The 72,089-nt window shown below is 46.1% G+C and overlaps 1 long non-coding RNA gene across 6 annotated transcripts; it reads left to right on the forward strand.

Annotated features, from left to right (window-relative positions):
- Nucleotides 1-24,508: 24,508 nt before the first annotated feature.
- LOC140637431 (uncharacterized) lies at nucleotides 24,509-32,232 on the forward strand. 6 transcript variants are annotated; one of them, XR_012034560.1, is made up of 7 exons: nucleotides 24,540-24,581; nucleotides 25,076-26,154; nucleotides 26,944-27,173; nucleotides 27,745-27,905; nucleotides 30,112-30,267; nucleotides 30,864-31,037; nucleotides 31,453-32,232. It is a non-coding gene; the product is annotated as an uncharacterized lncRNA (long non-coding RNA). The 6 variants fall into 6 exon arrangements; XR_012034554.1 differs by lacking the exon at nucleotides 25,076-26,154 and having other exon boundaries at nucleotides 24,509-24,581; XR_012034567.1 differs by lacking the exon at nucleotides 26,944-27,173.
- The last annotated feature ends 39,857 nt before the right edge of the window (nucleotides 32,233-72,089 follow it).

Raw genomic sequence — 72,089 nt, forward strand, 5'->3', positions numbered from 1 at the left:
CAGGGCTGCTGAGCAATGGGAAAGCACTCTCCTCCTCACTGCCCTCGCAGATCTGAGCCTTCAAATCCTGAGAGCTCTGTGACCTGCTCTTGCAAACTCCATGGGCTGCAGGCCGCGGCCTCGGCTGCTTTTATTTCCATCTGGCCAGCCCACAGCCCGGGCCGTGCCCCCTCCCGTGGAGGCCTCCTCCCCGCCGAGCCGCCGCGTGCCTGCAGAGGCCTCCCGTCTCCAGGCTCAGGTGCATGCAGGTCCCCCCGCTCCAGTGGGAAGGCCCCTCGGCCACACCTACCGGCGGCCACAGGGGGCACCTGCTGCAGGAGGGCTGGGCCCCCCTCCCCGGGAACTGCCCGCACCCCCGGGCAAGCACAGCACCCACCCTGGCACCTGCCCCCGCACCAGGAGACAAAACTAACCAAGCAGCAGGTCCCTGTGTGCCCCAGGGGTCGGAGGTCAGACAAGTCAACCTTGTCTCCATCCTTGTCCGTCTCCGGTTCCCCAACCGGCCAGCCCTGCCTCCAGTTGTCCCCGTTACCTCCGGCCCTGCCTCGGTGGAGGCGTAAACCCTTTGTAAGGACACCTGGTTTGACAGGAGCGGCGGGAGGATGCAGCATTTCAGTTTGCTTCCCCACTGGCTGCCATACAACTTTGAGTGAGTTTTATATTTTTATTAAAGGGGGTGAAAACTCTCCAAGACTCAAAAGTTAATAGATGTCTCTGATCTCATTTGTGGGCTTTACATCTCATTTTAGGAGCAAACAGAAAACACTGGAAAGGGAGCAATTGCGCGCATACGCGTGAGATTAGCAATCTGATATCTATCCATCAAATTCTAACCTAGCTAACGCTGTCGTAATCCCTAGATCTGTCCACACGTGAGCAATGTCACAGATGGGGTCACGATCACTCTGTTTTCATAGCAGTGGGTTAGTTTCCTGTCCTGGTGATAAATTCCCATTGGACTCGAACTTGTGGCTTGTATTCCAACGTGCATATCTGACTGCGTTTCCTGTGGACAGTTTTCTGCCACATTTCAACAGTTAATATTTCTCTTAATCTGAAAAATTGAAGGTGGGAACACATGCTTCCCAGGCTGCTCCTCTCCCACACATTTATGGATTATTCTGCTTCCGAAAATAATATATTGCTTTGTTTTTCAACTCCTAAACGATGGTTTCCGTGGTTAACATAAAGGCGTTTTCCTATTTTTTGTTGCCAACAAGCACAGAGCACTGCATACTCTGTTTCATGCTGTTAATATGCATTATTCAGAAAGCAGCGATCAGATCGATGTGGTTCCGTTAGTCTGGGAAGCAGCATCGACGTGTGATCCATGGGCTGCTTTTTAAAAAATGTAACATGGTGAACTTCAAATGAAAGTCAAGTCTAGTCTCTTTTGATTTAAGCTTTAGTTTCTGTCATCAAAAATATTAACTAGTTCATTTTCTTATCACTAAAAGACAGTTATTAAGTATTACAATAGCACACGAACGCCTTCGTACATGCGTTACGTTCCTGTCCTTAAGCCCTCTGTGAAACAAGACGAGATGTATATGGTTCTCTGCCCCTGGTCCCGTTAGTATTCGGTGTTTGGCAACGTTTTTAGAACCTTGGGTTGTTTGGAGTGACAGCGAGCTCCTAAGTCCCTTGGAATTTCCTTGGTGATAGGAGTTCTTTTCTTCTAATGAGGTGATTCATGGTGGCCTCCTAGGGCCACAGAAAGACCAATGCATGATTAGGAGCTTGGAATTTTCAACTCCTCCGTCTCCCCTAATCTCGGGAGGGGGAAGAGACTGGAAACGGAGTTAATAATCAACCAAGCCCCTATGCTAAAGTTTCCATAAAAGTCTCCAAAGTACAGGATTCAGGGAGCTTCTAGAGCACATTTTGGTGAACGCATCTACATGCTCCAAAGGTGATGCATTGCAACTTCACCGGGGTGGAAGTGCCTTCACTCAGGACCCTACAGACCTCAGCCTCTGTACCTCTTCATCTGGCTGCTCCTCTGTGCCCTTTAGCATATCCTTTATTATATAACAAACCCATAAATGTAAGTGAGCATTTCCCCGAGTTCTGTGAGCTGTTCTAACAAATGATTGAACACAAGGATGGAGTTTAGGAAAATTCAAATTGTAGTCAAGTCAGACCAGTGTTGTGGGCAACCTGGGTGCCCAGTAACTGCAGTCGGTGTCTGAAGTAAAAAGCAATTTTGTGGGACTGAGCCCTTATCCTGTGGGGTCTGCTCTAACTCCAGGTACTTAGTGTCAGAATTGCTTGGTGTGGAAAACCCAAACCTTTGAAGTCCAGAGGTGGAGTATTAAGGGTAGGGGTGCCTGGGGGGCTCAGTTGGTTAAGCATCTGACTCTTAGTTTCAGCTCAGATCATGATCTCAGAGTCGTGGGATGGAGCCCAGAGTCGGACTCCACACTCAGCAGGAGTCTACTTGGATATTCTCTCCTTCTGTCCCTTCCCTGACTCAAGCTTGCTCCCTCTCTCTCTCTCTCTCTCTCTCAAATAAATAAATAAATAAATAAAATCTTAAAAAAAAAAAAAAAGGAATACGAAAGCATCCTGTGAGTAGAAGAGAAAATAGAGTTCTTTTTCTAGACACTTATTCTCTCCCTGACCCTTGGTGTCCACTCTCCCAGACCCGCCAGCAAGTCCATGGTCAGCCAGTCACTAGGGTGGGAGTTCTTTCAAGACCAGCTTGGATCCCATGACTCCTATTAATCAAACCTTACAGGTATCCCTGGGTGGCTCAGCGGTTTAGCGCCTGCCTTTGGCCCAGGGCGCGATCCTGGAGGCCCAGGATCGAGTCCCGCGTCGGGCTCCCGGCATGGAGCCTGCTTCTCCCTCCTCCTGTCTCTGCCCCTCTCTCTCTCTCTCTCTATGTCTATCATAAATAAATAAATAAATCTTTAAAAAAAAAAAAAAAAACACCTTACAGAGACTTCGACTTGTGTGTTGGACACCCGAGTCATTCCTTAACTCAATCCCACAACAAGTTACTGGGGACAATTGTTAGATGCTTTCATTGAATCATTCTTATCTTTAGCTAAACCACTTCCAAAAACTAATTCTGCCCAAGCTCCCTCTGAGAACGTTTTCTCCTTCTGCTCCCAACTTTTCCCACTTCTCTTCTTTACAAAATCACATCCAAGCCTCATCTCTTGCTCTCTCTGTAGACACGGAAAGAATTTAGTCTCTCCTGAAACTAGCAAAGTCCTTACCCTCATGCTTCCCAAATCCTTTATGATTATGGTGATATTAATAATTAGATTTCCTTCTACTCTAAGGCTTTTGGGGTTTTTAAAAGAGTTTATTTATTTATTTGTTTGTTTATTTATTTATTTATTTATTTATTCATGAGAGACACAGAGAGAGAGGCAGAGACACGGGCAGAGGGAGAAGCAGGCTCCCTGCAGGGGGCCCAATGCAGAACTCGATCCCAGGACCCCGGGGTCACGACCTGAACTGAAGGCAGACGCTCAACTGCTGAGCCACTCAGGCATCCCTACTCTAAGGCTTTTGAGGTTAGAGATGCCACTGTATCAAAAGAAAGTGCTCTACATGGAGTAATCAACCTGTGTTATTGATTCTCTAATGCAATGCACAGATTTGTTATCATTAAGTTATAACTGAAAGATAAAATAAAGTTTTACAGCTAAGTCATTAACATTTTTGTAAAACTTGCATGCCAAAGTGAAACCTTGTAGGCAGCATGAGTTGAATTATTATTTGACTGTGTTTGCTTTGTTCAGTCGTTTTTGTATATTCTCCCAGTAAAAGCTAGTCAAACAACTTGTATGACATGATAATGAAATAGCTATTGGCCTTAGAACTCATCAACAAAAATAGATTGGATTTTCTAGTTCAATTCCAGGAACAAAATACATACCAATGACATTATGATGAAAATAAGTGATTCTCCTTTAGTGTGGGCTGAATGAGAGCACATAAGAATTGGGCTTATGCTTGTCTTTTATATTTATGTAAGCTTGGAAGAGAATACAGAGGGAATGGAGAAAAGATTGAATACATTAATACAATTTTTTCTCTTTTTTTTAAAGCATTTTTAAAACCTGGTATCAAACTATTTTTGGTAGAAATTCTTAACTGGGAAACACAATCCTTTTCATGTTTTACAAAAGTTTAGCAGCTTTCAGAATATACTTAAATAACTAAAGATGTACTTTAAAAACAGAATTAAGATTTTATCAGCCAAGAAAGTAGCTATGACTTAAACTATTAAAAACCACAAGTCTTTTAAAAATATGTGTATATTTCATTATAGTTCTATGTTTGAAAATATAAACCACCCCTACCTCATGATGAAGCTACTTCATAATGCTTCAGTAGAATTGCATATAGGTAAATGCTTCAAACATTACATTTTATAAAAGAATAGGTGATAAAAGGTGTCTTGTTTTTAATATAGTTTGTCTTATCATGAATATTGTTTATCCTGCAGTAAAAAGACATTTAAGGGATGCCTGCATGGCTCAGCTGCGGGGCGTGTGCCTTCGGCTCAGGTCATGATCCCAGGGTCCTGGCATCAAGTCCCACATCAGGTTCCCTGCATGGAGCCTGCTTCTCCCTCTGCCTGTGTCTCTGCCTCTCTCTGTGTCTCTCATGAATATTTATTTAAAATCTTTTTTTAAAAAAAGACATTTTAAAAACATCAAGGAAAAAAAAAAAAAAAACTCCAACCATTCCTAATGTTCACCTCATGTATATCAGGCTTCATTTGATGTCATTAAGGTAAAAATAATGCAAGAGCCAATAAATAAGAAAACACTAGCTTCTACTCTCTTTTATTAACACACATTGTATACTGTATGACCTTAATGTGTTTTGGTTCTTTTAGCTCCAAAAAGAAACCAAGATGTTTTCTTCCTAATTTTATGGGATTATAGAAAATAGAGATAAAGAAAAATGTTGAAAAAAAATTTGAATAAGATAAACATATTTAACTAAGAATTAATACCAATCTTCCATAAACTCTTCCAAAAAATTAGAAGGAACACTTCCAAACTCATTTTACAATACCAGCATTAGCTTGATATTAAAACCAAAGATATAAAAAAAATTACAAGTCAATATCCCTGAAGAACATAGATGCAAAAATATTCAACACACTATTACAACCCAAAGTCAATAATACACTAAAAGGATCATACATCATGATCAAGTGAGATTCATTCCAAGAATATAAAATAGTTCAATATCTGCAAATCAATCAATATGATACTGAAGGGTAAAAATGGTATGACCATATTGATAGAGACCAAAAAACCATTTAACAAAATTCAATATCTATTTATGATAAAAGCTCTCAACAAAGCAGGTGTAGAGGGTATGTACCTCAACATAATAAAGACCATACATGACAAACTAACATCATACTCAATGGTGAAACACTAAAAGCTTTTTCTCTAAGATCAGGAACATGACAAGGATGCCCACTCTCACCACTTTTATTCAACATATATTGGAAGTCCTAGCCAGAGGAATTAGACAAAAAAAGAAAGAGACAGAGACAGAAAGAAAAGAAAAAGAAAGAAAAGGCATCCAAATTGGAAAGGAAGAAATAAAATTGTCAGTCACTACTTGCAGATGACATATTGTATTAAAAAAAAAATCCTAAACTCCACCAAAAAACTGTTAGAACTAGTAAGTGAATTGAGTAAACTTGTAGGATACAAAATCAATATACATAAATCTGTTACATTTCAATGCAATAATAATGATCTATCAGAAAGAAAAATTAAGAAAATAATCTCATTTATAATTGCATCAAAAAATAGAATACTTAGGAGTAAATAACTGAAAAGGTGAAAGACCTATACGTTGAAAATTTTAAGACCTTGATGAAAAAAGTTTAAAAAATTAAATAAACAGAAGTATAAATAAATAAAAGACACAATCCTAATATTTTTATGGAATCACAAAGACCCTAAATAGCCAAAGCAATTTTGAGAAAGAAATTGACAAAAGCTGGAAGCGTCATGCCCCCAGATTTTAAGCTACATTAACAAAGCTATAGTAAACAAAACAATATGGAATTGGCATAAAAAACAGACATTCGGGTCAACAGAACAGAATAGAGGGCCCAGAAATAAACTCATGCATATATAGTTAATTAATTTACAAAAAAAAGAGGCAAGAATGTACAATGGGAAAGGGACTGTCTCTTCAATAAACGGCATTGTAAAAACTGGGCAGTCACAAGCAAAAGAATGAAACTAGACTTCTATCTTACACCATATTCACAAATGAACTCAAAATGGGTTAAATATTTGAATGTACGACCTGAAACCATAAAATTCCTAGGAGAAAACATAAGCAGTAAGTTCCTTGGTACAGGTCTTGGTGACAATTTTTTGGATTTGACACCAAAAGCAAAAGCAACAAAAGGAAAACAAACAAACGGGACTACATCAAACTGAAGTCGTAAAGGAAACCATCAACAAAATGAAAAGGTCATCTGCTGAATGAGAGAAAACACTTAGAAATCCTATATTTCATAAGGGTTAAGGGCTGTTATCCAAAATATATAAAGAACTCATACAACTCCATAGCAAAACAAACAAAAACTGGGCGGAAGATGTGAATGGACATTTTTCCAGAGAAGACATACACACGGCCAACGAGTACATGAAAAGATGCTCAACATCATTAACCCTCAGAGACGCGCAAATCAAAACCACAATACCCCATTAGAATGGCTGTTACCAAAAAGACAGGAAATAACAAGTGTCGGCAAGGATGCGGAGAAAAGGAAACTCTTTTTACTGTTGGTTGGAAGGTAAACTGGTGCAGTCACTAGGGAAAACAGTACAGAGGTTCCTCAAAAAACCAAAAATAGAATTACCATATGATCCAGTAATTCCACTTCTGGATATTTATGAGAAAACACGGACTCAAGAAGATAAATGCTCTCCAGTTCATTGCAGTGTTATTTACAATCGTCAAGATATGGAAACAACCTAAGCAACCACTGATGGATGAATGAAGAAAAGCTTAAAAAATGTAACATATATACATATGCAATATTAGTTTTATATTATTTAATACAAAAATTAAATCTTGCCATCTGGAATAAAATAGATGGATCTTGAAGGCATTATGCTAAGTGAAATAAATCAAACGGAAGGACAAATACTGTATGATCTCCCTTATATGTAGAACCTAAAAGCAAAACAAAGCAAAACACCAAGCTCATTGGTGGCTGCCAGAGGTGTGATGTAAGAAACGAGTAAAACAGGTGTAGGGAGTCAAAGGGTAAAAACTTCCAGTTATAAAATAAATAAGTCATGAAGATACAATGCGTAGAATGGCGTAGTATTAACGAAGGCACAGTAGTTAATAATACCGTGTTGCATATTTGAAAGCTTCATAGAAAAAAAAAAAGAACACTTCATAGATTTTAAATAGACCTTGAAAGTTATCATAAGGAAAAAACTTCTGTGACCGTGTGTCGGGACAGATGTTAGCCAGACCCATTGCGGGTGATCGTTCTACAATACATATGAACACTGAAGAATCATTATGTGGCATATCTGAAACTGATAAATGTATGTCAATTGTACCTCAATTTTTAGAAATATCACACACAAAAGAACTAAAACCAAAAAAGAGGCATTTCAAGAGAACTTTAAATGAGTATAGATAGACTTTTGACTATGACAAGAAAACAAAACTACTTTTATAATGAAAATTGTGTAATTTCATAATATCGCTTTTAAAATCCATTAAAAAATAAATAAAATCCTTGGGGATCCCTGGGTGGCTCAGCGGTTTGGCGCCTGCCTTTGGCCCAGGGCATGATCCTGGAGTCCTGGGATTGAGTCCCACGTCGGGCTCCCTGCATGGAGCCTGCTTCTCCCTCTGCCTGTGTCTCTGCCTCTCTCTCTCTCTCTCTCTCTCTATGTCTATCATGAATAAATAAATAAAATCTTTAAAAAAATAAATTAAAATAAATTAAAATAAATTAAATAAATAAATAAAATCCATTACAATGGCATTAGGTACAAAATATGATGAACATATTTAAGTGTCCAGAATATTTTACAGCCTAAATTACTGTAGCAAACTCATGTCTCTCCTATGTCCAACAGAGGCCTGAAAATATCTTTTTTGGAGAGATTAAAACAGAGCTTTTTGCTCCTCCACTTCGAGGAGGTGCTTCTATAGGGAAACCGAGGCCTGAGCACATGTCATGTAGGGCAGAGGTGCTGCTGGTATTGTCCGCATCCTCAGGAAATCGGGTCGACATGCTCTCTTGACGCTCCGAGACAAAGGCCAAGCATGGGGCTGACCACTTGGCAGGGTCGGGACAAAGGCCATCAGCTGGGCCGCTCCGGAGCCAGACGCTGTGCTCAGCGGTTACACGTCCTCCCTGGTTCAGTCCTCACAGCCACGCTGCCCAGCAGGTGTTAGTCCCCTGGGTTTAGACGAGGGAGCGGAGACGTTAACTAAAGTCACGCAATTGGGAAAAGGAGGGAAGAAGGAGAAGGCGAGGCGGGCGGGCGCTGAGTGTCCCTGGTCCGTGGGGCATCTGGTGTGTCCCGCCGTCGAGCCCGAGCTCAGGCTCTGCGCCGGGGGTAGCGGCCGGGGCGCTCGAGGCTCTGAGCACCTTCACTGCACCTGGAGTCCCTGATTTCGCTCAGGGAAGCACTTGTAGGCAGTAAGTGGGAGCACGCCGGTTCTTCCCAGAGGCTCGCTTTGTGCCTTGATCATCAGAGACAGATCATGGTAAACAGAGACCAGTCTCTTCCGGAAAATGTACCCACAAACCCCAGAACGCATTTCAAATCCCGCGGAGATCAGGGGTTTGCGTGAGAAGTCAGAGGCTTTGCAACGGGACCACTTGCTGACGGGTCGGTCTCCTGCACTGACACCCTGAGAGCCCGGGGACTGAACGGAGACCCTAAGTAATCTCTCCCGAGGCTGGCAAAGGCTTTTCCTTCCGCTCGGTGTCTGGCTCGTCTGTGGGGCAGAGGCCAGGAGCCAGCCCCTGACGTCCCTGGAATCCACGTTTGTTCCTGTGACGGGCCAGTGGGGATGTGGCCCGGGAAGCTCGTGCCGAGGGACAGGGGGGCCCCAGGGCTTCGGGGCCACGGGTGGGGGGCCTGGGAGTTGGAAGGTTGGCCGGCGGCCAGAGGCTCACACGAGGCCGCGAGCAGAGCCAGAGCCCCAGCCTCGGGCCTGGAGGAGGCCTGCCATCGCGGAGGGACGCACAAGGAAGAGCGAGCACAGGTGCGGCCCTCACGCCCCCCGCCCGGCGCACTGCATCTGAGCCGAGGGGTGCGGAGCCCCTTGCCCGATGTTCCCCTGCCGGGCTCTGGGCGCCTGGGCCCTGGGTCCCTGGCAGCCGCCTGCCCCCGGCCCGGGCATCCAGGCCACTCTCCAGCCACTTTGCACGTTGCTCACGGGCGGAAGACCCTGGCTAGCTGCTCCCGGGGGCCGGGGCCAGGACAAGTCAGTGCATCCCGACCTACCACGCAGGCTGACTGCTGCTAAGATGCAAAATCCACACCTGGCCCCGCGAGCTGGAATGTTCCTGCAGAAGGCGGACCCGCAAAGTGGCCCCATGGGAGCCTGTGGAGTGCTCGACAGGACACTTGCTGGACACACGCTCACACTCCCTGCAGACCTCGGGGTCCCCTGCATGGCTCCCGCAGCCTGGCTTGTGTGACACAGATGGCTGTTGGGTTTCCTAATCCCTCCCCTCCCCAGAGGAAGGCTTTCCAGCTACTTCCATCACTCTTGGTTTCAGATGGTCGGTGTACAACCGTGGCTGGTCGTCCGACGGTGCTTTTCCATTCCCGGGGGGAAACCTTAAGGCGGGGCCCCTAACAGCAGGGCAGAGTAGATGTGGGCTTGCTCCCCGCGATCCCAGCAGCCCCTTTCCGAGTGTCCCGGGAGGCCTGCCCCGGTCCCTGGGGTCCCGCGCGTCTACAGAAGGCAGCCCGGGTCAGTGGCAGGCGCCCCAGCTGGAGAAGCCTGGTCCAACGCCTGGTCCAACGCCTGGTCCAATGCCGACCCTACCCCCGTGGCTTGTGTGCCAGGACCCTGGGTACGGACGGCCTGGTTGGCGCCTTCCGTCAGCACCCCAGCCGCTGCCCCACTTCCTGGAGGCTCAGGAGATAATGGGGTGATGCCACAAGCGGGTGGAAAGAAGGACACGCGACCACGAAGGCGCCGACCCCGAGCCAGCCGCCCAGCCGCGGAGGACAGGGAACGGCTCCAGCAGGAGGGGTCGGGGCGAGGGGCCCCCGGGAGGGTGGGAGCGGGCGATGCAGCACCGTGGCCGCTGGGTGAGGCTGCACAGGCCCACCCTCTGGGGCCCAGCCCGGGGCGCTGCGCCCTGCCCTCTGCAGCCTGCCCAGCGCCTCACCCACGGGCCTCGGGAGCAGAGTCCTGACGAGCACCCGGGCCTCCCTCAGGCCCCACGGGCTTTCTCCCGAGTCCCGTGAGTACAGAGGAGCTGCCCCGCCCTCCGTCTGCGAAGTCACCCCGGGTCCCCAGGTCTGGCGACCTGCAGACCTCTGAGCTGTAGCCTCCTTATGACCATACGGGACTCCAGTCTCAGGCTGCCCGACCACCCTGTCCTGCCCGCCCCGGGCGCTTAGGGCTCCCTCGGGAAGGGGGCACGAGACGGGGCAAGCCAGCTGGCTGCCGGGAGGGGGATAGCAGGGCCGCAAACCAGGACACAGCGCACATCACATGAAGCCCACGGGAGGGAGAGCACCCCCTGGCGGCTCACCCCTCGTTGGTCCTTCCCTCCCAAACCAAGGGCTTTCTGGAGACGCGAGTCGGTCCACACGAGTTGGACCTAGTCGCGTCAGGAAGCGCGAGGGCCCCTTGTATCAACTGCGAGGATGACTTCGGAGGCCCACAGGTCAACAGGGTCTGACCCTTCGGGTTAAAAGTGAGGGAGGGCTGTTAAGCCTTGGAGGGGTCCCTGGGAAGGGCGGCGGCGACAGGGGGCGGGCGGGGAGCCACGCCGGGAGGAGCTGCACCTGCAGGGAGATCCCCAGAGGCCCAGCCGGCGCGGCCAGCGCAGGAGGACGGTCCTTCCCATATCAGCCAGTTCAGCACAGGGTCCAGGACATCCCTTCTGCTACTTCAGCACAACGTGCCCCTGGCAGCAGAGAGGGAAGGCCCCGGAATCTCCCCCCGGGCCAGAGGGACTGGGTAGTGACCACCTGCCACCCGCCTGGGCCTCCCCGCAGCAGCCTAGGCCCGGCCTCCCTGCCAGGGACACCAAGGAGTGGCCAGGGCTTTGGCACAGACGTGGGGTCCGTGTTTCAATACGTCTATACCGCAAACTGGACCCAAATCCCACACCTGGTCCCTGGAACACATGTGGCCTAAACTGCCTTGAGGCCCCACGCTGCACGACCCAAGGGCTCCACGCCCTGCACGGCTCTTCCTGGTTCTTGGGGCTCGTGGTGCCCGCCGAGGTCACACCCCGTCTGCCGTGGTCATACCCTGTCCACCGAGGTCACACCCTGTCCGCTGAGGTCACACCCCATCCGCTGAGGTCAAACCCTGTCCACCGAGATCATACCCCGTCCACCAAGGTCAAACCACGTCCACTGAGGTCACACCCCATCTGCCAAGGTCACACCCTGTCCGCTGAGGTCACACCCCGTAGCTGAGGTCACACCCTGTCCACCTGATGCACGCCCTGGGGACGTGTTTCACGTTGTTTTTGTTTGTTTGTTTGTTTAGTTCTGTCTCTCCGGCACAAAGTCCTTAATTCTTAAATCAAATTTCGGAATAGCATTAGATGTCCGAATACATTCCTTACCCTTCAACACTTTGGTTCATGTAAGTGGGCTGCGCGCTGTTTTGAAAATCCAGAGATGAGCAGTGTGGCCACGGGCAGCATTTCCCGGCGCTCAGGCTGATGAGCTCACTCACCACAGGACAAGTGCACCCGCGCAGCCCTCACTCCCTGGAGACTCCTCTCTCAGCTCTCACTTTCTCTGCTCCAAGGTCTTTTGTTCTAATGAAGAGAAGCTATTTGCTCACTGGCTCAAGAAACCTTTTACACGCGGGGGCTGGTATTGAACCTAAACGGTGGGAATGCGTATCTGCAGGAGTGTGAATTTAAATTAAAAAAAAAAACACCAAATTAGTCAAATGAAATCCTGTTTGAGTCGCCAGGTGTTACAAGATTGCTGCATCTAACTCATCGTGCCTGATTCTTGACTTGAAGACACCGGATAAAGGACCCTGGAGCACATCGAAAACGAGATGCTCCTCACCTTCATGGCTCAGGACGGCACCTGGAAGTCAAGCTTCCCGTGGTGAAGGCACCACCCCAACCCCGAGTCCTTCAGGGAAGGCTGTCCTGCCAGACAGACGCACCAGCTGCCATCGTCGCTACCTTGCCCAGCCTACCAGCCGTAGGCCTCCCCTCCATGGCCTCTAACATCCCAGGCTGAGCAGCCTTAACTCTTCTCACTTCCTATTCCTAAAACCAGCTGCAAACAGGTGGACTAATGATTATTATCCCAACGGCTCTATCTCAGAGAGGGAGAGAAAAGCTTATAATTCTTGGAACCAGAGCCTTCTCATAGCCTGTTCTTTCTGATAAGTATAGATTTGCTAGTAATTCATTTCCTAGAAATGCATTCTGTATCAAAACACATTCGTGATGATTCTCACTTTTAAAATAGTAATAATATCTTTTATCGATAAAGAAGCTGTGGTCTATGTGTACAATGGGATATTCCTCAGCCATTAGAAACGACAAATACCCACAATTTGCTTCGACGTGGATGGAACTGGAGGGTATGATGCTGAGTGAAATAAGTCAATCAGAGAAGGACAAACAATATATGGTCTCATTCATTTGGGGAATATAAAAAATAGTGAAAGGGAATAAAAGGGAAAGGAGAAAAAATAAGTGGGAAATATCAGAAAGGGAGACAGGACATGAGAGACTCCTAACTCTGGGAAAGGAACTAGGGGTGGTGGAAGGGGAGGTGGGTGGGGGTGGGGATGACTGGGTGACGGGCACTGAGGGGGGCACTTGATGGGATGAGCACTGGGTGTTATGCTATATGTTGGCAAATTGAACACCAATTAAAAAATATGTAAAAATAATAATAAGATAGTGACAATAATAGCATTTGAGAAATTTTTATATTGTTCCATATTTGTGCACAGTCATTGGCTAAGTATAAAAGGGTGGAGGGGGACTGTGGGCAGCAGAAACAACACGGACAGAGGGAAGGAGTTCAACAGCTCCCAAGACGTTTGAAGCACATGATGAGGTATCATAAAATATACACCAAGAGTCATGAGAAAGGAGGACAGAAAGACAAAGCAGGGGCCAAATAATCAGAAAAATCTGTTTTCCTGTGTTAAAGAGTTTGACTTTTCTTCTACAATTTCTAAGAGCTGCTGAAAGACGTGTCAGTGGAGGACATGGTCAGACTTTGAATTTTAGAAAGACCAATCCGGCAGCAGTGAGAAGGTTGGACTTGGAGAGCATCAGGTTGGAGGCAGACAAGTGCGACCTGGGGGGAGTGCATTAATCCCGCTGAGCCTCAGTTTCCACATCCGTGAAAGGGGGAAGCATAGCACCTATTTAGTGGGTGGCATAAGTGAGACAGCACACGTAAAGGACATGTCTGGGATTGGGAAGCACTCAGTAAAAGCATATTATTATGAAGCTACCTGGACAGGGTCAGGGCAGAGGGTGGAGGTGGGGTTGGGGGACGGCGGGGAGGAAGGGAGAGGATTTATTTATTCATTTAAGAAACACTCCTTGAGTATCTGCTCTGTGTTGGGCACAGTGCAGGGCAACGGGGAACACCTACGGCAGGTAAGTCTTTCATGTGTCAGGGGTGCTTTGTACTGTAGCCAAAAGCTGCTGAGCTACCAACCGCAAAGAAGCAGGTGTTTTGAAAAGACAATATGATCAATGTTCTGAAGACTTTTTCCCATTATATGGTGCAAGATGAAGAACAACGCTTTTAAAATCATCTCACGTCACACATGTGGTAAGCATCACGTAATACGGGTTTGTCAAGTCACACGGGAGTACACCTGAAACTAAGGTGACAGGCCATGTGGAACGTACTACAGTAAATAAAGTTAAATTAAATTAAATTAAATTAAAAATTTAAAAATCATCCTTTCGTTAATAGATTCCTTAACCCCATAATCTTCGTCGACCTCTTTTATCAGTGCTTTCTTTGCAATGTCTATCTACATTCTCTCTTTTTTGTGGGTGAAAATCGGACATAAGCACATGCATAGTGGGTGAGCTGAGCTGGTAGCTAAGCAATAAAAGTGAAATGTACTCTCTAGATGAAACTTGCTCTGTATTTTATAGAAATAGTTTGATTTTATGTCTTTATTATTTCTAAACAAAGGAAACATTTTTTAATGCAATAGACTTTATAGACCTTTGTTCTATATCTTCTATATATTCTTAGTCCTTTATTCTAAACAACCAGAATCCAGAATTGAATAAGAGGAACTTTATATTGTTGGAATATTAAAACTTACCTCAAGGAAGCTGATTGTGTTTGTATGAGATAAACCTACAAAGTCACCATATATTTATATACGAATTTTCTCTAGGACATTTATAAATTCACAAAAGAACAACACAGGTGTGTTACCTTTATTGACTTCTTAATGCTATTTTTGAACAAGGCAGTTGACTCCTACTTGATACTTGAATATCCTAAGAAAAATTTACCTCTTTTTTTTTGTTTTTGGCCAGTGGGATTGTTCATTTAGTTAGGTTTGAAGAACTAGGGGTGGGGGGGAAGGGGAGGTGGGCGGGGGTTGGGGGCGACTGGGTGACGGGCACTGAGGGGGGCACTTGATGGGATGAGCACTGGGTGTTATTCTATATGTTGGCAAATTGAACACCAATAAAAAATAAATTTACAAAAAAAATGAGTTTACCCACCCCAAATATCATATAATTAATTTCGCTAGTGCTTGAAAGCACAATCTTGCTACAAATTCTATCTATAGGGCCTCCTGGTCTTCGCTTCTGAGATAGCTTCTCTTTTGTTCCTCTTCTTTTTTTTTTTAAGATTTTATTTATTTATTCATGAGAGACACAGAGAGAGAGGCAGAGACACAGGCAGAGGGAGAAGCAGGCTCCATGCAGGGAGTCCGATGTGAGATTCGATCCCGGGTCTCCAGGATCGCGCCCTGGGCCAAAGGCAGGTGCTAAACTGCTGAGCCACCCAGGGATCCCTCCTCTTCTTCTAATAACAGAAATCCTTCTAGAAACTATCAATTCTTCCCCACACTATCATTATCTCATTTGTCAAAAACTCATAATGCTGAATGAAATAATGTCATAAAGAAAAATCATGCGACATCAAAACAGAAGTCCATCACCGTTGTAGCCCAAGTATAGGAGACCCGGTTTTGAGTAATAGAACTCACAACACAGAACAATAGCAATTTCAAATAATTGCATTGAAGTAGTATTGTTATTTATTAGATACTCACAGGAAAAGCAACAACTACTAATACATATAAGGTAATAGTAATGTTTATGCATTTCTGCGGGGCTTTAACTAGAGCTCAGGCAAGTAGAAACTTTAGAAACATATACAGAGGTAAGGAGCATATGAGAATCCTATGAGATAAAATTCCATAATCTTAGTTTATCCCCCCATTAAGTGCCTCTCTTAAAACTTTAAAAAGGGTAAATTTTGGTTTTCTTCAAAAAGGTACTTTAAAACATATTTTTAGGATCCCTGGGTGGCACAGCAGTTTGGCGCCTGCCTTTGGCCCAGGGACGATCCTGGAGACCCGGGATCGAATCCCACATCGGGCTCCCGGTGCATGGAGCCTGCTTCTCCCTCTGCCTATGTCTCTGCCTCTCTCTCTCTCTCTGTGTGACTATCATGAATAAATAAATAAAATCTTTAAAAAAATAAAAATAAAACATATTTTTAATTTTCAGATCTAAATCATCCTTAATGCTTCTCACAAAGAATTAATTCAGGAACACAGTCTGTAAGCCTTCCATCATATTTGTAGGTTACCATTATTAAAAATAAAGAGTCCAATTCCTCAAACTATGTAGAAGAGGCTGTGGTCGTCTTAATCAACACGCTTGTTGGGAAGTAAATTTTTTTAAAGCAGTTTTTAAATATATCCTGACTTAAATCTGGCCTAGTTTTAATTTTCAATTTGGTAGTCTTTAACAAAAGTTCATTCTAGAAGAGAAGTGAGATTTATAAATATATGAACCTGTTTGGGAACATTTCTTCCTGGCTTTATTGTCTAGAAACATTTGTGTGCAAAAATGTGTAGCCAAGTTTGAACTATAAAAATGGTAAGAATATAATTTAGGAAGAAAAAAAAAGCATACAAAATGTCCACAGATACACAAAAATAATCCTATTTAGTCAGAAATACGTGCACTTAGCACCAGTTATGCCACCAGCCAATTCCTTCTTCTTTAAAAATGAGAAAGGACAGATATTTCAGTAGATAAAATAGCACACATACTAAAAGGAGCCTAAATTTATGCAGCAACCTGCTTATTTCCTTAGAATTCTATTTTGAAGACACAGAGTTATTTTTTAATAACTCTACAACAGTGGTGTTTAGGAAGCTCGTCTGAATGAAAATCGCAAAAGAAAAGGATTTATGTATATGTCTGTGTATATGTATGTATACTTATATATCTCATATGTTAACATTATTATTTATATACACATATATACACACACACGTATATATAATTTTAAAGTCAGGATAGGGCAAGTCATGTAAGAAATAGAGGATTTTGGTTTTCCAGGACTAAATATAAATATAAATATTAATATATATATTTATATAAAGGTTGTGTCTTTCAGTTACATCTGGAAAATATATAAATATAAATATTAAAAAATATATATTTATATATATATTTATATAAAAGTTATGTCTTTCAGTTACATCTGGAAAATATACGTGTAGTGAGTTGCATGGTGGGTCCCCCCAAAATACATCCAGGTCGTAATTCTTGGGACCTGTGACTGTGACCTTACTTAGAAAAAGGGTCTTTGCAGACGCTGATTGGATTACTGAGGTGCCCACTACATCCAGTGCCAAATGTCCTCCTAAGAGATACGTGGAGGAGAAGACAGTCACAGGAAGGCCAGTGAAGGTGGAGGCAGAAATCAGGGTGACGCACCACAAGCCAACAAACGCTGACAGCCCAACCTCACCAGCAACGCTGGAAGAGCCAAGGAGTAGATTCTAGAATCTAGAGCCTCAGGCCGCAGAACAGCTCCACTGACACCTCAGCATTTGACTTCTACCTTCCAGAACCCCAGGAGAACAAACATCTGTTGTTTCATGTCACCTAGTTTGTGATAATTTGCTCCAGCCACCATGGGAAACTAGCACAATACGTACATGCACCGTGTGCGTGCGTGCACCGCATACATGTTTACACGTAGTGCAAAATATACAAATAAAGTATATTTATGTAAATATATTAACATATGTATACGTATACGCTCAGGCACTGAGGTGTTACTAGTGCACCTACACACACACCAGACCGTATGATGTTGTATCAAGTGAAGTGAAACTTTCTGGAATATTAGGTCTTAAAGCCAAGTTTAAGCTCTACTATTTGTAGAATATAACCGATGTGCCAAGGACTGTGCTAGGCCCTTGGAAACAACAGTGAGTCGGACCCCATCTCCACCGGGGTGCGACACAGACAAGTAAGTGAGACTCTAAATGCCCTTAGTTGGGGGCGCCTGGGTGGCTCCACCGTGTAAGCGTACAACTCCTTGATTTCAGCTCAAGGTAGAGAGATCAAGCCCCGGGTTGGGCTCCACACTCAGCAGAGTCTACACGGGATTATCTCTCTCCCTCTGCCTCTGCCCCCACCTCCAGCTTGTGCTCTCTCTCTCTCTCCTCTCAAAATAAATAAAATCTTAAAAAAAAAAAAATGCATTCAGATGACCCTTGCTAAGCTTGGATGTGTGGGAGCCTGAAGAGCTGCATAAAGCTCAGCGTGGGAGGCGCAGGAGTGCAGATCACAGGAAGTTTGTCAGAGAAAGAAATACCCACAGCTGGTGAAGCCTGAAAGCTGGGCCAGCGTGGCGGCGGTGGTACAGTGGCATGGGCGGGGGTGGGGAGGCCCAGAGGTGAAGGACAGGGAGGAGGAGGACAGGTTCAGGCTGAGGGAACACGGTGTGTACGTAGGAGGTTCCGTGAGGCTGTAGAGGGAACGACGGTGAGCCTGGGGCCATAGGCAGAGGCCGGAGCACAGAGTCTTGCAAGCCATTCGAAGGGGTTTGTGCTTTACCAGAGGGGACCTGGGGGCCATTGAGGGGTTTTAAGCAGAAGAACGTATTAAAAAAAGAAATCGCTGTCTGGGGTGTGGACTACTGTTGAGGGAAACTGAAGCTAGAGATACTTTTTTTCAGGCCACAGCAGCAGCCCAGGCAAGAGACAGTGGTTTTCTGGACTCGAGGACCAATACGGGGGATGAACCAATAGGACACTTCAGTGGGAATATAAAGGACGCATAGTTGAAAGGAATTGAATATAAATAAGAAAAGAACAGAGATATGTAGGTTTCTAACCTGAGCAATTAGGCAGGCGGTGTTGTCACTCCTGAAATCTGGCATGGAAGCCAAGGAGCTTGGGGAAAGTGAGGCCGGATTGACAGAGAGAGGAAGAGAGAGAGTGTATGAAGGCTAACCCAACGGAGATGCCAAGGCAGGTGGAGATGGGAGTCTAGAGCTCAGACTCGAGATACCTGGGCTAAGAGAAAGACTTGGGAGTCATCAACACAGATGGTCACCGAAGCTATAGGAGCAACTGGGGGAAGGAGCAGGGGAAGTAAGCATAAGCAGGTAAACAGGGTGGAACTCTCGGGAATTCTGCGTTATAGAGAGAGAGAGGACCGAGAGGACGAGGAAGCCTTGGAGGGGATGGAGAAGGAGAAACCCCATGAAGGCATAGTGTCGGCCCAGAGGCACGAACATCTTCTGAAGATGGGAGCGGCCAGGGCTGTTAAATGCTCCCAAGAGGGTTGTAAGGACTCAGAAGTTTCCAGTGCATTTACTGGTAAGGAGGTGACTAGTGACGTTAAGGAGACACGTCGCAAATGGTGTAGTGGAGACAAAAGGCAGACTTGGGCAGGTTGAGATGTGGTGGGTCGGAAGGTAGGACGGTGGAGGCGCCAGCAAGCGTGCGCAACTCTGATTATGAGAATTCAGCAGTGAAGGGAAGGAGAGGGGACGTGGGGACCCTGAAACTTATTTTCTTTTTAAAATGAAAGATGCTTGAGACGCTGATGATCACGGCCATCTTCTTTTTAAAAAGTCGTTAAAAAATTCGTATGGATCTTTGAGTTTTATTTATTTATTTTTTTCATTTTTAATTTTTTTTAGATCTTGGAGTTTTAGAATAATGTTAGAATGGAAAGGAATCTTACAAATAAACTAAGCTCCTCCTCATGATAAGCATCTTCCCTATAAAGTTCTCCTAGAAAGTCCAAAATGTTCACACATTCTCTGTGACGGGGGTGTCGCTGCTTCCTAAGGGCTCTTGGTGCTTTGCTGGACAGTCTTCCAGTTACAAAGTACCTTCTAGAAATGACACAGGATGCCCTGCTCCGACGCAGAGAACCCTGGGCTCCAGTCCTGCCCTCACGGCGCCCCACGTGACCGCAAGACCGCGTGTCCTTGGTGCAGATCGGTCGCCTCACCTACGCTCAGGCTGCTCTCTTCCCGGACTGCTGCAGTTTACGACTCTCTACCCTAAGGAGGGCCGTACAGGCAACTGAGGGATTAAGAGCAGCTTTCCCAGGGTCACCTGGCTGGCGCTGGATTCGGCAGGACCGGTACCACCTCCGTCTGTTTCTGCTAACCCAGCAGGGGCTTGTTTTCAGATCAACAGTCAAAAAACAAAGCTCTGCTTTCCTCTGGTCCTGTCCCAGGACGTCGCGCTCACCGACCCCCGGCAAAGGAGCACTCAGGTGACCGGACGTAGAGATCCCTCCTGAAGAGCTGAGGGGCATCCTCCCCACGACCTGGCGATCCTCCTTGCACAAACGCCGCAGCCCAGCTGGCTTTCTAGCGCCTAAAGCACAGGCACTGAGTGGCCATCGCGGCCATCGCGGCCACTCCAATCTTGCTTCCAAAGGACCGCAGCTTAATCTTGTCTTGGCAAGTCACACCTGCGTCCCCTGCGCAGACCAGGTAGGAGGTCGAGGAATCACATAACCCGTCATTAAGACACAGCAAGGGATCCCTGGGTGGCGCAGCGGTTTGGCGCCTGCCTTTGGCCCAGGGTGCGATCCTGGAGACCCGGGATCGAATCCCACGTCGGGCTCCCGGTGCATGGAGCCTGCTTCTCCCTCTGCCTGTGTCTCTGCCCCTCTCTCTCTCTCTCTGTGTGTGACTATCATAAATAAATAAAAATTTAAAAAAAATTTTAAAAAAAGACACAGCGAGCAAGCAATACGTATTTTTTCAGCATGTTTTTCATTAAAGTATTTTATGACCTTTTTGTAGAAATAAAATATGGCGTTATAATAGAGAGGCCTCCATAGAGTGCACGTGTTAATGCCTGTAGAGCTAAGCTGTTTCAGGAAAGCGTCACGGGGAACAGGAAGCGTCTGCAGGAACTCTACAAACTCGCAGCCCTCACCCGGCGCGCACCCGCTCATTCTGCCCATCCGTGTGGCCGATCAGCAGATGCCCAGGAGTGCCTCGTGTGCCTGGCACCGTGCTGCGCCGTGGGAGACGGCCGTCGACCCAGGCCACGAGGTGCTGTCCTGCCAGGGTGGACGCCCTTGGACGTCGCCCAAGGTAACACTCTGGCAGGATCGCCTGTGGGGCCGGGGCACACGACATGGCAGGTGGAACAGGGCGCTCCGGGAAGTAAAACTGGGCCAGGGTGATGCCTAAGTTAGTTTGAAGAATCAGAAAAGTAACACAAGCCTGAGACCTAAAGGATGGGCAGGTGTTTGTGATTTTTCTTGTTTGTTTTCCAGAGAAGAAGTAGGGGAAAGCATTCCAGGCAGAAAGGACGGAAGCGCATTCCACGTGGGGTCCAGAGCTGTTTGAAACCCCGACTCTTCCCTGAGGCATAAAGACATCTGAGGCATCGGGTCTCATCTGTGCCAGTGGGAGCCGGGTCTACGGACGAGTTAGTGAAGTTTAGCATCTTGCAGGGGCTAAAAACTGGCTTCTTCGGGACACCGATGAGCCCAGCCTCCTCGCTCACGTGGTGAGAGGGGGAGGCTCCGGGATGCCCGCGCTTCCGCGGGTGGGAAGAGCGCTGCGTCGGTATCTCTCGTCCACTGGAAACTGGCACGATTTTTTTTTTTCATTTAAGATTATTTTGTCAAACAACATGAAACGTTCTGAGTCACAGATCCCCTCCGGGATAGAATGTGGGAGATCCTTTTTTAAAAAAAAATTTGTTTTGGGGGGTATAATGGACAAATAATTGACAAGTCACGTAAAGTGTGCACGTGGTGATCTGGGACGCAGGCCGTCGTGCGAGATCCCCCCCAGGTAATGAACACCTCTCACTCACGTGTTTCCCTTTTGTGCGTGCTTCCGTGCGTGTGAGAGAACACTGAAGTCCTGCTCTCCCGGCCAGTTCCGCTGTCAGGTCCAGTCGCATGTTCTGTATCAGGAGCTCAGAGCTTGTCACAGAAAGATAAGGAGTAACAGGTGCCGGTGGGGACGCGGGCACAGGGCCGCCCGGGGCCTTGGTGGGAACGGAAGCGGGCGGGCCACCGTGGACTGCCGGGCGGACGGTCCTCAAAAAATTAAACGTAGCGCCGCCGCGGCTGCTCCGAACGCCCCGGGGAAGGGGACCGGCGGGTCGGGGAAAACCCCACGTTCCCCAGGACATTCACAACAGGCACGGGGTGCGAGCCGCCCGGTTGTCCTCCGCTGACGCCGGAGCCGGGGGACCTATGCCGGCGAGCCCCACTCCGCTGCGGGCCAGTAGGGGACGTTGCCATCCCTGAGGACGTGGATGTGCCTGAAGAGCACGACACTGTAGGGCGGACAGCGGCAGACGCGACAGGGCATCAGTTATGTGTGGAGCCTTGAAAGAGGAAGGAGGGGAGGGAAGGGGAGGGGAGGGGGACAGGCAGGTGGGGGCGGGCGGGTGGAGGCAGGAGCGCCCCGCCAAGGGGTCAGCTTCCAGGTCCGAGGGCGGCGATCCTTCAGGGGCCTGGAGCCGCGAACACGCAGCACTCGGAACCATTCCCCACCGGATTGCCCTTTTCTTGCCCCGCGGCCGCATCCTCAGGGCTAACTTGGCCTGAAAGCGCCGTCTGTTTTCCGCGGGCCTGATGGCTCACCCCTCCCAGAGCCAGGAAAGCCTCTTCTCAGCAACGACTCACTGTTGAGATGTTCTCCAACCAAAGTGTGGGGCTGTGGGGCTGTGGAGATGTGGGGCTGTGGGGCTGTGGGGCTGTGGGGCTGTGGAGATGTGGGGCTGTGGGGCTGTGGAGCTGTGGAGATGTGGGGCTGTGGGGCTGTGGAGATGTGGGGCGGTGGGGCTGTGGGGCTGTGGGGCTGTGGAGATGTGGAGATGTGGGGCTGTGGGGCTGTGGAGATGTGGGGCTGTGGAGATGTGGAGATGTGGGGCTGTGGGGCTGTGGAGATGTGGGGCGGTGGGGCTGTGGGGCTGTGGGGCTGTGGAGATGTGGAGATGTGGGGCTGTGGGGCTGTGGAGATGTGGGGCTGTGGAGATGTGGAGATGTGGGGCTGTGGGGCTGTGGAGATGTGGGGCGGTGGGGCTGTGGGGCTGTGGGGCTGTGGAGATGTGGAGATGTGGGGCTGTGGGGCTGTGGAGATGTGGGGCTGTGGAGATGTGGGGCTGTGGGGCTGTGGGGCTGTGGGGCTGTGAAGATGTGGGGCTGTGGGGCTGTGGGGCTGTGGAGATGTGGGGATGTGGGGCTGTGGGGCTGTGGGGCTGTGGGGCTGTGGAGATGTGGGGATGTGGGGATGTGGGGATGTGGGGATGTGGGGCTGTGGAGCCAGCTGAGTATCAGCCGCATGAAGAGTGAGTCGCGGGCTGAGGGGACAAGGTGTCCCGCTGCACCCAGGACGCCTCTGCCTTCCCCCCGTGAGGCCATGTGCAGGCAAACGGCTGCATCCGGGCCACCCTCCTGCCTTAGCAGATGCGCCGGCCCAGCTTCCGGGGCCCAGGCCTGGCCAGTGCGTCGCAGGCACCGTCCTGAAGTGCTTAGTGATCGTGGGAAAGGCCGCACATGTGCTTCCTGCTGGGCCTGCGAGCTGGCCACCGGGGCCGCGTGGGCCGGGGCACGCGCACACGCACACACGCGCACACACACACACACATCCCCCCCACCGTGATTTGGGCCATTGTGTGCCTCGGACCTAAATCCTGCAGGCCTGATCGTGATAGCGTAAATAAGTGGGTAACTTTTGCAACGAGGAAATTTTCGATGAGGTTTTTCTGCCACCATTTGAAGACGGACCTTCATTTTCTCCTCTTGTGCTTTGCTGATAAAACAAAACTCGGTCTGGAACCCGAGGTCAGCCGGTAGCGCCAGGGGCTCTTTGTACTAAAGGCCCTACGGCCCGCGCACAGCCGACCCGGCTCAGGGCTGCAGGGTCGGCCTCCCTCCACGCCTGGGTCTTGGGGCCTCCCTTTCCGATGCAGCCGTCCGTTACCTAATGAGCGGCGGCGACACACATGCCTTCCCCGTGCTGCCTGGGGGCTGACTGGGCTCTGAGCTCCGTGCCAAGGACGCCCGATGACAAGCCTGCGCCCCTGATGAAGGGCAGCGGCGGAGCTCAGGGGGCGGGGCGGGTCACAGAGCTCCTGACGGGGCTCCTCGCAGTCGCAGCCACTCCCACTGGTCCCTCACAGAAGAGTAATTGATAGAAAACATCTGCTGAAGCAGGATATTGTAACCGGCTCACTGAGCTTCGGTGACAGCCGAGGCAGGTCTCCTTCGGTTACAGAGGAGCCAGTAAAACAGGGCAAAGATGGCGAATCCGTGCGGTTCTGGGTTTCGGCTCTCAGGGTGGAGCAAGCAGTCAGCCTGGGGGCTCTAATCCCCCCTCTCCCCCACTTGTTCTTTTCTGTGTCCTCCCCAGAGGCCTACACGGTTTAGGTGGTGACAGGATCAACCAGACCGGGGAGATTCACAACAGGGACTTAAGTAAGACACGCACAAGGCACGAGCCAACGAGAACACCTGGACTGGGTTATTGGAAGGACAGACTGCCAGGGACGCGAGTTTGTAGGTAGGTCCCAAACTAGAGGCTCCATGGATAGGAACTGTTCGGGGGCAGGGGTGGGGGGATGGAGGCCGAACCCGCGGGCAGAGCGCGCAATGTCTGGGCTCCTGAACCAGAGGTAATAGGTGAAGGTGCTGCAAGGCGGGTGGCTGGCACCAGGATCCGTTGTCACCGGCAGGAAATGCAGAACGACGCGGTCACCAGGCAACAAGGCTGGAGTTCTAGCTCAGAGTAGCAAAGGCAAAAGAGCAGTTACTAGGAAACCAGAGAGTCCAAGTCCAAGAGGGGCCGCTTCCTCTCTGAAGCATCGGAGATCAGGTACTCTGCCCTCCTTCCTAGGTGGTGTGGCCAAGGAAGGCGTTGGAACCCAAGTCCTTGACATGACAAGGAAAAGGGTCAAACCCTAAGGGCCTCCACACACAAAAATTTCATTGAGAAAACAAAACTCAATTTGTTAGCTTTCCATGGTTAGCTAATTATATGAGTCAAATATTTAATTGGCATACATTGTAAACTTTCCAGGGGGTTAAGAAATGCAATCCTTTATTCCTGAGCAGCAAGCTATTCATTATGGAAATGGCCCCTAATTGGCTGTCGTACCTTATCTGGTAAGATGCAGAGCCCAACGCCACACAACTTTAATATGAGGTCTATGTAATCACTTCTCCTGGTTATCAAAGCAAGATCTCCAGAGACTGATTCCAGCAATCTAAGAACGAGTATGAAATCCCTACAGCACGTAATTGGGTATTTTAAAGCTCCTTTTGAATTTTTTCACACATGTTTGTTGGTTGACTGAAATTCATTTGCAGGCTATAAAGACAAAACCAAGAGCCAAAATCAAGAGTGGAAAAGAAAAGGAAGCTCGGTGGAAATCCATAGTAGAGGTGCTGAGCATATATGTACCTTCGAAAGCCAGAAAACCCAATTTTTATCTTATATTTGGTAACAATAAATTACCACCTACAACAATTCCCAACCCTAAGCTTGGTCAAGATTTTAAACCCATTCATATTTTTTAATTGCTAATATTTCAGCTCTATGTAATACTTGGAAGAGATGAGACCTATTAGTTATAACAGACATTATCATTTTGTGTTTTCCTCTCAACTTCACTTTCTACCATGGTTCTCAAATGTGTTTCTTGGACCAGAAATATCCCCATCACCTGGTAACATACTAAAAATACAACTTTGGGGCTACAGAACCAGAAACTCTGGGGAGAGGCTAAGTAATCTCCGTAACAAGCACTCCAGGTGACTCTCATGAAGCTTGAGACCTACCACACTACACCACGTGACAACCTCCAAACCTATCTCTGTTCCCAAATGCCAGATGGGCAGAGACGCCAGAGAAATGGCACAGACCAAATTCATAAAACATCAAGGTTGTTACCTCCTTGGCAAAACTGTTCCTCTTTCTGTGCTATCCCCCCCTAGCCAAACATATCGGCCTTATTACCCGGTTTATTAGCTATCCATCGCCATGCTGTGAATCCCCGACCTTAGCAGCTGATGACAGTGAACACTTACTGCCTCACACGCTTGCTGAGGGTCGGGATTCTGACGATGGCCTGGCTGAGTGGTTCACGCTCAGAATCTATCATGAGGTTGTGGTCGCGATGTCAGGTCCTGCAGGGGCTCCTTTGGGCTGGAGAATTGACTTCCAACGTCACTCACCTGGGCTCTTGGCTACTGTTACGATGCCCCAGTTCCTTGCCGTGTCCATCTCTCCATAAAGACACTCAGGAGAAGGCAAACAATGCTTCCCCCAGAGCAAAAAGACAGAACAACCAGAACAAGGCCAGAGGGATCATCCCCCCATGGCCTGGGGTTGGAAGGCGCACACCATCACTTCTGCTGTATTCCGCTGGCCGAAGAGAACAACCCGGGTACGATGTGAGAGTGGACGGGACAGTGGGGATGCCAGGAGATGCGGAGCATTGGGAGTCATCTTGAGGGCTGCCTGCCTGCCCAAGCAAGAAATATCAGGATATTTTCAACTCTCTTGCTCTCATTGCTGTATACAGGCTATAGTCCACGCTCAGCAATTATTCACTCAAACTCACCCATCTGTCCTCTTCTCTGTAATCCCACCGCTCCTGCCCCATTCACCCTTCCCTCACCACCTTGCCTCCAGCCTCTGGCCTCTGTAGATATTCCTTCTCACAGCTGTGCGACAGTCCTAAAGTGCAAGTCAGATCTGCTCACCACCTTCAAAACTTCTCTGTGGCCTCAGGAATAAAGTACAAAATCCTGAACGTGGCATTTCAAGTCCCCCATCTTCTAACTACACTTCATCCTTCCAGCCCTGTGTCCCATTCTAACTCCTCCTCCTCCTCCCCACCACCTACTAATGATTGCATGGCTCCCCTAAATTTCTGTTCCTCACAGGCCTCTCTTGTTATTCTACTCACCTAGAATATCTTCCTGCTACTCCGAGGCCCAGACCAGATGCTAGCTCTCCTGACACCCTAGTCAGGATGGATTGTTCTCTTCCGTATTTTATTATGCCTGCCATACAGAATTAGCTGCAATTGTAGTTAGTTAAGATTCTATATCCCACAAATAGATTTTAATCTCCCCAAGGTTAGGGGTTTGATTATAGTCATTTTTGTAATTATCGATGAAATACAACCCACTATCAGGGTGTGCTGAATTATAACATGCAATTTCAACAGGCCCTTGCATATGGGAGATAATTCATTCTATTCTCCATAAGACAAAGGGAGGATAGTCAACGTGAGTTTGAAACAATCATGACTCTTCCTCTGACGAGTAATCCTGTCTATAAGTTCGCAGTTGGGAAACTGCCTATCACATCCAAGCTATATAGTCTTTTGAAAGACTTTACCAAAAGACAGATGAGACCATTTCCTTCTATACAACATGGAATCTAGAGATACAGAAGGTGAGTGGCTTCTCAACGTGGGAATAGGGTGATGGGAGCCCCTAGGGGCTTCTCAAGGAAAGTTTCTGATCAGATTGCAGACTGGCGGGATGACTGGAGGTGCAGGAGACTAGGAGACTAGTGGTGAGGAAGGCACAGGAGTGAAGCCACTGGATGACTGTGGTAGAGTTGTCCATGGTGATGGCAGAAGAGTTGAAAGAGAGTTGCCTAAGGGATGAACTGGCCAGGCTCGCTGGCTTGCTTGATTGGTTGACTGGGAAAGAGGAGAAGGTCTAGAATGAGACCCAGGTGAGGGTTTTATACCAGTGAATCTGGTCCTGCAAAGCAGCATTCAGTGGGGAAAACACCTCAGAACACTGACTTTTCCAACATGATACCAGTATCATGGTCATAGAGGACAACTCATTCTGGGGGAGGCCACGGGAGCTATCAGGAAATTACACTGACCTTTTTCACAAATGAATAGGCTCAAAATTAGATTCTTACACCCAGTGACTAAAGGGAAAGCTATTAAACTGTCAGGCAAGAGTCTCCATGGTCTTTACGAATGGCCATGATTCATCTTTTCCAGGAGAAAGATCTGAGCAAGAATCATTTCCAGAGCTTCTCAGGAGCTTCTGAAGGATCACACAATGAAGCATTAGAGCAAGAAGAATGATTCATAATAATAACATCAAAGATTTGACTGAACACCTAAGCACAAAGTGTGCATTCTTAATATCTTATTATCAAGTATGTGACGTGGTTTTACTAAATCAACTTGATTTTTCTGCTTTGTATTATGAATGTCCTTTTCGTGTGAACTTAGGGATTATAGAGCTACAGAAAATAGCTATAGATAAAATTCCTCCTAACTCCACGTGGTCAATTGACACCAATTATGACAGTCTCACACGCTGACACGGTTTGTGCATTTACTAAGGATTAGTAAGTATTTACACATTACATTTGAGAACTAGCTGGAAGGACCATAAAATATAACACATTCTACACAGCGTTTTCAAACATTTGTATTTGAATACCTTTAGATGCTGTAACGAATATTAATGACTTTATCCCCATCGCACTTCTCTCATCTATACGACTGCCTAGCTTCTGAGCTGGTGCAAGAGCACCCCCAGGACTGCTGAGATGGATGTCCCGAGAATAGCTAACAGAGATCACGGAGCCAGTCTGAAAGGAGCCAGAGATACACAGAAGAGTCCCACTGCGGTTCAGGGGTACCTCCTTGCCCAGGACACGCGTTACCTGCCAGAGGCGGCGTTGATCTTCTGGCTCTGTTCTCCTCAGTAACTCTTCAGATACCGTCTGAAATCCCAAGAAGGTTTACAGGGCCTGGTCCTGCCCACCCTTCCGGGCCCTCATCCTGCCACCCACTCGCCCTCTAGTTCTCTTACCTTGGCCACACAGAGCCTCACAGTGGGAGCTGCGGCATCCCATCCAGCTCCCCCTCAGGCCTAAGACGTTCATTTCCCCCCCTGCCACGAGGATTGCCTGCTGACGCCCACAGTTGAACCCCACTCTGAAAATTGCCCCCAGCTGGCTCAGCTTTGGGCCCACTGCCCGCCCTGCGGACAGAGGATTGCCCGTGAGAAGGCCCAGGCAACTCACAGGGGCCATCCCAGCTCCAGACCCGCTTCCATGTGGGTGTTTTGCCTGAGAACACACCCAATAAACAGCGGACTGTAAAGTAAATCTCTGTCTCAGAGTCTGTTTCCAAGGAGCCCAATTTAAGACAAGCCCCCATCATGCTGCTCTGAAGCCTTTGTCTCTGCTCTTTCCTCTGTCTGGAATGTTCTCAAGCCATCCTCTCCAACTTCTTCCCCCGAGCCATCCTCTCCTCCTTCTTCCCCCTTCTCCCTCTTTGTTAGCTCTAGAGTCATGTTCCCTGAAGGCCCATCTACTGCAAGTCCAGGCCCCCTCGTTCAGATGATGTCTGTCCAGTTGCAATTCTTCAGACATGAGTTTGCTTGTTGGATTCCTGTCTGGCTCACCTGCTCCACAGCAAACCCCACGAGAGCAGGATTCCTGCCCGTTCTTGTTGACCGTTGGCATTCCAGTGCAGAGCACCAGATTTGGCTCAGATCTGGATTGCAATGAACACACACTTAATTAATAACTTGGTAAATGAATATATCTGCATGCGAGTTTTTCTGAATCACCTTTATGATTAAAGAGAGTCCCCTCTTCTGGTGACTCATCGCCATGGGTTAAAGGGCAGCCGAACGATAAACTCTGATCATTATTTCTACCAAGGTTACCTTGGAGATTGTGTTTTTGTTATATCAAATGCTAGCCTTAGAAGGTCGAGGCACCTCCTCAGCCCTGTATTTCATGGTAGGAATTTCAGATGGTTAATGGCCAATAGTAAGAAAATGGTTGAGAATTTAAATCAGTATCAGCAGTTCATCGTGGCCTTTTAATGACTTTATAGTGAAATCTTGGGAAACTGATTTCTAAAACAAGGAGGACAAAAGCTCTCTTTATTTCTATTTTCAGAGGCTTTTGTTCCAGAAATCATTTTTAGTGTTGGTAAATTATGCTAATTGAGACCACTAAGATGAAAAGCAGTGTATTTGGAACCAGCAGAGCATATTTTACTAATGGTTTATGATTTTCTGAGCAGACTTAAAATTAGATTTATGGGTTTTTTTTTCAAAGATTTTTCTGATTATTCAGCCAGTCACCCTAGAGGTTCAAGCTGGCTAGAGAGAAAGGAGAAATCTACCTCCAACCAGCACTCACTGAGCACATTTACTGAGCAAGACACTCAAGGCCAGGGTCATGGGGATCAGAAAACAGTCTCTGACCTGAGGGATTCTGAAATCCGGTTATTGATTCTGCTGAAAGAAATTGAGGAAGACACAAAGAGATGGAAAAATAGTCCATGCTCATGGATTGGAAGAATTAATATTGTGAAAATGTCTATGCTTTCCAGGGCAATGTACGTGTGCAATGCAATCCCTATCAAAATACCATGTGGACTTTCTTCAGAGAGTTGATTCTGAGAAAGAGACAGTGACATCCAGCAGCCAACCTGGCACTCCTATTTAGGCCTCGGAGTTTCTAGATCTGGCCCAACACTCAGAGCCAGGTTGGGGTCTTCTCCTGTTGAACATAAACATTTCCCACAACATCCATATCAATCGATGATATTTTGTGACTTTGAGGGATCATGACCCAATGAAGACCTTTTCCAACAATGCCTGAACACTGACAGAAACAAGAACATTGTCCAAACACTGTCACAAAAATCACTAAACTTTCCTTTTCCTGCCTGGTAAGAGTACTGCTTCTTTATCAGTGACAGCTTGAGCCTGGCTTCATTCCTCCTGCAACTTTAGTAAGATTTATTAAAGATAATAACTTTAAGCCCATTCTAACACCCTTATACCACGTGGCTCTACAGTTCCTCACGGTGTGTGTTTGCCCTCATTGCAATGAGTCAATAGACCCTACTTTTGTTTAATTAAAGATGTGTTTCTGATTGTCATTGACTGGGGGCCATTGAACTAAACTAAGGTTTAGAGGGCTATATAGAGAAGTCCAACAGCCTGTATTAAATACTTGACCTTGAAATACATACATTTATTTCCACGTCTTCACTCTTAAAGCCAAACCAATAATTTCATAGCAGAGTAAGCATTTGGGGTACAACAAGTCATGATTCAAGTTTTCTCTGACCAATAGGTTTATATCTCTAAGAAGAGAAATGATAGATGGCAGAGAGACAGGAAATACAGCGAAGAGGATTTTGAGGGAAACAGAACTCTTAACTTCTTAAGCAACAACTCTCAAGACCACTAACAAAAGTCTGGGTGAGACACAGTGCCCATGAGGAGCAGGAGCCACGTGGCCACTGAGGTGAGCCTGAGGATTGGGGCAGGGGCCCCGGCACACAAATAACTGTGCAAGTGATATGCATTTGCAAAACCCTGAGCATCATCCTGCTTTATTGCATGCATGCATGTGCCTTGACATAAACAGCCTGTGTCTTCCTCCGTATTGTGGGACGTATTGTTCACTTGCTCACATTTCATCTGATTTAGTTTAATGGTACATGGACTCTTTTTTAGCCTCCATAGCTTTAAAAGCACTGTAATCCAACTTTAAGATTTAGGTCTTAACTTTTCTCCAGACAGTTACTTTAAGACCTTTAAGAATTATCCTATGTGAAAAATGCATAGGAGAAGTACTTTTAAGGAAGTAGAAATCAGTGGGCAATTTGATTTGTGGAATAATTGTAGAAAGTGAAAACACGTCTGTGTATCTTTTCTAGGATGACACATTCGATCTGAGAAGACCAGGGCGTTGCAGCAGAGGCTTTCCATGCTGCAGTCAGAGAAACTCGTGGTCCAAGAAGAGCTGAGTCCAATCAAATAGAGACAGTGAGAATTACTATTTTGATTTTTCACAAAGACTAAGTAAAATGTCAGATAAAAACATGTATTAAGGTGCAATCTATTTTCGAGGTTAAAAGTATGGATTAAATACAGAGAAGCTGGGTTTGAAACCTTGGCTCTACTGTTTCTCTCTACGTGGTCTTGGGTAAATTACTTGACCTCTCAAGGCCTATTTCCTCATTAGCAAAATGGAAGTAATAATAGTATCTGTGCAATAAAATTCTCGTTGGATTAATTGCCATGATGTGGGTGAGGTGTTCAGCTCAGTGCCTGGCACACAGTAGGTCTATAATTACTATCATGGTGGTGTTGGCGGCGACCACTATGCAACCAAGTACAGAAATCCTCATGCTAAAATCAAGGCATTTGAAGCTTCAAACTGAATTAGCTTTGTGGAGAAAATTATACTTTAAAATATTTCTAAATATATTTTAACATAAGGTTTTGAACTCTGACAGAAGAGTTAAAGTTTAACAAGTATGACCCTGAGGCACCTGTGTGGCTCTGTCGGTTAAGCATCTACTCTTGATTCCCATTTGGGTCGTGATCTCAGAGATGTGAGATCGAATCCCACATCAGGCTCCACGTTCAGCACAGAGTCTGCTTAAGATTCTCCCTCTCCCCTCCCTCTGCCCCTCCATCTGTTCTCTCTCTCTCTCTCTCTCTCAAATAAATAAATAAATACAATCTTTAAGTCAACATTTATTACCTACTTGTTTGGTGTTGTGCATCGTATCTGAGCAGGTGAAGAGGTAGAGAAAAGAAAGCCAAGTAAGGTATGATTTAGACACAGATGTGTTCAAAATCAATAATTATATATGACTGACTTGTGATAAGTGTCAATGTCCAATAATGTTATCCCAGTAAAGGGACAGTTCGTTTATGGATAAAACAATCTAGAAGGGAGGTGATGGTTTTGAAACAACAGTGGGATTTCCTCGGGCGACGACTGGGATTGTGAGTTCAGAAGAACAATCTGGGTGGACAGATTAATATAAGCAAGAGGTGGATCTGGAAAGTACGAGGATGTTGAAAAACTTGGGTACAGAATGGTGGGTATGCTGGGTGTGTGGTGGATGGCTGAGGAACTTGTGACGTCTCCATCATAGAGTTCAGATCGTATCTTGGCCCAGGCTGCCACAACAAAATACCATCAACTGGGTGGCTTAAGCAACGGGAACCTATTTCTCACAGTCTGGAGGCTGAGAAGTTCAAGGTCAAGGGGTCAACTGATTCGATTCCCCAGTGGGGACCCCATTCTTAGCTTACAGACGGCCATCTTCTCGCTGTGTCCTCAAATGATGTGGAGAAAGAAAGAGAGGGAGGGAGAGATGGAGGGAGGGAAGGGGGGCACTTTAGTGTCTCTTCCTCTTCTTATAGGACACTAGTCTCAACGTGGGGCCCCATGCTCACCTAAATCTCCTTCCCAAAGGCCCCACCTCCAAATGCCATCATATTAAGGGTGAGGGCTTCAACATCTGTATTTGGGGGGGTTGTGAACCATCAGCTATGTCATGGACTTAACCTGTACTCAGAGGAAAAGCATTGCCATTTTCTGAAAAGGCAAATACTGTTATTAGACTGGTGTTTCAGAGGGTAAAGCTGCTGTGAACAGGTGAGATGAATTGGAAGGAGATAAGGACGCTAGTTAAAATATTGCTGCAATAGATCAATTGAGAGGTGCCATATTTCATGAAACCCACAGCAATATCAGTTGTTAGACACATCATTTTTTATGTGCTTCTAAGGAACAAACAAAACACAACCACCAGAGAACTATGATATAATGCTTTCCTATGTAGAATTTTAATCTTATGCTTATCAGAAGAATGATTTCAGAGGTTTTTAGGCATCAATTTTTTTATTATATGTCATTCTTCATATATACATAAAACGAAAACATGAGCAAAATACATTAATATTCCTACAACTGTTTCACATTTAAAGTCTATTTCTTCTAAATCACTTCTTGATTCAGTTATTAGGATGTGTGTCATCATGTTTATCCACATATGTACAGACACAGTGATAATTTTTAAAAATACTCATATTTTATATACAATTTAGTCAGTTTCTTTAACTTAATGTACCATGGACATCTGTCCAGATAATTAACTATAGTTCTGTAAAATCACTGTAATGTATTCAACAACTATATTGAGCATCCAAGCCTTGTGCTAGGAATTACGGAAACACCAGTGAGCAAAAGCAGGTGCAGTGTAACTCTCGGAGCATGATCAATTTAAACATTTCCCTAATGACAGGCATTTTGCTTATTTCCATATTTTGTTTTCGTCGTTTTCTAGCACAACCAATAGTACAATAAGTATTCTCATTATAGTACTTCTCCATAAATCTTTAAGTTTTTAGAGGCGCAATGTCTGAGTCAAGTGATTTGCATATATTGTTTTTGACACATTTTCTCAATGTCAGCGTGTCCTTCAGAGACTGGCACCGATTTCGTTCCCATCTGCATTCCCATCATGCACCAGTTTTTTCATGACTCTTCCACCCTGGGTTTTATCATTCTTTCTCATCTTGGCTAACTAACTAAAGAGGTAAATACTGGTATTTTGATATTGTTTTCAATTGCAGATCTTGAATACTGGTGAGGCTGAATATATTTTATGTTCATTCACCACATATATAATGTATCTATTATTTGTAAATATATATGAATATACATTTTATGTTAATTAGTCATATGCACTCTTACATAGGTTTTTATCCTTTGCCCATTTTTCTATTGATGTACTGGATTCAAATGACTTTTAAATAATCATTTCTCTCTTTGAGTTCCAGTGTTAGTGTTTTTGAGACATAACAAGAATTCAAAAACATAATCCTACTTAATGGGCACTTCATATCAGCATAGCTTCCTATAATAAAGTTTGATTTCTTAACTCATCTGTGAAAATGTCTGTGTGATATTATACTCAGATTAGAATGCTATTAGTTTTAACTACTGGAATATGTTTTAATAAATAAAGACATCTTATGCAAACAGCAAAACAGGATGTGCAGTTTCCATAGAAACAGAAGCTAATATTATTAAAAAGCATAAGCCATACTGGAACTGTTCCTCTCGGGGACCATCATTTGCACCAGTTCCTTGAATAAGTCGGGTATGTGAATTATACCACCTGAAGCTGGTTAACAGTAGTGATGCTTAATAAAGGCTTCAGTGCACAGCTGATCATCACGAGAGAAAGGTTGATGTAAATCACATTGCCTGCTAACAAATTTGGATTTTCATTTTAAATTGAAAGGTAAAAAGTAAAACCCATTTCATCTTGATTTCCTAGGGAGAGTCGTTCATTTCCATGCTAAAATTGAAATAAGGCCAATAACATGGGAGTATGATTTCTTCTAACTTTGAAATTTTTAGTTATAAAGCAAACTTTCTCCATTAAATCAATTTTCCTATTGGTCTAGATTATCTTGGTGGAAAAGAGTTCTTAAGAAAATAGCTTTGAACAAAATAACTTATAATACCCCAAAGTGCCAAAACCTTCCAATATGAGTATGAAATAATTATATCACTCAGACTGTCAGAGTTTATAATTACCATCTGGAAACTGAAAATCACCGAAGCAAAAGAGGATTCCCTTAGGTCTAAATCACCCAGAGGGTGGTGTGCATGTCTGTCTGGTACCTAGCACTGCAAGTAAAGTCTGTATTTCAGTTTTTAATCCAAAATTCCCTGTTAGGGCTGTTACCTTTTCTATATCCTCCAGTATGTCTCATTTGTGAAACGTCTCCGCTTAGCCCTGGCAGTGACTCTTGACATAAATGTTCTGCTTTCATGAGGCAGAAAGAGAATTATTCCCTTTGCTGTCCAACTTGGGATAGGATATCACAAAAAGAGATGACATGAAAATAATGTTCATGTTTATAATAATCATACCTTCACTTAAAAAATATATAATCTGGGTCGCCTGGGTGGCTCAGCGGTTGAGCGTCTGCCTTTGGCTGAGGGCGTGACCCCGGGGTCCTGGGATCGAGTCCCCCATCGGGCCCCCCACAGGGAGTCTGCTTCTCCCTCTGCCTGTGTCTCTCCCTCTCTGTGTGTGTGTCTCATGAATAAATAAGTATTTTTAAAATTTTTAAAAATTTTAAAGCATCTTCTAATTTGACCTCCACATGTATAACAATGACATTAGTATTACTGCCCTATGGATACAGAAACTAGGTGTTGCCCACGTCTTACAGCTAACAAATGGAAGAGCCAGAGCTCAAACTTAGGGCCTTGGTCTCAAAATCATGAGACGTTTCCATGGAGCCCCCCACTCCCCATGAATATAAAACCCTGCTGCCTTGAAGCAGGGGCTGGGGAGAGGAGCCTGCCATGCAGAATAGCAGCGACATCCTTCTCACTGACGCTATTCTCAATCCAGTGTGTCCTGCGTGTTTGTTTTTTTTTTTTTTTGCTGCTTCGTTGTCCTTGCTGCTCCCCGCTTGCCAGTGGCAGCGGGGATGGCAGCGGCGGTGCCACTAAGATCATGGCCACGGGGCCCCGCTTGATCAGACCTCTGACTTTATTTCATTTCACTCTCTTCCGTGTTTGCTATGCTCCATATAATAAATTGCTGTCTGTTTCTTTTCATCGTTGCCATCCTGGGCACAAAGGGAAATAATATGAAGAAATCTCTGAACGTGTGCCTTCCCTCCAGACGGCAATGCAGCTAACAAGTTGGGCTCCGATATGAGGGTGCCTGGGTTGGAATCCTGGCTTTGCCATTTACCAGGCCCTGTGACTTCAGACTAAATTAAATTGATTCAAGTGCTCACCTCTCCATGCTTCAATTTCCTCATCTGTAAGCTACCAGTGATGACTTCACAGGCTTGTCGTAAAGATTTTATGAAATAGTCCACACAAAGCACTCATCTCACTTAACTGGTAATAGAAAGGACTCTAAATGGTCATTTATAAATATATTATTTTTTAACAAAAAAAATTAAAAAATAAAAATAAAAATAATTATTTTTTAACAGGTAAAACACTCAGCATGACCAGTCAGTGTTGAAACTGATAATAAGGGGAGAAAACAGACTGTTTGGTCTGGGAAGGCCCTTAGTTGGGCAATAACAGGAGGATTGGATGGGGCTTGGCAGAGACAAAGGAAAGGGCAAGCCTGAGAAACGGGGTCAGCCTGAATGGGGTAACATCGTGAGAGCTGAGTGGATAAAACATCCTGTTTTGCTGTTGTCATAAGATGTCGGGGTTGGTGGAGAGGATGAAGACACGGAGCTAATTAAAACCAAAGGCCCTTGAGAACAGATTATGACAGATGAGGCTGGAGAAGCAAGATAGGACCAGGCAAGAGAAGATTTTTGAACTCCAGGGTAAGAATTTGAGAATTAATTTGTAGGCAATAGATTCGGTAGGGAAGCTATTACAAATTCTTGAGCAGGGAACTTGGCCGAATAGAGAAACAGGCGTGATCTTCCTACGTGTCTTTCAAGGCAACCAAGGGAGAGTAACAAATCACTCTTATCACGGTTCCCATTTAATGGCAGTCAGGGTACCAGGAGTTGTCTCTATATTGTCTCCTATCATTTTAACAACAACTACAGGGTAGTTACTGTTTCTGCATCGTCTGAAGAAGTCGCAGGAAGGTTAAGAAAATAGCCAGCATCATAGGGTGAGTAAATAGCAGAGCCAAGACTCAGTCCTCTGTGTCTTCAAAGCCCATATTTCTTCTACTACCCTATTCTGGTTAAATGTATATTTTTTAAGTGAATAGCAAATGAGAGAAACAACAGAAATTATGAGGAGTAGGCAAAGTCATAAAAGGAATAACCTCCACATCACTTAAAGGGTCTAAATACCATGGACAGAAGCCAGCATGGAAACAATCAGAAAGCACCATTTCTCAGGAAATGGTTATTGAAATTACAGAAATATCATGAGAGTGTTGGATGGATATGTTAGTTGCAAACAACGAAACTCATCCTTGCTGTTGAAGCAGATCGTAACTTTATTAAATGATATTAAGTCTTTCACAGAAATCCCAGGGGGCTGGAAAGACAGATACCCAAGCATACCTGCAGGAGCAAGCATGCCACAGCCCCTTACTCTGCACAGACAACCTTGGCCTGGACGCTGGATGAGCACACACCTTCACCACCGTACTAGACAGATGTGTCACCCTGTGCAGGAATGCCCTTTTCGTGCTGCTTACTTCCAAATCCAAGCCTAGTGGGGTGTGGTCTGATTCATGGAACTAGTCACGTGCCTGTTCCAAGCTGTAAGAGAATCTAAGTTTGGGGCTTTTATTTGGCTCCCCCCCCCATATTCTTTTGTAGGTAAAGCTCATAATGGGAAGTTCCCAAAATATAGGTTCGTGAGGCAGCTACAAATAACAAATGCCCACTCCTATTAGGCAAAGGCATTTTGGAAAGTTAAGAATCCAGCAGCATCTGCCTAGCACTCTCCAGGGGAGAGGTGTGCTCTGCTGACTGACATGGGTATTTAGTTCTGCTTGACAGGCTCAATATTTTATTATAGAAAGGGAAGGGTGACTCACCATATTTAATGAAAATGTCCATGAAGGCTATGCAACTCCCTTGAGTTTGGTTCATATCCAGCTGGATATATTGTGTGGCCATTAAATTTCAAAAAAAAAAAAATGTATCTACTGAAAAGAGGATGGGTTTACTGACTACCAAGAAGAATATTTTGGCCTTGGAAGAGTTACATTTTATTGTGTATTGATAAGTTCATTCATGAATAGTGTCCAGGCATTACACTAGGCACAGGGTATCCAATGACAATCAAATCCCATCTTTGCATTGAGGAGCTCACAACCCGGTGAAGTAAACATGTGAATAAATAGTTCTGGGATGATGTGATAAATGTAAACCTGGTTAAAAAAAAATTATAGGAGCATTGGGGAGGGGCCCTGACTCCTTGACCCTCGAGAGAGAGAAAAGCCATCAGGGACAGAGCCTGAGTGAAGGCTTGACACTTGAGAGCTCACCAGAGGGAGAGGTGGGAAGAAGACAAGCCAGGTTGAGGAAAGGCACAGAAAAGAACATGAACTGATTCCATTCATTCACCCAACACTTCCCGAGTGCCCAGCACTGAGATATGGGAGACAAGGCTGGGGAGACAGGGGAGGGCGGAGCCTGTCACAGCAAGGAGGCAGAAGCACAGATGCAATGGGCCAAACGTGGATGTGATCACCATGTTAAGAAGTTTAGAATTTGCTCTTGGTGCTTTGTCTTTTTAAATTGATTCCTCTGGAGACTATGTTAAGGATGGATCCAGCTTCTCAAATACCTCCGTTTTGAGTCTAAACAGGTGACTTGCCACCCTACACTGCGCTTTGCAATCTTTGCTCACCTGTTAGCAGACGGCTCATATAATGCGTGTGACGTGGGATGGGCGCTTTCTTTATAGCTGCTGGCATTCAGGTCGCTCTCTTTCAGAGCATAAGCATGGAGAAGGCAGGGACCCTCCTAGTAACACTGTTAATAATGAAGATATCAAAAATGGGCAATTGAACAAGGTTTCTTGGAGAAGAACAGAGTCTCTGGGATGTCCCTGTAGGACTCCTGAGCAGCTGCTGCAGGAACATAAACATTAATCAAGCACTGGCACTTGTGTGTGTGTGTGTGTGTGTGTGTGTGTGTGTGTGTGTGTGTATATATAATGGGAGAGTATTAGGGCAGAAACAAATTAGATGTACACCCCTGTATCCTTAAGAGACAGAGACAGAGACAGAGACAGAGAAGCACACGGACACAATACTGAAACTTAAAAAAAAAAAAAATTAACTCCCACATTCGTGTACTTGAACCACCAGATTTAGATGCAGCCTACCACCATGGGACACATCACCTGCCAGCTGCACTCGACAGGGGGTGGGCTCCTGTTACACGACGCCTGATATTTTATATGCTCTTTTCTATTGCACCAAACTCAGAGAAGGTTCTCCTTGCAGGTCTATATTTCCATGTTAAAACTTTATGGTTTTGGAAAGAGCAAGAGACAAAGAAGAAAGGGAAGATGTGGGAACAGGAACATTAAACAAAGGACAGACTCGTTGTGCAATTATGACAAGAAAAATGATCTCCAGGGTCTATAAGGTCAAGACAGTAGATCCTCATGTGTGAAATACTTTATGCTTGAATGACCCACAAATAGTTGATTTAAACTAAGGGACAAATCTTCCAAATAAAAGGATGCTTTCAGCGCTCAGTCTATGGCTATTGGGAGCTGACAGAGAAAAGGGGAAAGAGAATTAAGGGACAAGCAGGCAGGCATGCTGATTGCTCCTGGTGCTCAGAGGGCCGGGCCCCCAGTGTTTCCAGTCCAGCCTCCATCATCAGCTCAGCTGGTAGGGCACCAGGGTCTCACTGGAATCACCTGCAAGTCTTCACCATGGTGACCTTTGGGAAGAGGAACAGGGGTGGAATAAAGGGGACATGGCTCTTGGGATTCTACGCTCATTCAACATCTATTAAGGGCTATTTCTGCTCTGGGCATTGGACTAAAATCCATAGTCTGGAAGTTATTTAAATCTGTGTAGAAAAGCAGTTAGTGAAACAAAAACACTTTCCACGATAAGGTGGAGAAAATATTGTAAGAGATGACCACGTTTCTGCTGAACTTTATGTTCTACATGACAATGTCAAGATTGATTTTGGATTCCTTAAGCAGATTTTTGTTTATTCCTGCAAACTATAACATCATCAAAATTCTTAGCATCTAGTTGATAGATGTTGTACTAAAATCAAAGTTTTCTCTCTCTTTTCCTCCCCCGCTGAAAACATGGCATCTAAACGCGGCATCGGGCCATTAACGATGGACCTTAGTTACATTGTCTACGAAAGGGGTCAGTAACCCCGGAGGGCTGTGTTAAATGAGATGCAGTCATAAAAGTCATGTGACGGATCCGGAACACAGCCGGGAGGAGAAGCAGTGGACAGACCCAGCTCCCCGGGGCCAAGCCTCTGCTTGCAGGAATCCCTCGCTCCAGCTGCACCGCTGGGTAACACCCAGAGGCGAGCCTTCAGCTATTTTGAAAGAGAACCGCAAGGTTGTAGGAAGAAGATACTACCGATGGCGGATTCAGGAAGAGAAATGTAGGAAGAACTTTATATTGGAAAACATCTAAATAATTCAGTCGCTCAGGAAGCCGAAAACCCCACTTATGTTTCTCTTTATGTTACTGAGTCTCCATCAAGACTTACCTGTCAGCTTAGAGCAACTGTCCAAGAGAAAGATAAATCAAATTTACCTTCCCCATCTGTAAGAGATTAGAGTTAAATGCTATCTATATTCACAAGATTTGTTTCAGCATTGGCATCAGTTCCACTCTGTGCACCGGCACTGCATTTTTATTTATTTATTTATTTTTTTAAATAAATTTATTTTTTATTGCTGTTCAATTTGCCAACATATAGAATAGCACCCAGTGCTCATCCCGTCAAACGCCCCCCTCAGTGCCCATCACCCAGTCACCCCCACCCCCCGCCCTCCTCCCCTTCCACCACCCCTAGTTCGTTTCCCAGAGTTAGGAGTCTCTCATGTTCTGGCTCCCTTTCTCCTTTCCCCTTTATTCCCTTTCCCTATTTTTTATATTCCCCAAATGAATGAGACCATATAATGTTTGTCCTTCTCCGATTGACTTACTTCACTCAGCATCATACCCTCCAGTTCCATCCACGTCGAAGCACATGGTGGGTATTTATCGTTTCTAATGGCTGAGGAATATTCCGTTGTATACAGAGACCACATCTTCTCTATCCATCATCTGTCGATGGACACCGAGGCTCCTTCCACAGTTTGCTACTGTGGACACTGCTGCTATAAACATCGGGGTGCAGGTGTCCCGGCGTTTCACTGCATCTGAATCTTTGGGGTAAATCCCCAGCAGTGCAATTGCTGGGTCGTAGGGCAGGTCTATTTTTAACTCTTTGAGGAACCTCCACACAGTTTTCCAGAGTGGCTGCACCAGTTCACATTCCCACCCACAGTGCAAGAGGGTTCCCCTTGCTCTACATCCTCTCCAACATTTGTGGTTTCCTGCCTTGTTAATGTTCCCCATTCTCACTGGGGTGAGGTGGGATCTCATTGTGGTTTGGATTTGTATTTCCCTGATGGCCAGAGATGCGGAGCATTTTCTCACGTGCGTGTTGGCCATGTCTATGTCTTCCTCTGAGAGATTTCTGTTCATGTCTTTTGCCCATTTCATGATTGGATTATTTGTTTATTTGCTGTTGAGTTTAATAAGTTCTTTATAGATCTTGGAAACTAGCCCTTTATCTGATACATCATTTGCAAATATCTTCTCCCATCTGTAGGTTGTCTTGTAGATTTGTTGGCGGTATCTTTTGCTGTAGCACTGCATTTTTAAAAAAGACTTTGCTCATAGACGATGGTGGAGGTTTCCTTATTATTATTTCAAGATGAGGCATCCTGAAAAGGCAATCTCCCCTGAGCATCACATGGTCAAAGTAAATTTGAATCATGACTATTATTATGTTTTTTAGAAAGGTTATAAGAAGAAAGCTTTATAAATTGCTCTTGATCTGATCAAACTCAGCTTTAAAGTAACACTAAGCAGCAAGGATTTTTTTTTTTTTAATTTATGTCAGGGTAAGAAATTGGTGCGAGGTTGAGATTTGTTTTCAAAATCTGAGTCATTAGAGACTATGTTTGTAAAAAGAAATTTTAATGTAATGATGCGTTTTACCAAAATGACAGGATCAACTTTAATTTTCTTTTTTAATGTTAAATGCAGACCACATGCCTGGCACTGTGCTAGGGTCGCTAGAATGCAAAGAAAGCTCACTGTGGATTTCCTGCCCTCTGACAGACTGTAATCAACTCAGGAAAACAAATCATATAGATATGAAATGAAGAATTATACAACTTAAAATTAAGTGCCAACGTGGGTGAGGCACACAGCTAACCTCCTAGAGGGCCAGGAAAGGGACAAGGTCAGAGTAATAGTTACTCTTAATAGTGAAGCTACAGAGGTTTGTATTAAATGATTTTATTTTTATATTAATATAGGACTAACCTCTTTAAAATAAAAATCATTAAAAACCACCGATGGATGAATTATTGCCTGTTTTTCTGACAAGCAATCTGAGAATTATTTTCTGGATTTGCAGGAGTATATAGAGTCACTGCATTTTTTCAAGATGCTTACGTTCCACCCCCATGGGATGGGATGGCTCGATCGTTTTTCATTTGTTTATTTATGTCACATAGCTTATTATTAAGTTTATTAAAGAAATAAACTTCTTTAAATGTAGTTTGAGATGTTTGAGATGTTTCTATTTACTGTAAGGCAATATTGTTAATAGATTTTTAACAAGACTGCAAAATATGCAGTGACAGCCAGCATCATGGAATGAAGACCTATTTGCAGGTCCTGTTTCTCAGCTGTTGCAGGGAATATGCTTTCTTGTACTAACTTGTAATCACTGTGCTCTAGAAAGACCATAAGCTTTTAATTTTGAAAAAAAAAAAAAAAAAAACTTGTGTCTGAGTCCTTCTGACAACATGACCTTGAACAAATTACTTAACTTCTCTGATCCTCCATTTATCTATAAATGAGACTGATTACTCCAACCATGCTAGGCTTCTCTGGATGTTAGATAGAAGGCACAAAAGACCTAATAGGAAGTTGGAAGCACACAGCAAGGAAGAGGAAACATAATGATCACTTGCTAGCAAGTAATTTTTATATCATTACTAGGCCATTAGTACGTTCCTCATCAGCCAAGCTCCGCGGGTAGTTCGTCTTAGCAGTTTGATACCACGTCAAGAATTCTCAAATCCAAAATCTCTGGGATCCACAGAATTGTAATCGTTTGTTCTTTTTCTTCCCAATATTTTCATAGTAAAACTTAAGCCAAAGTGATGTACGTATATTTTATAATTTATTTATCCCAGCTGGCAGGAACGTTCATAGGCTTTGCTGCAGAAATAGTAAGGTGCTCGACCATAGAACATTGCTCTAGCACCAGCTGATGGTGGAATATTTCATGGGATGTCTGCACCATGGTGTCTTTCTAAAAATTTCCAGTATCTGAGACACATCTGCTCCAATAATTTTGGAGAAAGGACTATAGCATTCTATTACTTTCCATTAACTTTTTGCTTATTTATTACATTCACCTGCTTTCCTTCATCACATAGTTGTGTTTATCTTTAGTACAATTTTATGATTAATAGATACTCTGTACCCTGTGCCAACCAGACCAGGAGCCCTTCAACGTACCCAAATAATACGTATCTCTTTACCGGGATAGAGTTCTACCCACAAGGCTATCATCTAAGAAAGACAGTGGAAAGAACTCTGTATGTGAATATGAAAACATGGAGTCTTAGCAAAGCCTGCTTCATTTGTTAACCTGCTGGGTGACCTTGGGCAAGTTACCCAACTGCTTGAAACTTCAACTTCCACTTCCATAAAATATATATAATAATACCTGGCATATATATTTGACACATCTCCTACAGGCTGGAAAAGTTAAACAAATTAAAATATATGAAAGTATTTTATAAAACATTAGTAGATATCAAAGGTGATAATACTACAAGCATGTTGTATGCAGTTACTTTTGTTTCTAATACAGATTCCCTAGAAAATAATGTTTAATTATTACTATTCCCATTGCTATAGTAAGTGTTATGAGATTAATCATAAGATGATGAGTCTTAAAAACACACACTATCGGGATCCCTGGGTGGTGCAGCGGTTTGGTGCCTGCCTTTGGCCCAGGGCGCGATCCTGGAGACCCGGGATCGAATCCCACGTCGGGCTCCCGGTGCATGGAGCCTGCTTCTCTCTCTGCCTGTGTCTCAGCCTCTCTCCTCTCTCTGTGTGACTATCATAAATAAATAAAAATTATAAAAAAAAAAAACACACACTATCTGTTCACTCCTTCATTTGAAATTCTTTCACTCATCAAAGGTTGTTGAATATCTACAGAGGGCCAGACACTTCACTAGGCAATGAAGGTACAAAGGCAAATCGACACAGATTATGGTTCAAGGAGTTCATGGCTTATGAAAGGGAACACACTCTTCTAGAATGAAGTGCAAAATTTGGTGAATGCATTCTTCCCCTAAAACAACAAAACAGGGGATCCCTGGGTGGCTCAGCAGTTTGGCGCCTGCCGTCGGCCCAGGGCGCGATCCTGGAGTCCCGGGATCCAGTCCCGCATTGGGCTCCCTGCATGAAGCCTGCTTCTCCCTCTGCCTGTGTCTCTGCCTCTCTCTCTCTCTCTCTCTCATGAAAAATAAATAAATAAATAAATAAATAAATAAATAAATAAAATATTTAAAAAATAAATAAATAAAACAACAAAACATACTGGCATGAGGACAGACAGATATCAAAAAAATATAACTGAGAGGCCCCCAGGGTCCCCACACATTTACGGTTAGTTGATTTCAACGTGAGTGTGAACACAATCCAATGCGAAGTAGAGTCTTTTCAAGACTGACTGGCACTATGAGCGCAAAACACATATCCTGCAAAACTTCCTGGGATACGTTAAAATTGCAGAAGAACAGATCTCAGTAATTAATTATCTTAAGGGAAAGAAGAATGGGAAAATAATGGCCACTATCAGGCCAAGAGACAGCCGAATCCTCTCAGGGACAGTGAATCAGTGGTGAAACTTCCCATGCGGATTCAACAGTGAAGATTAACCTGATGCATGTTTCCTGAGTTGTCTTTACAGGGTCTAACCCCCTCTGAGCACCCAGACACCAGACCGGTTGGAGCCAGAGAGTTGATACTGATCCTTGCTGCCCTTGTGATGTCAGTCAACTGAAACCTGGACTGTGTAACCCTGGGCTGACCGTTGCCGCAGCTCCATGCTGGATTCCCCATCGGGCAGCCACTTTATGAATACGTGGGCACCCTTAGCTCAAAACCTCCTGCAGTTTGGTTTTTCAAGGAGACACTATTTTGGAAACTATCTCCAGGGTTCTCCTTTACTTGTTGCAAGTAAAACTCTTCCTTTTCCTACTTGTTGGCTTGGTTGGGCCTTGGCTCGACACCCACCAAGAGGTGAGTCCAGTTTCGGGTAACAGTGATGGTTGCATAACTCGGTGAATGTATTCAAAAGCACTGAATCGTACACTTTAAATGGTGAATTTTATGGTATATGAAATTTATTTCAGTAAAGCTGTAAAATATATATACACAACAAATAAGGAAACAAAGTAGTAAACACAATTAGTACAAAATAGCGTAACAATGCATGTGATAGGTATTGTGCTGTTTACCAAATTTTCCTATTCTTCAAGTGCATGGTAGGATTGAACATCCTGGATCCTCTGTATTTGGATGTGGTCATGTGATTCGCTCTGGCTAAAGATTTAGAACAGAACAGGGTGTTTAACTGTCAGAAGAAGACTCCCTTTGTGGTGCTGACTGGCGGTAGCTGTTCAGCAGGCCCCCCTCACCTAGTGAGAACGTGTGCAGCCTGCAGCTAATCCATGATGACATGTAGCATGAGAAAGAAAGAAACCTTTGTTGTTTTAAGCCATGAAGGTTTTAGTGTTGCTTGTTATCACAGATTAATTCTGCTTTTCCTGATAGAAAAGCTGGTACTTGGAGGCAGGATCTTGCTGTAATAAGAAACATTGGGTACATTGCATCGGCTTAGGGGCCAGAGGGGCAAGAAATAAGGAAGCTGTTACCAGATGTGCAGTGGCAAAACAGGAAGTCAAATCCTTGCCTGTGACAACTGGGAAGGTATACTGTGTACCCAACATACCGCGTACCCTACAGGCCCTGTACCCTACATGCTATGTACCCTATATGCTGTGTACCTAACATACCATGTACCCAACATACCATGTACCCAACATGCCATGTATCCTACATACTGTGTACCCAATATACCGTGTACCCAACATGCCACGTACCCAACATGCCATGTACCCAACATACCATGTACCCAACATGCCATGTACCCTACATGCCATGTATCCTACATACTGTGTACCCAACATGCCGTGTACCCAACATGCCGTGTACCCAACAAGCTTGCATCCCTAGGGGAAAGGCTGTAAAACAATGCATTGGTTGTTCTTCGCTCCATTTGACAAAGCATTACAAGAAAGAGAAGAGCTCATAATGGAAGTGGTCAGTTATGATGCAGAAATGCAAAAAGATAAATTCAACAAAGCCAAGCATGTGTAGGACTGGAATGGATAACTGCTTCTCGACCTTGGGCTGTAAAAAATAAAAATCAGAAATGCTTTGAACTACAAAGGTCACTTAAGACCCAACTTTGTGTTAAGGATAAAATCAAAGTAAAAAATATTTGAATTGAGAGGTGCCTAGGTGCCTAAGTCGACCACATCCGACTCTTGATTTTAGCTCAGGTCGTGATCTCAGGTTTGTGGTATCGAACTCAGCATCAGGCTCTGTGCTAAACATGGCACCTGCTTACGATTCTCTCTCTCCCTCTGCCCTTACCCCCCCAAAAAAAATCATTGAATTGATTAAAATAACACCCATTAAATTCTTTCAATTGTTCTAAATGGCTTAAGAAAAAGTCTCTGTTATACTGTGAAAGGCTCAAGTCACCTGTATCTAAGGAGAGAGGGAGTGAGGGAGTGAGGGAGTGAGTGAGGAGTGAGAAAGAAAGAAAGATGTGAAAACAAGGAAGCAGGGGGTCGGGGATGGAAAGCAAATCTACCACATGTACGTCTAGAAAAAAACTATATGTGTACATAAAGATAATTGGAATAAAATAAAAATAAAATGACAATGTTTTTGAGGAATGCTGCCAAAGAACCCACTAATCTGTGACCACTGGAAACTCAAAACAACCTTCAGTCTGTGACCTTCACGGCTAAATAAACTGGGAAAACTACTTACTTTCTTCCCCAGGGAGCATATTCCTCGTGCACACTGCAGATGGGGCCAAAGAGGATTTCTCAAAAAGGAAGAATTTCCAACAGTGTAGAGAAATATGGAAAAGGAAGCCCAGACCCTAGGACTGAATCTGCCCAGAGGTTTCACACGATTGCAACGGAAGAGTGACCATCAGGAGGCCCCACTGCCCCCCTTTCCCAAAGGAAGAGCATGCTGCCGTTACTCCGCTCCCTGGGTTGGCCGAGTGGAAGGCAGACAACTTGTGTTTTTGATTCTCAGGACTCTGGATCATAAGGAGGCACATCTGGACCCAATGTGCAGTACGACCAGTTACCCAGAGGTGCTTAGATTACAGGCGGACGTGGCCACTAACAGCACAACAGCTGTAAATTGGCTGACTTTAAAATTCTTCTTCCAAGCATCCTTCGAAAGAAACAAATGGCCTTTTTGTGTGGATCCCAAAGAACTATCAATTGCATTTTCACTTCCAAAGTCAACCTAAATTCAATCTCGAGCCTAGAAATATCAGACTATTAATCGGCTTCAACCCCCACAGTCCTCTTAGCTTTAAAAAAAAAAAAAAAGAACAACGCTGTGTTCTTAATTTCAACTTTATACCGATAGGGCTTGTAATCAAAATTCTCTAGTTTGTTGCTGTTGTTGTTAAGGTAATAAATAGACCAAAAAACAAGAAAGTACTTTCATCCGGTTAATTTTTCATCCCCAACAAGTTGCTGAGGGAAGATTGATGAGACAACTGTTAGAATAAGAAGAAAAAAACTTTTTTTTTTTTCCTGCTGGTAGAGAAGTTGGTTCTCAGCTGGGAGCAGTTTCCTCGCACCAAAAGAATGATGCAAACTTCTCTGGAAGATCCTTCAAGGAGTTAGCATCTCCACCTGGTACCATAGACACGATCGCGACAGGGAAAAGGAAGGTACAAATGAAAACACGCACCTGCACAGCACATCTTTAGGTGAGTTCCCATCTTGAAGCTCAGCCTATAGCTGTTAGTGCCCAAACCCTTTGTTTAAAACCACCCAGATCAACTCCTCCTACTACTAGTAAATCAGATTTTAAGGGAATTGAATTAAATAGCAAAGTTGCTAATTATTTTGGAGCTTTAGGCGGGTTTTTCCCCCACAAACTGGACCCTCCGGGAATATCAAGATATTGAAGTCGAGAAAACATGGGGTGAGTGCTGGGGGAGCCCCGAGGATTATAAAGAGAACTGTGCTATTTGGGGTCTTGGGTATTTTGGACTTTTTGCAGATAATGTCAATCAATCAAAAAGAGAAGTGGTCAATAAACAATGGAATCGATATAAGAATATTAGCTGTTTGGCGGCATCAGGCTCCCAGCCACATGAGAACGCGTCCTGTCCACTGTCGGGTGTGTGTGGCCCACCTGTCTGCCTGGGTATAGGCGGCTGGGTAGCAGCCCCGTCACCTCTGCCCCGGGGTCTGGGGCCTTCCCCCGTGGAGGGCCGCTGTTGGTTGGTGCGTTAGGGCTCCTGCCACCTCCGGGAGGCGCGGCTACCTGACAGCCCCTGCCAACGGTGCGCGCTGTCACAGCGACGTCCTGGCCAGGAGGTGCCCTGGCCGCCACCGAGCTGTGGGCCGCTCCATCCCCAGGACCACAGCGTCCACTCCAGAAGCCGGGCCCGTGGCTGCACAACCGGTGGGCCTGGCCACAGCCTCGAGTTTCCAAATCAGCCGTGAAGGTAGTGGTAATTTTTGAGTCTAAAATAGAAGACGGCCCTTTGGCTACATTAATTACAACATTTGCTCATATTTGTGAACCACTACCAGGAATCTAACATTAGATTAGATTTCTAATCTTACCTTTTTTTTTTTTTTTTTTTTTTTTTTTTTTTTTTTTTTTTAACATAGGTTCAGAGACCTCATGCTAGTTTCCAATTTTGGAAACTATGTCCCGAACTAAATCACAGATCAAATGATTATGTGTGAAATTTTCCTTTGATTCTATTTTTATTTGATTATTTATTTTAAAAATACTTTATTTATTCATTTGAGAGAGAGAATGAGAACGAGAGAGAGACAGTGAGCGAGCAGCGAGCACAAGCCGGGGTGGGAGGGGGAAGGGTTGAGGGAGGGGGAGAAGCAGGCTCCCTGCTGAGCAGGGCACCTTACCTGGGGCTCCATCCCAGGACCCCGGGGTCACGACCTGAACTGAAGGCAGTCGCTCAACCACCTGTGCCCCCCAGGGGCCCCTCATTTAATTTCAAAAGAGAGATGAATCTTTATCTGATTTCTGAGTTGAAGGACTTTCTAAACTTGAAAGCATTGGAAGATATCACAAAGGAAAATATCAGTAGATTTGCTTTAATAGGAATATTTAAAAACTTGTATTTAAAATATTAAATATTATTAAGAAACAAAACAATATTAAGAAACTAATGTGGATAAATGTTCACAAGGAATTTTGCAGAGTTGCATTCTTAATTTAAACTTATAAATGACTCTCAAAGGGTCATTTTACAAAGGACATGAACAGACAATTTTAAGGTGAGGAAATACAAATAGTGAATATATTCAAGAAAAAAGTATTCATCCCACCAAATTAAGCTGACAAGACCTATTTTTCACTTAACAAACTTCCAAAAAATATATTCTTCTCCACGCTAGTGTTGATAGCATTATGAATTAGGGAAATGGTTTGATACTGTTTATGAAGTAAACAAATAAATATATGCAAATACGCAGATATTTTGAACTGGAAAAGTTTTACGTAGAAAAATGCTCGTTGCCGTGTTATTTGTGTGTGAAACATTTGAAACAGCATAAATGTTCAACAGTAGGGAACATTTCACTTGATTACGAAACAGACTACACGATGCACAATCATGTAAGCGTTAGAAAGTATGCTTGCGAGGAATTTTAATTATAATTGGAGGTAATTGTAATTGAATTATAATTAGAGATAATTGTATCTTTAATTATGATATATTATCCACTAGAAACACACGATGTTTTATTTAAAGCATAATCTCAAACACATAAAACAATACACGTCGAAAAATACTGAAAGTACGCGCACACATACATGTGGTCGCGGCTCAGCAGGTCTCCAGGGACTGTTCCTCCTTCGCGCTCCCTTGTATTTCCATGAGATAAATATATGATAAAGTATATATATAAGAAATATATTTCTTATACTTTTAATTTCTCCACCACAGTCTCGTGTTCCTTAGCATCAGAGGAAGACTCTAACCTGCCTCAACCCGCTCCCTACCCCCGACCCGCGGCCGCGGGGCCCATTCCTGTCCCCGTCCCCCTACCCCAGCTTTCACAGCATCTAATGAAGCCAAGCATCAGGCTAACCTGGATGTTGTGGAGCCCGACGCTCTTAGCCATTCCTCCCCCTAGCGTCTCAGCAGATTCATAAATAAAACATATTCCAGGAAATCTAAGCAGCACTTCGTAAGTTGTACTTGATTCACAAACGTGCAGAGGCTCCATGTCACCGTTGCAATGAGTATTCCTTCGGTCCCTGTGAACTCACGACAGAAATCCCGGTTATTCATGAGCTGACGCTTTGCAGAAACGTCTTAAAATATATTGTTGTTTTAATTACCGTCACAGATTTGGATTGGAGGGAACATCGGGTGCTCGATGCTTCAGCATTGCAGTAATTGCTTTAATGTATAATTTCACCGTGTATGTCCGTACAGATAATTAAGGTCCCTACTCCAGGGTAGACCGAAATTCTCTATCATTACGGCGTAATTACGCTCTCCAATGATAGTGATGAATTCTTAGTATAACCGAAGCAAACAAAGCTTGTTTTGAGTAGTTTAATATGTTAGAATCTTGGAAAAGCGCTGCTTGGCGTCCTATTGCTTTGGCTCGACCCCACAGGTGCCTGTGGCCTTACTTGAGTCACGGCAGCTGCGTCGTCTTGGCGCAGCAGGTGTCGCAGGCCCACAGGCTCTCTGGTGCGCACCGCGCCTCCTCCCACCGCCGAGCTCTTCGCAGGACGTTTCTGCTTGACATAGTGAAGAAGCGACTGCTCTACAAAGACAAAGAAATAAAAGCTGCGGTAGCCTCCCAAGGCCGGCGTGAAACTCCATTAGGCAAGCCAGGCAGGTGCCCACACGGGAGCGGGCCGCCTACCCACACAGGCCTCCTTTTCTTCGGGCACGTTCCCTTCTACAACCTCTACTATGATTGTGCGTCCGGCTCTGGTACCCCTCACACGCAGAGCGGGGGGTAGTATTTGTAACTGGGGACTTTAAAAAGTGACACAAAGGGTCGCCTGGGGGGCTCAGTGGTGGAGCATCTGCCTTCGGCCCAGGGCGTGACCCTGGGGTCCTGGGATTGAGTCCTGCGTCGGGGTCCCTGCTTCTCCCGCTGCCTGGGCCTGTCTTTCATGAATAAATAACATTTTTTTTTTTTTAAAGAAGCAACACAAAATGGCTATTTGAAAAAAACAGAACTCACATAAAATGAGTAAATCTAATGAGCAAAATATGCCCACAGACCAAAGACAACCAACAGTGAGGAGGGTGGAGTGAGGTTCCTGGCCAATCTGCAGTCCCCTCTTTCCGGAACCCTCCAAAAGGTTCGTGCCCACTTCCTTTTGTGGGGCTCCCGCCTGCCGCGCCCCTGGTGGGCATCTATAGGAGCCAGCAGCATCCACACGTGTTTCTTGAGTTGCTGATCATGGTCACGTGAAATGCAAGGTGCTCTCAGTGGGCTCCACGTGCGTGGCTCCTGGTCCCGTGGGACGTGACCATGAGCGGTGGCCGCACAGGTGTTGGCAGGAGCATAGGCACGGCTCCCTAGGCACAGGCGGGACGCACCCACGGGCTCTCTGCTGCTCCCTGAGCATGGGGAGCATTCTCATCTCAGGGGAGAGGATGTGGAAACAGTCTTCCTGCGACACAATCTGCGATTTGCGTCCATCCCCTGTTCCCTGGCCTCACATGTCTTCTGTGTCCTCCCGACCGGCCTGTCGCATGGTTACAGGTGTCCCCGTGGGGTAGCATGTCTTTTCTTGAGCTCCACCTTTACAGGAGTGTAGAGTTTGTGAGGTTCATCAAGCTGTATACTTGTGGTCAGCACCCTTTTCCAGCTTATTCTTCAATGAAAAGTTAAAAACAAACAAGTACCTCATGTTCCGCAGGCTTTTCCTGTCGCCAGTGGCCTCCACATCACAGCCGAGGGGATGGTTTCCAGGGCACGAATGTGCTACTACCTCGACACTCGCAGACACGGCGAGGCAGCAGTCAGTTGGGAGATACACATACGCACACTCCTTTCCTTTAATCCACAGTAGATCGCCTCAATCAAAGCATTGGGGTGACATTGGCGCTCCACCCGTGCGGGGCCTGGAGGGTCGGGACGCCGTGGGTCTCAGTGACCCGGGCAGGCTTCCGCTCCTCCTCACCTGACAGCCCGACTGACTGCCACCGGGCCCCTCGGAGGACCCTGTCCGGTCGCCTAGTGACCGTCATCCAAGGCAATAAGGCCAAACAGCAAATGGCACGGATATTTCTGAACAGCTGTTTATTGACCCAGATATGGTATTTGAACAGCTTACTCGCTTCTCCCGCACGTTTGGACCACATCCTACAGAACAGGGATTCGTCACTCCCTAATTATTCACCGCTTTTTCCTAGAAATGTTTTGTTTTGATGAGGAAACTTTTGAAAAGGGGTGGTAATGAGCTCCCAATAAGAAATGCAAATGTTTCTCAAGTTGTATTTTTTCTTTAATTGATATTTAACAGGACTCTTTGCTGCGGGAGAGCTTGCAGACTCCCAATAAGACCAAGGTTCATCACCTCCCACCCCATGTCTGCAGCACTCACACGGGACATTTATTTGATGGTCAGAACTATTGTAAGTCAGGGTAAAAGCCAATTCATGTTATTCTTCTCAGGTCATTTAGTGTCCCGGGAGGCTTCACTGGGCACAGTTCCACAGGCTTCTCTCCACGGGCATCTTGTTAGGTTGATTTGTGAATGAACACACAACTCTATTGGGTCTGTTGTTTTAGATCCCAGTTGCCACGAAGACTACGAGCTACTTGGCACTGGGACACGGCCCATTCATTTGTTTTTTAAGAGAAAGAGGGAGCACATGCATGTGCAAGGGGAGCGAGGGGCAAGGGGAGAGGAGGAGAACCGTAAGCAGGCTCCACGCCCAGCACGGAGCTTGTCCAGGGCCTGATCTCATGACCCTGAGATCCTGACCTGAGCCAAAATCTAGAGTCCCCACCCTTAACCAACTGAACCCCTCCGGAGCCCCTGGCCCATTCATTTTTGGAGCATCTTGACTAGAATAAAATAGGCACTAAATAGATTTTGAAGGAATGAAATAAGGCACGATCTGATGTCTTCTATTTAACGCTTCCTGAAAACTGTTAGAGACTGAGTGTTTGCGTCCTTCCAAAAATTCACAGGTTGAAGCCTTAACCCTCAGTGTCCTATTTGGAGATGGAATCCTAAGAAGGTAATTAGGTTTAGATGAGGTCATGAGCATGGCTCTCCCATAGGGTATTGTCTTTGTAGGAAGAGAAAGAGACCCGAGCTTTCTCTCTCTCTGGTGCGAGAGGACACAGGAAGACGGTGGCTGTGGGCAGGCCACAAGGAGGGTCCTTGCCGGCTCCTGACTGTGCGGGCCCGCTGGCCTCGGGCTTCCAACCTCCAGAGCCTCGAGAAATAAATGTGTATTTAAAGCCACCTAGTCCGTGAAATCTTGGGATGGCAGACTGAGCAGACTAAAACAAAACCTCACTTCTAAAAAACTCAGGCCAAATTTTCTGTCTAAAAATTGTGATAGTGCGTGATGTAAAAGAAGTGGAGAAAAGATGGATAATTCAGTAAATCATTTAAGGCAACTGGTTAGCCATTTGAGGAAAAGCACGAGTCCCTGCCTTAATTCCTATACCAAAATAAATTCTAGAGGAAGGAACTATTTTGATGTTAAAAGGAAATAAATGAGAGAAGGAGGGAGGGAGGAACAGAGGGAGAGAGGGACGTGTCCCATTGGAGGCTGGAGATCGATAATGTAGATGGGTTCATGCAGTTGGAGGAGAGGCGAGGCCTTTTCTGGATGGTATAGAACCCAGGAATTAAAAAGGAAGATTTACCCTTATAAAAAATTTTAAAACATTGATCCTGAGAACAGCATCATCCACAAAGATTTTTAAAATTACGATTTAATGAAAAATGGCAACTTTAATGACAAGGTTCTAATTTCCCTAGTATAAACAAAAAGCTCACAAAAATCAATTAGACAATGATCAAAAAGAAAACAGAAAAACAAACAAAAGATATAAAAATATACTTTAAAAAAAAGATTTTATTTATGTACTTATTGAGTGAGAGAGAAAGGGAGCATGAACGGAGTGGGGCAGGCAGGCAGACAGAGAAGCAGACGCCCCGCTGAGTGGGAAGCCCAACCTGGGGCTTGACCGCAGGACCCTGGGATCATGACCCCTGTCTGCAGAAGGCAGAGGCTTCACCGACTGAGCCCCCCAGAGGTCCCTAAACGTGTATTTTATAGGAAAATAACACGTATGGTTAGTGAGGATGTGGAAAGACGTTTGACGTCATTAAAAATAAAGCAGGTGCGAACTGAAACCGCAATATGTCAGTCTCGCCTACCAGGTCGACGAAGGCCACTTGCCAGGACCCTCGTATTTGTTAGGAAATGGAACGGTGTCCTTGCATCAGCTTTTGAGTGAGATTTAGGAAGCCACCTGGCAATACCTTCCACTACGCCTGGATACTGACGCTCTACTTCCAGGGAATTATGTCCCACTTACTCACACACATAAGTGGATGTCCACTAACGAAAGATGGCTCTCCAAATCGTGGTAAAATAGAATAATAGTATGAACGTGTTTATTCTTATATAATTAGAGAGCATATATGAACGGATGGGTTATAGATGTAAAACTTACCACAGCTCAATGGGACTCCGTAGTAGAATCGTGAAATTTTACGTTTTACTTTATACACTTTGGCACCATTTACCTTTTTTTAAGCCATAATTTTGCACTCCTTTTATAACAAAGGGGTTCATCAGGACCATAAGGACAGTAGTGGAAATCTGCAAATCTGTGGAAATTAACCTAATTACGCAGCCTCTGAGTCGTACAAAAGTAGGATATCAGAAGAGAATCGGTCCAAGATAAAAGAATTTCAAAAATAAAGAACTTGGAAGAAAAGTGTTCGTGAAACAAGTGACCCGGGTCAGGACGTGGGCAAGCCTCACATGCAACGTGGGGTCAGAAGCCCGGGAGCCTGGTCATACCTGTGACTCAACCTCCCTTCAGTCAAGACAAAGCTGGTTGTGCTGCGAGCAGGTGGCTTAGGAGGGGGTGCGGGCCTGGGGAAGGGGACGGAGAAGTGCCTCCTAGACGGGCGCGTGAGCGGCTCAGGCACGGGCCATGACCTTCACTAAGGACCGTTCGGATTTTTTTTTCTTTTTTTTGCCTCAGAAAATAATGAAACGGATCCTCGGTGTTTTCCTAGGCCACCACTTGGAGCCCGCAGGTAGGCAACCAGGTGTTTGCACCTGTACGGGCTGCTCGGGGACGACGCCGGGCTTTGATGCTGAACTGGGCCAATTCCCCAGGCCGAATTCCTCACGCCGGCCATAAAACCGTGCATCCCCTAAAGGCCCACAGATGTGCTTTCCCCCACGGACAGCTGCCCCACGGTGAAGGGCAGGAGTCCCAGGTTTCATCTGAAGCCACCAAGCGGCCCATGAAGCAAGGTTGCGTGCGGGTCGCGGCTGGCCTCGGGTGCTCTTGGCCTTCTCCAACGGAGGCGGCCTCCGGGCGAGGTTTCTCCTCCACGAGGAGCCCACCCCACGTTGCGGCCTTCCTGAGGGGCAGGCGAGGCAGGCTCAGCGGCCTGTGTGCCAAGAGCGGGAAACGGCTCATGCTGAGCACACGGCCCACTGGCGAGCCAAGTCGTCCACCAGGGCCAAGCCATCGCGCCTTCCCAGGCCGCAGCTCAGGAAGGTCCCCCTGGGACCGGTCACCTGCCACACGGTGACCCAAGCGGGGATGAGCCACACGTGTGACCGACCCATGCCGATGCTGCCACGGAGAACTGAGGCTTAGCGGGAGCGCCACGTCCACGCCTTGCTCTGCGCAGCCGGGCCGTCGATGCACCTGTTGGGGCAGGAAGTGCGCGGGCGCAGAGGATGCACAGCCCGTAGCGCCCGGGCCGCGGCCGCACCTGCTGGGGGGAGGGAGTGGGGGGCCGTCCACCCGCCCGCCCCTCTCGCCAAGCCCTGAGAAGTGGGCTCTGCAGCTCCGGGCCGGGCTCCTTGGCTCCGCTTCTTGTGCTGAAATGCCCACGCCCCAAACCGCGCGGCGGAGGGTGTGCCAGCTTTGACTTGCCCCCAGGGAAACACGCGAGAACCCAGGGAGACGCGGAAAGCCGCCCGGCGCTGACCAGCCCCCGCCGAGCCCCCCGGTTTGCTGTCCCCCAGGGGGGCCGCTACACCTGCCCTTAAGCTAATCGTTTGCTTTCTTTTTAAAACTTTACTTCATGAGCACATTTCCCCGAACATGACAGTTTAGCTTCGCTGTTTCAGCGCTAGATGCTCGGGTGGTACACTCTGTCTCCCGTCCTGCCCAGATTCCTTTGCTCAACATCCCATTTTGACCCTCGTGTAATGCAAGGAGCTGTAGTTCTTTCGGTTTCATTGCTTTCCAGCACTTGCTCCTACGATTATACAGCGAATTTATTTTTCTTTTCAACTGTTGACAAACTGCAAACGCAGCGCTGCTGGGAAGGCCTCTGGGGGTGTCCTGCCGAGCGCCAGCCCGCACTCCCAGGTGGGGCCTGCCCGGCACGGGGTACATGACTCATGAGGCCAAACTGCCTCCAGAGTTCCCATCTACACCCTCCAGGACAGTGCGCGGGAGGCCCCAGGACCCGCCACCCTCCCCACGACCCGAATGGTGGCATCGGCGATGTTGTGGGTCATGTTGGGGCGATACTGAAGCAGCCCTAGGATGCGGGTGGAGCCGAAGGAAACCAGTTGCAAGATAAGCCAGCTCTGGGGATGCAATGCTCGGCCCGGGGACTGCAGTCAGCAAAATGCGATTGTACATTTGAAAGGTGCTGAGAGACCGACTCTTAAGTAGGTCCTCATCGCAAGCAAGAGATCGCTAACTGCGTGAAGGACGTGAACTAGACTTGCTGGGGTAACCGTTTTTGCAATGATTACCAAATCAATTTGGTGCAACGTCCACCAGATCATCCCCGTCCGTCTTTACTAATACCTGCTACGTGCCAATCGCGGCTCAATAACACTGAGGAGGAAGAGCATGGGACGTGGGGCCTGTTGGCCGTGTGGGCGGCCAGCATCCTTTCCCGTGCTCCTGCTTGCTTTTTTGCTCCCTTCGCCATGTCTTTGAGGAACTAAAGATCTTAATTTTATGCTAGTAAACTTTATCCATCACTTCCTTTGTGGTAGTATTTTTTGTGTGTCCCGCTTGAAAAATCTATTCCTACCCTTATATGATGAAGATTCAGTGGTATCTTGTCTTCTGGAAGATTGATTACTTGCTTTTCATCTTTAGATCTATAAGATACGTGAAATTGATTTTTGTTTATGACTTGAGAAAAGGCCAATTTTCTACTTTTCCCATATGGGTAAAGTTCCTCCACTACCCTTTATTGGAAGGACTGTTCAATTTTAACTCCTGTACGATAGCCCCTGTATTAGTTTCCTCTCTCAACACAGAAGAACACAGACTGTATCTTCGGTTATTGGCATTCTCATTCATGCTGCAAATTCATAGCTTTGAAAAAGTAATAGAAATGTTTAGATTGAAAAGAGCAAGTGGGGGGATCCCTGGATGGCTCAGCTGTTTAGTGCCTGCCTTCAGCCCACGGCGTAGCCCTGGAGTCCCGGGATCGAGTCCCACATTGGGCTCCCTGTGAGGAATCTGCTTCTCCCTCTGCCTGTGTCTCTCTCTCTCTCTGAATGAATAAATAAATAAAATCTTAAAAATAATAATAATAATAATAATAATAAATAAAAGAGCAAGTGGGGGGCATCTGGGTGGTTAATCGGTTAAGCGTTTGCTTTCTTTTTTCTTTTTCTTTTTCTTTTTTTTTTTTTTTTAAGCATCTGCTTTCGGCTCAGGTCATGATCCTGGGGTCCTGGGACCCAGCTGCTCATCGGGCTCCCTGCTCAGGGCCGAGTCTGCTTCTCCCTCTTCCTCTTCATCTCCCTCTGTGATCTCTCTTGCTCTCTCTCAAATAAATAAATAAATAAAATCTTTAAAAAAATAGAAAATAAAAAGAGCAAGTGAATTTGTGTACGTGCCCCTCCCCAAATTTCAATGTACATACTTGTAGGGCATTTGCAGAGAGGCCTGGCGTCCTGGTATTTTTGGTAGCAGGCTCTGCTCCTACTACGCGTCGTATGGTGTTCACTGTAGAGCAGGGGTTGAAATTTCTTGTTGTCAGAGACTCTGAGCACAGCTGGGTTCAACTTGCCTAGCAACGGGGTTCTGATGTGACTTTTTTATTTTGCAGAATTCATGCCTCTAAAATACTTCATGACATTTGGAAACCTTGTGTCTGTCTCACTGTGTGCCACATGATGAACACCATATGCTGTCAGATGAGAATAGAGGCTCCTATGAATTGAAGAATTTTGAGTCTATGGTAAAACTGGCATAGATATAAAATGTTCATTTTACTCTCTCAGGTAGGAAATAATTTGAGTAATATTTGCCCTCAGAAGAGTAGAACCCTGGAAGTTTCGTCGTGCTTACCTTAAAAGTAGCAGAAACAGAAGTAAACAGAGGGAGAGTCCATGATAAAAGGTTTGAAATGATCTTTCTTTGTTTGAATTTCACCTACTTGACCTTCTGAAACTTCTCAGATCCAGCTCATTTACTCCATCTTGTGTTGTTTATCTTTTACTCAGCTTTAATCTTGAAAACAAATCCAGGGAAGGATTTTTGGCATGTGTTTATTTGCTCTCAAGCTTCTCACTCTGGGTTCTGCTATGATTAATTTGGGGACGTCACAGCCCTCAGGTAGATGCCTTTTCAAATTTGAGAGGTTTCTTACTTTTTTTTTTTTCCTTCGGCATTTCCAGGCTCTTTTATTTCTAGAAATCAAAACATAATACCCTTCCATCGGTCAGCTTAAGTTAATGCTTCCAGAATTATTCCACAGTCTGTTGAAAGCTATCACTCATTTACAGGAACCCACTTAATTTTCAGCGAAGACAAAACTCAGCAGAAAGAGAAGATAGGATAGAAACGCAAAAAAGAACAAGGAGGAGAAAGTGTTTGGCAATAGATGGGTCTGGCCCGTGAAAATGTGTCACTGAATCATATTGGAGTTTTAATCTCCATCACGAAATGTTCTGAAGAATCTGCTGATACTGACTTTGTTGGTATTTGCTTGTGTGGAGACAAACGATATATTACTGATTATGTAACAATCGTATAATATGAAAATCTATTATTGCTTATAATTTTGTGCTAGATGATATATTGCCATTTTTATTAGGTACATACTTTATATTCTACGTTATTAAGGAGACTTGAAGGGCTCTAGTTTTTTAAATAAAAAGCCCCTAATTGTTTAATCCTATTTGATGCACCTTTAGATTGATGGAGCATTCTATTTCTTTGATAACTGTCTTCCAACGAAAATCTTTCTATTAATCTTCTGCTCAGCCTAAGGATCCACAGATACAGGCAAACTTAATGAGCTATTCAATGCAACAGCATTTTCCAAAAATATCTATATCTTTGAGCCTTGCAGTGACATTAAGTGCAGAGTCTGTGTAGGTCCGGGGCAGGGACAAAGCTGGAGTCGGCGTGCTCACGCCCTACCTGGGAACTTGTTTACTTAGATGCTCGCGCGTCAAAGGCAGACTCCAAAGGGAAGGGACCAGCAGACTCGGGTCTCTTCACAGAGTGACCTCATCAGCCACAACAAAGGCTACCATTTTTGAACTCTCCAATGGTGCCAGATACTTGCACGTACTATTTCCAAACCTCCTATGACATGTGAGAAGGTATCTGTCTTCTAAATATGAGGAAGCAAGGAAGCAGCCTCAGGTATTTTACCCCAGCCAAGGAGGCTCCAGCAACAGTTAATCTGGTCCCCAAATCTACTCCATCCACGGAGGCATCATATACTCAACGTTTACAAGAAAACACAAGAAGAAAAAAAGGTGAACATGAATATCTCGGCAGAATGTGGAAGGAAGACCTTTTCTATTATCTGACTCAGGTTGTAAAGAAGTTTAATTTGCTCCTAATCACCTGAGGCTGAGACTGATCTCATTGAGCAGAATAGATCTGTGCTTCGAGGAACAGAACAAAGCCACGGCACAGATAATGTCGGGTTGAAACTGACCATATGGTTCTAAACCTGGATTCGGCCCCTGGCAGACGTGCAGGGCGGTGGGTTGCATGACATCTCCGATGCTGACTTGTGTCCTCTGTGAAGTGGAGATGCTTCTATGCACAGGACGGACGCGGGCTGTGCCTCACTAGGACTGCGACACCGACAGCCCCGCGGTAGGCTTGGCGCGGGTCGGACTTTCACGGAGGTCGCGATCCTAACGTGTTCATTTTCTTGGCTTGGGGGGATTTGAAGTATTGGGTGTTTTGTTTTGTTTTGTTTTGTTTTGTTTTGTTTTTGTTTTTGTTTTTGTTTTTGTTTTTGAAAACACAAGTTTAATTGGAGGAGTAAATACAAATCCTAGCCCACGTATCTGTAACCGCTGTAGTCGCGGTCAAAGAGAAACCTACGGCAGTTATGGATGCGTCAGCATGACTATCACTGATTTTTGCTTTGAGCTGGGGTTTCATCCTCAGGAATCTATGTGAGGAGGAGCATTTTGAGAGCCATTAGCTTTCCCAGGCTTGTCAACTCCAGCCCGGATCCAGGAGAGGGGAGGACCAGGACGGCCTTCAGGTCTGGTGGAGCTACGGCTAATCCCTGCTTTAGAAATACATCTAAGGTTAATCAATTCCGTGATCGTGTGTTTTTCCCTCGGTAGCACTGATGTCAGTGAATCTTTTGAAAAGACACTCTTAGTTATCATCTCAATTCACAAGTACAGGTGAGATCACCTGGGTTGAGACTGGATTGAGGCCCATGAGCTCAGAAAATTCTTTGGCATCATTTGCACAGCTTGAGCACTCGGCATCTGTAGGTTCTTCCTATGCCTGTAAAATGGGGTAGAAGTACTTGCCTAACTGAAGCTTGGCCACCAATGCTCACTACCCTCCCCTAGGGGCCACCCCCGCAGGCTGGCCCCTCGCCCAGCACTTACAAGGGTCCCCCTACCTTAGAAGATGAGAGGATTGGGCTTTCTGTGTTGGAAGCATGGGAGGTGAACATGGGGAGAGAGGGGTGGGCAACAGGTTAAATGCAGAACTGGCTGCTGGAGGGGATTTTAGGAGGAACAGGGCAGGTGTTCAAGAGAGAGAAGAAACTATCATCAAAATACAGATTTTATTGCGTCTACTTATGGCCTCAGAGTATCCAAATAAACCAAGGGAAAGACGAGTCGTGCTGAAATTATTGACTGCATGGACCGTGCTCTTTTTTCCTCCCTCCCGCACTGTTCTGGCATTGCCCCAGGTGGCTGTGGATTTCTGGGGCCGACCCCCACTAATGCCACCGCCATCCTCAGAAGGCACTGTGTCACCGACTTTTACAAAACCCAGGGATGGAACCCTTCCTTCCTTTGCCTCCTTGGATCTCCCCTTCCCGCACCCCGACACACCATCTGTCCCCACGCAGACTGAGCTGCACGAACCTTATCAACAGACTCCCACACTTTCTGGCTCCCGTTGGGGTTCAGCAATGAGAAACACGAGCAAGGAAATTGCAAGAAGGGAGGAGAAGGAGGCCCGGGTATTTATTCCTCTGGCTCCTTCCCTGTAAGAGCACCTCAGTGGGTTGTGTCCTTTCGCGGAAGGTCACCGTTTCTTCCCCACAAGGCTCTCCTTCTGGTTTCTGGGAGCCACTCTGGGCCTTCTTCATCCCTTCCAGCCACATTTTGTCAGGGGCATAAGCAAGAGGCCTCTTTATTTTATTTATTGTAACACTTTGACAAGTCACCTGGGTTCTCACTGACTCTGCTCTAGTAACCAAAAGAGCTAGATGTTTGTCGCTTGAGTCAGTCTGGATAATGCGTAGTTGTTCCTGAAAAGCTGGGAGATAATAGTCCTCAGTCTTATCTCAGCATAGCATTGCCACCCCTACCTACCTGGCAGGCAGGGAAGCTCTCCGAAACAAGCAGACAGGGAATCACGAGAAACCCGAATGCCACTCGCTGCTTTGAACTGTGCGTGCTCACCAGTGGCCGAATCTAAGCAACACCTCAGTCTGAGATGTGATTCATACACAGGATTAATAATAAGAGGCCACACGTCTCTGATGTTCACAAAGTGCCAAGCACTGTCCTAAGCCCTATCTATGTTTAAATCATGTAAATCGGGGCAACCCTGGTGGCTCAGTGGTTTAGCGCCTGCCTTTGGCCTGGGGTGTGACCCCGGAGTCCCGGGATCGAGTCCCATGTCGAGCTCCCTGCATGGAGCCTGCTTCTCTCTCTGCCTGTGTCTCTGCCTCTCTCTCTCTCTCTCTCTCTTTCTCTCTCTGTGTCTCTCAAGAATAAATAAATAAAGTCTTTAAAAATTAAAAAAAAAGTGTAAATCTACAGTAGGCCAGCGAGATAGACAGACCCCGAGGTGGAAGGTGTTTAGGGACATGCGGACGGGCAGACACCAGCAAACGAGTCAGACTCGTCCCCGGAACCGTCACACCACAGTGTGTGGCGTAGAAAAGAGCGGCAATCCTTTGCCCCAACAAACCAGTGACCTCCAAACCCAGACACCACCTCCAGCTCCCTTTGGAGCTCTTTCATGGAGACCAGACAATGAAGACTCTGGAAAGAATACGAAGCAGTGAACTAGAGGTCAGGCTTTAACAGAGACAACTACGTCCAAAGGCAACAAAAAGGAAAAGCCTTTTGTCTAAGGAACAGTCCTGGTGGCTCTGGGGCCCCCTGGTGCAGCAGCATAGGCCTCCAGTGGGCCTGTGTCTTCAGCACCGACTGCTGCACGACCTTTAAGGGCTGGAGTGTCACCGAACAGAAATCACATTCCCCAGGCAGTTGCACACACGGCATCACTCAAAGGAGGCGGCTGCTGAGCTCACAGACAGAGCAGTTGTGGGGGACGGGCCAGGCGGGGCTGGCATTCCAGTGAGCGCGCCCCCCTGAAGCCCCGAAAGCATCAAAGGTGCACAAGGAGTCAAAGCACAGTCTCTCTCCTCTGCTTCTTCTAAGGAGACCGGTTGGGTTTAGGACCCAACCGGATGCAGCATGACCTCATTTTAACTTAACTAATTGGGTCTGCAGAGGCTCTATTTATTTCCAGAAGCAGTCACATCCTGAGGCCTCGGGTGAACACACACTGCGGGGGACACGGCTGAGCCCCACAAGCAGCAAGGGTGGCCATCGCTCGTGCGCCGCGGCCTCCAGGAGGGGCGTGGACCTGCATTTTATATTGGATTCCCTGCTCTGCGGTGACGCGTGGCTCTCATTTTCCTCTCCTGACAGTGAGGACGTGGTCACGAGCGCCCTGCTTGACGCGACTGTCCAAAGATCACCTTGAGACTCCGTCCATACCTCTAACGACGAGCAACTTGGCCGGTCCCTGTCCATAGTCTATTTACTCAATTAAACCAGACACTCATTGAGTCAAAGGCTCATCTAATTAGCTGGAATAATAAATCAAACCCAGGTAATTTGGTTGTTCTCAGTAACACGGCTTTTTTAAGGTCACTACCAAAGTATATGCAATTAGCAGCTTGTCTCCCTGAAGGAATATCTGGCCAGACTAAATTATTCCACGACGGGAGAAGTAACTTGGCAACAATTGGTCGTATGAACGTAATCAACGGCCCAGCTGTTATCTTCCATTTTTTGCAGCCTAAATTATTTTCTCTCTTTTCCCCTTTATTCTTTTCACTCTTAAACGGTTCTTTGATTCAAAGAAATTTGTCATTTCATCCCCTTTCCTTTAGTAACATGCTTGAAACGTCAGTCAACACTATCTTTAAGCATCTTCTTCGGCTTTACTGGGGTGTATTCGACCAAGTCAAGCATTTTTAAAATAAGAATCATTTAGCTTGTAGCTTTGTGTTTATTTTTCTGCTTTGGAGTCTTATACACAAGCTGCCTTCTGGAGAAACCGAACTGTAGCTCCAAAATGTATCTAGTGGCCCATAAAAACCTTTCGCCTGAAATAAAGAGAGTGATATGTGACGCTTCCCGGGGAGAGAGGGGGCTCCTTGGAGGCTTGCTGCTTCTGCTGTCCCCCCTCCCCCCGCTGGTCCTGGGTCCTGGCCTCTCCCCTTCCCGCCTCCTTTCCTCTCTCCCCCGGGTTCTAGCCGAGTCCTCTCTAAATCTGCCCCACACTCCACCCCAGGGGCATCCTGTGGCCCTGGGACCTCGGCCACCACTCGCGCCCTGTGACGCCCGCATCAGCTCTCCCGCCCGACGTGTCTGCCATGGAATGGCCCCGTCCTCCGGCTGCACGCGGGCAGCCGGGAAGAGGCCACGGCGACAGGGGCTGAGTGTTTACTCGGAATATCCGAGGCGTGGAGCCACGCTGTGGTCGGAGCTCTGGGCCAGAGTCGAGGGAAGGAAGGGGCTGCTGAGGTAGGACTGCTGCGGGTGGGCCGGGGAGAGACCCGGCCAGCGTGCTGTGGAGGCCGGGGAGGCCGCAGGACCGGGGGGCGGCCACCCGGCAGTGGGGACTCCAGGGATGGGGCGCCAGGGCCCAGTCGGGTGAGCACCTGCCTTCAGCTCAGGTCAGGGTCCCGGGGTCCTAGGGTCGAGCCCCTCGTCAGGCTGTCTGCCCTCCCCTGCTCATTTGCTCGCTCTCTGTCAAATGAATACACTAAATATTTAAAGAAAACAGCCGCAGAGAGCAGATGGTACCAGGGCCTGGAAGGCAGGTGGCAGGGCCCCGACGCCCTCCAGCCAGGCCCACTGGGGGGTAGGGTGCTGGGGAGCTGGCACTCCCTGCACCATGGAAGCTGCCCTGAGATCCCAGGCCAGGCCGCAGGGTGGGGGGGAGTGGTTCCGAGGGGGCGGGCAGGCTGCGAGGCCACGGGGGACCAGCAGCCGGAGGACAACCTGATGCAGCTGGTGGAGGACAAGGCGCAGAAGCCCGTCACCTAATACCTTCTGACCCTGACTAGGTGCCTCAGCTCCCGAGCCTGTGACCAAGGGGCTCACGGGGGACCTCGGGACCTCGGGGACCTCCAGGCCCGGTGCCGGGGGCAGGTGCTGGGGCAGGTGTGGGGGCAGGTGCTGGGGCAGGTGGGCTCCGGCGGCCTCTGCTGCCCCCGCGCTCGGCCCGACGGAGCCCAAGGCCGCTCACCCTGGAGTGCAGTGCCAGGGGCGTGCCTAGTCCAGGAGCAGCTCCGGGAACCTCCTCCTGGGCCACGCTGTCCCCTCGCCGAGCGCCCGGGCCCTGGAACGGTGATGCAGGCCAGGCCAAGGACGCCCGGCGCGGCAGCGGGGAGCTTGGGGGGCCGGGGGGTGGCAGCCCTGCAAGCAGGTTCCTGACCTGAGCCTTGGGAGACATGCGCATGTGCCTGAAGCAGTCGCAGAACCCAGGCTAAGAGGCCACCGTCATGATGTGAATCCCCAGCTGTGACACCTGCCAGCAGCTATGCCCTGATCCCAAGTCTGGGCTGCGACCCTTGCAGGCGCCTGCAAACCGACCCTTACAAATTGTCTCCCCTTTGTCTCCTTCAAAGAGAGGACAAGGCAGGAGTCATTTCCCTTCCACACGCACACGCTCACGGGGGAGGGGGGTGTCCTGATAAACTCATTATCAGTTGCAAGTCAGCGAGGTTGAAGTGGACCTCCTGGCCCACGCTAGAGGCCTCCAGCACAGGCCGCCTTCCAGAGCGCCCGCAGCCTGCAGTGGGCGAGGCCGCCTCCCGGGAGGCCCACGGCATGACGAGGCGCTGCCTTCCTCGCTCATCGATCGGCTGGTGACTGCCGCGGGACCCCGAGTGGTCGGAGGCATCTGGCGGCGACTGTCACGGCTGTGTGGCTGGCGAGGAGCCATGTCGCAGCATAGTCCTCATACGACACCTTCCAGCCCAGGGAGAGAGGAGATCGGGGGTTCCCGGTTCGGTTCCTCCCGAGTGGCCTCACCTTCGCGTCACCTCAGAGCTGGAAGCCCGGGTGGAGCCGCCCATCAGGGACCAGCAGCACCGAGTCAGGCCGTGGGCCTCCCTCCCTCCCTCCCTCCCTCCCTCCCTCTCTCCCTCCCTTCTGGAGGCTCTAGGCGGGGATCCACGCCCTCGCCCCTCCAGCTTCCAGGAGTGGCCTCCTTCCTCCTTCAAGTCAGCATCGCTTACCCCTGCTCCCCTCTGCCCACCCCGGGGAAGGCTCTCCACTTTTCAGAACACACGGGATTAAACCGGAATAAACCAGAATAATCTTCTCAAGTCAATCTCATTTAATCTTCCCACTAAACATAGTCATATGTGCAAAGTCCCGTTTGCTGTGTAAGATAACAGTCACAGGCTCCAGGCATTAGGAAGTGGACTCTTTTTTTTTAATTATTTTAGTACAGTTGACACACAATGTTACATTAGTTTCGGGTGTATAGGGGTGACTCAACTTCCCCGTATGTTACGCCACACTCACCGCGGGGCTGTCGCCACACAGCCCTATTACCCTATCCCCGACGGCATTCCCTATCCTGTGCCTTTTACCCCATGACTTACTCATTCGGTGCCCAGAAACCCGAACCTTCCCCTCACTCCACCACTTTATCATGCCTCTACCCCCTTCCCTCTGGCAACCATCAGTTTGTTCTCTGAGTTTATAGGTCTGATTCTGCTTTTCATTTGTTTATTCATTTGTTTTGTTTAGATTTTTACATATGAGTGAATTTCTAAAACTTAACATCAAAACCACAAACAGTGCAATTAAAAAATGGGCAGAGGCCCTAAACAGACATTTTTCCAAAGAAGACATATAGACCCGTGAAAAGACTCTCAGTGTCACTCTCATCATCAGGTAAATGAAAATCAAAAGCACAAGGAGATGCCACCTCATACCTGTCAGAATGGCTAAAATGAAAAGACAAGAAATGACAGGCGTTGACAAGGATGCGGACAAAGGGGGCCCTTGGGCACTGCTGGTGGGAATGTAAAGTAGTGTAGCCACTGGGACTCAGTAGGGAGATTCCTCAAAAAATTAAAAATAGAATTACCCTGTGATACGATAATTCCACTACCGGGTATTTACCCAAAGCAATCTAAGTCTTAAGTGTTCAAAGTGTCCATCAATAGACACACGGATAAGGAAGGTTTTTTCTATAGACATGCATATGGAATGTGGAATAGATATGAGATATTAAGCCACCATAAAAAAAGGATGAGGTCTTCCATTTGCATCAACGTGGATGGGCCTAGTGGGTGTTATGTTAAGTGAAACATAAGTCAAGCAGAGAAAGGCAAATACCACATGATTTCACTCATACATGGAAACTAAAAACAAAGGAAGTGGACACTTTGAGGACCATCATCTGCCTACCAAAATGGCATAAAATACACAATTATTAGCTGTTGTTTTTTTTTTTTTTTTAGCTGTTGTTTTTTTATATAAATTTATTTTTTATTGGTGTTCAATTTGCCAACATATAGAATAACACCCAGTGCTCATCCCATCAAGTGCCCCCCTCAGTGCCCGTCACCCAGTCACCCCCATCTCCCCCACCTCCCCTTCCACCACCCCTAGTTCATTTCCCAGAGTTAGGAGTCTCTCATGTTCTGTCTCCCTCTCTGATATTTCCCACTCATTTTCTCTCCTTTCCCCTTTAATCCCTTTCACTATTTTTTATATTCCCCAAATGAATGAGACCATATAATGTTTGTCCTTCTCTGATTGACTTATTTCAGCATCATAGCCTCTAGTTCCATCCACGTTGAAGCAAATGGTGGGCATTTGTCGTTTCTAATGGCTGAGGAATAACATTCTTTAATGTTTTATAGTTATCTTTACGCCCAGTGCGGGGCTCGAATTCATGACCCCGAGATAGAGAGTCACGCTCTACTGGCTAAGCCAGTCAGGTGCCCCCAAAAGCCATTTTTAAAAAATAGCTTAAGAGATTAGTCTGCACTACATCAAATAACCTCTGAAACATTATCATGAATCAGGGGCTTAATCCGAGCCAGATCTGGCCCCGTGGGTGTTTAGGAGGGCCAGGGAGGGAGCTGGGGAAATGTGTTCCTAGGAGGCTTATGAGGAAAGAGATGGGGGAGAAAAAAAACGAACCCAGTAACAATCCTTTCTTTTGATTCCTAAAGCTCTGCAATTTAACAAAGCTCTCATTCCTCAAATATTCTTTTCTTTTTTTGCTTTTCAATTTTTTTCGACTTGTGAAATGGCATGGAATGATACATAATTTTATTTCTTTCCATTTATAATTTGGTCGCACATGTATTTTCTCTGTAGTTATAAGTAAAACCGTTTGATAAAGCAATTGCACTGCATAAGGTACTGACTTCTAAATGCTTAAAAGTGGGGGGTGCAGAGTTTTGAAAGCATGCTCTGTTCAAAGCCGATCACCTACACGCAACTCGGGTAAGATTGTCTGTGGAGCGCATGAAACGACGGCTCTTCGGCTTCTCCTGTGACTGTGCATGTGCCTTCTCCTTATTTTGGCGAACATTTTGGAAACACAGATAAATGCTCATGGGTGGTGGAGATGAGGGGCTGCTGTGAGACGGATATCTCAAGTCTGACCAGAAGCTGTGACCCCATGCTCTTGAAACCATCAGCAAAACCTTTATACCCACTAACATCTTTGGGGGCGTCTAGGGTTTATTTTGTTTGTTTATCGTGGAAATTGTGAAAAGTCTGAACACATCACCTGTTACAGGAAGCAAATAAACTGAACTCTTTCGGCGGAAGCTTGGGCTCAGAACAGGGTGTGACCACAGGTTGAGAGTCGGGACTAACACAAGGGACAGGATGGATGAGGGTCTGAACCCACCTTGCCTAGGCCTTGACAGACAGGGCACCCAAGCAGACATCTACGTCAGGGAACAAATCAAAATATTTCTCTGGCTAGCCTCCCACTGCCTTGCAAAGTCATTTTTGACTCTAAGTGTTTTTGAGTCAATATATACTCATGTAAAAGCTAAATATATAATTATGTGTTTGCTTATCTTTCTCAAGAAAAGAATATCAAAAATGTTCTGTATTTAGGAAATGCCCATGGAAAGTGGGTGCTTTCTTTCTGATGTATTTTTTATCTCAACCATTCAAGTTGAGGATTCATAAATAGAACTTTAAAAAGCTCTCGTATGGTTCACTACATACAGCTGATTTTGATCACAGTTCTATCCTTTTCCTCATTTCCATCTCATATTCCTAGATTCGCAGCATGTTACTTTCCCTCCCTTGTAGTTTGTGTTCTTCTGATCCATTTCTATGTTCCACACAACCTGACCTTCATGTTCATCGTTCCCCTGATAGTACTAGAGCGACTGACATCCTCGGAGTCAAAGCCTGTGTCTTTTCTTTCATTTTCTTTTAAACCTTCCTCACCTAATCAGATCCTCGACTGTAATATTTTTCTTAATCCCTTGACTACAATCAGCTTCGTGGATATCCCACACCCTAGTACTAGCCATGGCATATGAGGACTTTTAGGAAAGGGCCATTGGTGTTTTCTTTGCCTACTCCTATTTCTCTATTAGTATTTCGAAAACCCTAATGGGCCAAATCCATTTTTTTATTATTTTGTTCAATGAATCTTTTCATGTATTACTACCTATATGTAGGTGACCCCGATGTTGTTTACCCAATGATTTTCATAAAACACACCCCAGATTTTTATGTCCTATCTTTGTCACTCCAAAAAAGAATTATTCCTTGAACAACTTATTATGCTTTCAAAGCCTTTGTATGTGGATAATCTCAGGGTTTAATTTAGTTTCTGATACTCTAAATTTAGTACATATATGAAAGAGTCCGAGCACTTCACCTGTTCCATAAGATATATGACAGGGCGGCGCAGAAGCCCTGCCAGTCACAGCAACTATTTCAGCCTAAGTTTGAGCATAAAGAGTGATTTGACCATAAAATGATTGGGAATAACACAAGTGACGGAGTAGAGAGGGTTTGAACTGATCTAATCATACATACGTATAGATCATGTGTAAACCTACACATATGAATGCTTTTTAAGAGTTCCTGAGAGACAACTTTCTAGAAAGAATGGAGAGTAAATTATAAGAGCATTTTAAGAGCAGAGGGTTTGCAGAAAATAACATTAACATGGCTTTTATTCTTTTCAATTCAGTTTAGAACTGAATGAACAGAACAGAACGTCTTTAACTGAACATTTTGTGCAGGATGACGTGCCAGGGAACATAAGAGATGAAAAACACACGCACAACATCTCTGTCTGCAACAGTGCACGGAGCAGACCCTGTAGAAGATTCCCAAAGTCCTTCTGACAACAGAGAAACTTCATCAGGTTGGGTTGAGGTGGGTTTATACAAAGTTTTATAAAGCAAGTGGCATCCCTATATTTCTCTGTGACAGTGCCTGTTCCTCATAAATATCGTAAAATACGAGATACATGGGGGGATGGATGGGCTGGTGGGTATGAAACAAACAAATAACTTTTGAGTCAAATCGTAACGGAAGGGAAAGAATTCAACAGGCAAAGGATATGGGAGCAAGACAATTTAAGGAAAGAGAAACCCATGGACAGAAACTCTAAGGTGGAAAATAGAGGTGTTCAGAGACGAGCCAATGGCTCAGTTTGGCTGAGTATCAGGTATATGAGAAGAAATAAGAAAGCAAATTAGTAAGTTAATTCAGGGCGTCGAGAACCGAGGTCCCAACACGAGGGATCAGCGCGTGTAAATCTGTAGGGGGCACAAGCTGTTAACATCCTGAAAGCTGCCCCAGCCATGGGGAGGAACTGCAGTAAGCAATACCGAGGGATCATAAAGACTCGACCATGATGGAACTAGTTCAAGCTTAGCGTCGAAGGCCGGCCCAACAGCCACCGTAACTTGGGCCTCCTGTCGTGCCAATGTCCGCGAGTATTCCCAACACTGCCTGCCTGTCCGGCTGGTGTCGCACAGCCCGCGGGCCTCCCGAACACATGTGCCAGCCCGTGCTCCACGAGGACAGCCCAGTTCTCACAGCTCCATTTACACCGTGGCTGCTGCTTCCAGATGATTTACTTTTTCCTCAGTTATTGTCAGTGGTGTAGGTCACGCCCAAGCACCTCGTAATTCTTGTGTGGGCCTCAAGTGCGCAATATTCTAGACGTCATAAATTTAAGTGAATAAATATTTTTAAACAAAGCTTTAGAATGAAGAGGCAAGATACTTTGGGTAATTTTATAGTTTTTCTTATAAATAAAAGCATGCTCTTCTGAATGCACAACAGAACAAAGAAAAAAAAGGAGATTTATACTGAATCTCAACCTGGGTTCATTTGGTGCAAAAATTAAGACAGCCCAGAAGATCCTCTAAGACACTGCAAGAATCAGCAGACAATACACACATTATTTGTATCTCTGGAGTGAGAAAAA

Source organism: Canis lupus, chromosome 1, assembly GCF_048164855.1.
Source record: "Canis lupus baileyi chromosome 1, mCanLup2.hap1, whole genome shotgun sequence".
NCBI classification, from domain to species: Eukaryota; Metazoa; Chordata; class Mammalia; order Carnivora; family Canidae; genus Canis; species Canis lupus.